The 67,881-nt window shown below is 42.2% G+C and overlaps 1 protein-coding gene across 2 annotated transcripts; it reads left to right on the forward strand.

Moving 5' to 3' along the window:
- The first annotated feature begins 51,962 nt into the window (after positions 1–51,962).
- Positions 51,963–60,092, forward strand: NRSN1 (neurensin 1). 2 transcript variants are annotated; one of them, XM_074848454.1, is made up of 3 exons: positions 51,963–52,250; positions 57,298–57,495; positions 58,519–60,092. In XM_074848454.1, exons 2-3 carry the CDS (start codon positions 57,307–57,309, stop codon positions 58,915–58,917), a joined length of 588 nt encoding a protein of 195 aa, XP_074704555.1. In that variant the 5' UTR covers positions 51,963–52,250; positions 57,298–57,306; the 3' UTR covers positions 58,918–60,092. The 2 variants fall into 2 exon arrangements, with proteins under 2 accessions (XP_074704555.1, XP_074704563.1); XM_074848462.1 differs by lacking the exon at positions 51,963–52,250 and adding an exon at positions 52,734–53,031.
- Positions 60,093–67,881: the final 7,789 nt, after the last annotated feature.

Below are 67,881 nucleotides of genomic sequence, written 5' to 3' on the forward strand. Positions count from 1 at the left end.
GGTATCAGTCTTATTAACAGATGACAGACTAAAATATTTGACAGAGATACAAGAAATAATGTAAAAACAGTCCTGTGACAGACACTAGACTATCTTTCTGAAGAGCTAACTGTAATGCCAAGATCTGACACAGACTGGGTATCATCATTTGGGCAGAATGCTCCCCATTTTCTCAGAGTAGGATTAAACTTCCACCTATTTTACATAAGAGATGCTCTGTTAAAAGTGAAAGTATATAGAAAAAGAGCTGCAGATAAAGAACACAGGGAAAGGTATTACACACACTTCCCTGCATATATGGATCCCACTTCAGGGGAGCTAGACTTGCATGAATTTTTTTGGCAAAAGAACGTTGTCTGCAGCTAGTAATATCAACTTCTTTGCTTTCATGGACCCTGTAGAAGGACTCATTGCACCCAGAAGACAGAGTACTGTTTATTCTAACTGTATCAGTTAGCTAAATAAAAGGGTAGTACTTCTACAAACCTCTCCTCAAACACATCATGGCTATAACTGTAAAATCACTACCAAAATAGAAGAAAAGAAACCCCCATCACCCCTTAAAAATTGCAAGTCATAATAGTACCTAGACCAGAGAACAGTAGAGAGAATGCACCCTTTGATCTCATTTCTAATTACAAAATGACACGTGAACAGAAAACCAGTGAGTCATAGCTGAGTAACATGATTTTGCGCAACAGCAGGGAAGAATTATTAAGGAAACCAAGTCACCATAATACCCAAAGCAAAAATTTACATGTGGATGAATTTAGGTCTTTTCAACTGCGACAGCAAGCATTGCTGTTTGGCTAGGTAAGTATTAGAGAGGAAGAATGAGCACAGAATACTAAAAGTAGGAATAGTTCCTTAAATGCTCAGATTGCAATTGCTCTAGAGGAAATGTCCTTGTTTACAACCTTTATTTGAATATTTTTAATGATGTTGCAAGAGAGGCAAAGCATACCTTTCCACAGCAATTTTTCATCCAGACTTAATGATCTCCACAGACCAGCAATGCACAAAACTTAAAATAAATAATTGATGATTCTACACAGTCTGAGCTGGCTGAGTCATCTCTGATAGACTATTAAAACAGCATCATGAGCTCAGCTGGTATAAAAAGCTTAGAAATCCCCAGTTCTTCCTGCAACCAGAGCCTTTGTTCCACTCAGGCTAAGATAGTGAGAAAACAATTTAAGGAAAATTTGAGGGGTGGGGTGAGGGTGTGTGCTCCCCCCCTCCCCCTTTTCCATGAAAAAGTTCCTTCTCTAGTTTGCACAGCTCAAGTCACAACTTTCTCTGCACACCTAGAGCTCTCATGCAGGTGAAGAAAACAAATGGAGCTGTTCCAACAAGAGAGGCAAGCTCCCAGTTCAGGACCACAAAGTCAGTAGCATTGCTTCTGGGACACTCCCAGGGATATGCTAAAATTGCAGATCATGGCATTGTAGCTAACAGAGTTCCCTTCTCCATTTGTGAGCACAAACACCATAGCTCTGCTACTTATAATGGTGGGGGAGGCCTCTACTCCCCATACTGTAAATAATGTTAAGAACTAACAAATCTCACTTGCATCCTTGGAGGGGGGAGAAAGAACTAGCAGACCCCCTGACACAGGACTTTAAGGATGCACCATACCTCTTATTAGAAGGAAATGGAGCTAGATGGCATTTCAGACCATGTTTAAGTACAAGGTTCTTCTGTTAAGAAGTACACAGAGGAAGGAAGGATTTATCAACAAAGTCTGCCAAATGGTCCAAATAGATGCTTTTGTTTGCAGAACAATAGGAGTTTTACATACAAAAACATTTTTACTGGCTGAACCCTAACAGAAGCTAACAGAAGTCTACCAACAAACCTTTTCTATTATAGAGCTGGTCTTAAGTGACATTAGATCTGACAATTTCAGACAATCTACTAGATCAGTCAAGGTTATGGGCCTGATTATTTGCAGAAAAATAGTATTATCCACATGTGTATTTTAACTTGGCCTGACCAGGGTGGCTACGAGGAAGACAGTCATCTAATTGTCCCATAGCCTGCAGTTTATCATACTATTCTGGATACACACATCCCTAGTCAGCCCTCATTGCAGGAATTCTATGAGGCTAAAACTGATGTTGTCAAAAATAAAAAGCTTGCCTTTCAGCTCCAATGCCAGTTCTTCAGTTTATGACCTTCTCAGAGCAATATGTGTAGGAGCTGCTAAGATTAGAGGATGGAGGAAACACCAAGTTAAGAAGTCAAGCTGTTAAATGCAACTTTCACATCTTGTTGAAGCACTCTGAGCTAAGCCTTTCAAGAGCAGTTTTACCTCTACCTAAGACACTCTAGTAGCAAAATCCCACTAAAATGGGCCATGCTCTCCCGTCCGCAATCCCTGGCCATGTGTCCTAATGATCTCCTTTCTACACTGGAAGCTAAATGGCACATACTCCTTACACATAGAAATCTAACTTTTCACTGGTTTAGCAAAGTCATTGCAGCCAGTTTGGTGTAAACAAACCAGAGAAACCACTCTTTATTACAGTTAGATGCTGGATTGGCTTTGTCACACCACAAAACCCCATCTTCAGGGGTATCCTGGGAGCAAGTTGGTATGTCTATATGACACAGCATAACAAGCAGCAAAATTTCTAGCTCAGGTGACAAAAGCAGACCACAAGCTGCCCAGCACCCAACTGTGCTAGCCTCTATCTGAGGTGCCCTAACAGCAGTACCAATTTTACTTTAATGACCGGTCAGACAGCCTGATGCTGACAACTAAACAGATTATTCTCAATGGAATCAAAATAAGGTACCAAAGATGATCTTGCACTATCATGGTTGGTTCTCAAACTCTGGTTTCCCATTTTTCTTTATTTCCTACTTAAACATCTAAACGTTAGAGTTAGAGAATTGTACTGGGTCTGGCTGAGCCAGAACTTGTTTTCCCCTAGAGCAGCCCTCATGGTGTTGTGTTTTATGTCGGGAGCTGGCAGGGTGTTGATAGCACACTGGTGGTGTGGCTACTGCTGAGTAGTGCTTACACAGCACCAAGGCTCTTTCCGACATTTTCGCCCCAAAGTGGGACGGGGTGGGCAAGATCTTGGGAGGGGACACAACCAGGACAGCTGACGCGAACTGACCAAAGGGATATTCCATAACATATGACGTCTGCTCAGTATAAAGCTGGGAAAAAGGAGGAAGGGGGTGGGGTCACCCTTGGTCCTCTGAGGCAACCACTACGTGTATCAGAGCCCTGCTTCCTGAGAAGGCCCGACATCGCCTGTTAATGGGAAGTAGAGAATAAATCTGGTTTTTGCTTCCGCGTGCGGACCTTTGCTTTGCTTACATTAAAACTGCTTTTGTTTTACCCACAAGGGTTGCTTTTTTTCCTATCTTATTTTCTTTCCCCTTTTTGCCCTGTTGAGAAAAAGGGGGAAGGGGGGAAAGTGATAGAGCGACTTGGTGGGTACCTGGCATTTAGCCAAGGTCAAACCACCACAAAAATATTAAAGTCAGGAAACAAAATGCTGTATTTGAATTTATTCCATGAAATTTTTCATTTGAAGAATTAATGGTTCCATGACAGGAACTGAAAAATAATTATAAAAAGAGTAGCACCCCAGCCCATGAGACTTTCACCCTCCTAGCTAGGAAAGGTAAAAACTTTGGAAAACTCCAACACAAGGAAAAGAAATTGTCTTTTAAAAAAATCCACACAGACATTTTATGTTTGAATAGAAAGGATTTACCAGTTCCACCTAAAGAACTGTAGTAAGACATCCAAAATCCAGACAACTAAACACAAGAGTCATAACATCCCAAACTAAACATTTAGAGAACTGGTTTAAGCCAAGATACACCTTTTCCAGTGGTATCATCTACCTATTCAAGGTCTTTCCAATGGTTATATAAACCACTATCTTTATGCTGCCATTTACAGAATGGGCATGGAAATATCTTATTAGTTATCCTATAGAACTAGTGATCAAAATTGATTACACTTTCATTAATGTAATGATGCTTGCTTATAGATTAGGCTGGGACCAAACAATTGAGACAATTGGGTACATCTAATAGAAGCCAGTGTTGGCTAACATGCTTAAAAAGATACCACCCAAAAAGATAAATTAGAAAATCTTGGAGTCTGTTTATGGCAACTAGTCCTCAAATTACCTACAATTAATGATTCAAAAGGAGATAGAACAACCAGATCCCATTTTATTGAACAACATCGTTCAGATGAGTCAGGGAAAGAGAGAATCTTAGAGTGCTTAATGAAATTCCTCCCCCCCTCCAAAAAAACCAACAACAACCAACCAACAAAAAAATCCAACATGCAAGCCCTCTGACACAGAGAAAAGATTTGGGGTCTTGACAAAAAATGAATCACTTTTGGAAACCTGAATAGTATAAATAATTTTAAAAACAGCAACTTGTTTATGACTGCGAACTCTGTCTAAAGAAGCATATTCAGAAAACAAAGTAGAGAAGGGAAAGGGGAACTGAAATAGTTAAGAAAAAAAAAAATCTTGATAATGAAGATACTGCTACCGGTGCCTAGGGGAAACATATTACATTTTTTAAAATTAGGTACCATCTTCCAAACAATCTTTTCCTATAGCCTGACAGTTTCTCAGTGCAAAATGTGCACTGCCAGAACTATATTGTTTTCTAGTGCTTCTGACAGGAAAAGATATTATGCTATAATGAATCTAACAATCTTATATCTTCTATTTATAATGGACCCAGAATGCTCCCAAAAATAATTGGACTAGTTTCTTAGCTTAAAGTCTTGTATTATTACCAGTGCTTAGCAGGAAAGTGAATCAAACACTAAGTAATAACATGAAAACTCAAAGAAAAACTTTCCAACATACTATGAAGTTTTATCAGGCACTGGGTGATAGTTCAGTTCACACTGTGGTCAGCTGAGGCAATATTCTGGACCTGATTTATCAGAGGTAGGGGTTTTAACTGCTATATATTAAAATACTGTATTGAAATAGAGCCTGGTGGCATGCAGCAAGACTGAACAAAGCTAAAGAGATGTCATTAAGGTGATCAGAATTTACATATCTTCCAAATCTAACTTGTAGATCAAATCCTTTCTAGCAAATGGATTAAGACTTATTCTTAGCATAATTGTTATCTAGACAAGGGAAAATGGATCAGCAACACTACCCAAAACCCAAATGTTGCAATAAGGCCAAAGTCAGCATTTGTGCAGCTTTAATATACAAAAGTAAACCAAGTCATCCATCCACATTAACATGAATTAAACTTTAATTAGCCCTGAAACATACACCCACAGTAGATTTCCATTTTGATGCCTTTCCCACAGGCAGTGTCACTCCCCCCAAGTTCTTATCTTCCTTTGAATATCTGAATGTTTCATACCATACATCCTATCGGAGCAATTAGAAAATCTACTTGAATGTCTTTATTTGCAACACAATTAAATTAAGTCTAATGGGTCTAAATGTTACACAGAAGCAACACTTTCAGGTGAATTTGTTAGTTTCTTAAGCAGACATTTCAGGTTTGCATTTGTTCAGAGCTCCTACTAAACAATCTGAATTGGGTGTGATTGTGTGTCACGCTTGCTATGGCTTTATAAAAGCCGTGATGAAAGGCTTACAAAAATGTTCCATCTGATTTTCCCCCCCCTCAACAGCTCTAGTAGACAAGATTCTTTACTCCCAACTACTCTAACTACATTCCTTTGCAGTTATACTTGCTAAAACACCATGCAACTGCACATGATTTCACAGATACGATTCACACAATGAACATTAAATGCAGACTTCATTTCTACCATCTCTAAAGAAATAAGGGTTTAGGTCAGCCAGGACTTCCGATGGCAACAGAATGACGTCCCTTTCATATCACTCGTCTGTGACGTATTACTTAAAATTCAAATTCCTGTGTATTAGAACATAATTAGTCTACTTTAATCCTACTATGCTTAAAAAAAAAACCCACGACACAAAAAACCCCAAATATACTGACAGGTCTAGATCATGTTTATTCTGAAACAGAGTCAAGATGCTATTTAAGATTTAAGGGCACTTTTGTAGATCATGGGGAAAAAAAAACCCAAACAATTAAAGGTTTCTTTTCTCTTTTTAGTCTGGGGTGATGCAATTTGCTATTCCTTTCTGAAATAAAGTACAGGTCTCTTGGATGCAACATGAAAATTTCCAAGAACTCATTTGTTTAAGAATACATTTTGTGTGTTTCCTAGGTGCTTGAACTAATGGAAAAATAAGTTTCGAACAGCGAAATTTAATTTTGTAATTAATGATCTAGCATATCTATTCCTTTAAAGATGCTTATGCCTCAGCAGAACTTACATACTCAGAAAAGTAAGGAAAATGAAACATACTTTGATGCATAATTTCACTCTAAAGTTTTATAACAGCTTTTGTGTTATCCTGTTTCTTTCATCAGTAGATATTAAAGTACTTTGCAGAAGAGATCAGTCCTATTAAACTCAACTTCTATGTGGAGAAAGAGATTCTCATTAAAATAAACTGTTTTGTCCAACATGATATGGTTTGGCCTCTCCCTGCATCAAGGGACTGCCAGTCCCTATACCAACTATCACATTGTGTTCTTCCTTGTTTTTCTTTCCTGGCTATAAAATTGATATAAAATGCACAAACAGAGATACTACATACAGGAACTCTGTGGAAGTCAACTGTAACTCAGACTTGTGGCACACTGGAATCAGAGCTTTTGGGACCAAGTTTACTAGCTTTTACAGAAACGGTATAAAGTCATCTATCAAGACAATAGTAGAAGTTAGAAGAGTCCATATGATCTCCCACATCTGTTACAAAAAAAAAAAAAAAAATCTGATTTTGTCCTGGCAGAAGTGTCTTTATTCTTCATACTCCGGCATTGGGCCTAATGTCAAGAGGAAATGCACAGCCAGTGCATCGTGTTTGTACATGCCCGTTTACAGTGCGTTGTCATATGGCCCTCAGGGGACACCTTTGCCTCTCAGTTGCTAGAAATGTACAGGCATGTATAAACAAATGGCAACAGATGTCATCATTCGAAGGGTGCATTTATGCAATTGTTTGCAACTTTACAAGGTTTAATGCTCTTGAGAAATGCTTTTATATTGGCTTGAGGTTAGAGAATTAATTAAACACTATAAAAGGCAATTGCTGAGAGGTATCTAAGAATTCTTGCTTCTGTAAATGTATATTACCCTCACAAAATGTTTCCAAGTCAAAACACCTCAGCTTCTGTGGGGAAAAAGTTACTGAAGAATGGTCAATAAGCAAGTTTCTCCTGCCAACCAAAAAAATATTTATGTGCATCAGCCAATTCAATTGCCAGTCTTTACAGACAAACAAACACAAGCTTCTTTGGGAGGGCAGGGAGATTAAACAGTGTTCATGATACTTGTCAAGTATTTCTTGAAAAAATACTTCAATGCTGATAATAGTTTGTAGTAGAAAACAAAGGTAAAAACCATCATTACATTATCTAAACCACACTGTCTCACCAATTGCAGCTCTGAGAGCCAAAAGCCATTCTATTTATTTCAGAAAGGACTGTTAGGAACCTCTGTTAGAAAATGCCTCATTCAAGTTACTCTGCAAACCATGTCCCTGACGTTCACCAGCATGACTCAACCCTAACATAGTTGGAGCAAGAGCACTGCATTCTCAGGCTGGCTGTAAGGTAGCAACAACAGACTTGCAGCAGTTCTCCTCGGTCTAGGACCCAGAGTGAGACAGACAGCCTCCTCTGCCCACCCTCCCAAAAAAAAAAAAAAGTCCCATTAATCACTGCCAAGCTTGTTTCTAAAAATGAATACCTGTTTTCTTTGAAATCCTATTCTAAAAAGGAGCAGGAAATTCCTGTGGAAATTACAGGTTAGCACTCTGGTAAACTCATAAAACACTGAGAGTTTCTGTGGCTTGCTGAGACCACAGGTACTTTCACATCACTAGGACATGAATGCACTACAGTTATTAGCAATCCAAAATTAAAATACTTACTCTGAAAATGGATTATTTTGCTGTTTCATACTGTCAAATGAACCTGTAGGAGGGCAATAATATTTCAGTGGGGGCTGAAGGTGAATGAAAATGAACTAAGCTGAATGTTAAATTTAGCATTATGCATAGGAAACCACGGTCTCAGAAACCAAAACTGATGAATCTTGCAATGACTAAGTATTGTATTAGCAGCCTGAATGCTCCATCAATTTCATTTTTTTTTAACCAATGTTATACATGGAAAGCCTCCCTGCTCAGTTCCTGCCTGTCAAATAGGTGCTGAATAATCAACTGCATACCAAGCAGGTTGTGGATGGATAGCAATGAAAACACCTTATGAATATGACACAGATTTTAAGGGTCAAAATATTAATTTCAAGTATCATGGTTTTGCTTTAGCAGAAGACTACCTAGCTTGCAGTATATAAGCTATCAACCAATTTTACCTTTTCTCTTGCAGCGATAGCAAGGCAGTTTGCCACTGCCATTTCTACTAACCTGTCTCCAAATCAGAAATGAACTAACAGACCTGCAAGAACAGTTAGTTGAACCTTCACCAGTAGTTTCAATGAGATTAATTGACAGGATATTTTGAAACCCTCTTTGACAGGCTGATAGCAATACAAGTTGAAACAAGGGACTATCCTGGTTCTGTTTTCTCTGTGCTCATCAAAGTGCCAGATACCACACTGCACAGTGAGGAGGGATGCAGCGGAGATGACAGGATGCTCCTTCCCCAAGCACATCAGGGTGGTATATGACAATCTTCACCCAGGCACAGGACAAATAGAAAGCAAGCCATGAAAGCCAAAGCAGAAACACCCCAGCAAATGACTCTCAGACTGCAAGACTGCCACTCCCAGAGAGCACAGTTAACAACAAGGTGTGTTTGCTGCTAGCTGGGTACAGCTCATTCACCTAGCAGCAGAATAGGTTTAAGGCTCTTCACAGTAGGAATGCAGTAACTCCCATTTTTGCCAGGTAATGACTTCCTAAAATGAAAAAAGCTTTTCTTTCTTGTTATTTTTAAAATCATCCCACTTTTTTTTAAATGAAAACGTTTTAGAGATCAACATGAGAGAACCTTACAAGAAGAGAGCTGTTTGCAGGATCATTGCTCTGCTAATGACACATCTTCCCCAGCAGAGCTGTTTGCTAAAAACAGTGGCTGTGAACACTTTTAGACAAGCAAGCTATATATGTCTACCACACTTTGCCAGACTAGAACTGAATCTGAGTACACTGTCAAAGGAGGGCTGATGGCAGGCAACTAACTCATTCCCTACTCCAGGCTGTTTGCTTCCAACAAGCTCATTTCACAGGGTAGTTAACAGAGCCTCTCATGATAAGGATGACCACTCAAAGCACTTATGGTGATGTTGTTTTAACAGCAAATCTATACTGAGGTTGTTGGCACAAGTAGTGCCATATCATGCCTAAGATTTAACATAGTTCCTAAGAAAAAAAAAATGGCTTACAAAGGTTAGTGGAGTGGAACAAGACATGAAACCTTATATCAACATTCCTCTGCTTCTAAGAGTCCAATTACATCTCTTGATGCTGCAGGTATTTCACAAATACGATGCTTTCACTCAACATTTTATTTATAGAAAATATAACTACACTTGCAGATTAATTTGCTGGGTAAAGATTTCACATGCAAGATTAGCGAGTATTCTTCTGGTCCTTGCTGGGTAAAGATTTCACATGCAAGATTAGCTAGTGTTCTTCTAGTCCTTGCACACTTAATATTTTCTCAGTGATATTTGTGTGGTATAAGATTATTCCACTCTATTTCCTTGCAGGGAAACCACCTGAAAGGGGGAAAATAAGTCACTTCATATCACCAGTTCAATGCATATGTCCCAATTTTATGTGATATGTAAATGTTTATATAATAAATATTTAATTAAAATTAATTAAAGATTATACAAAGCTACTACAGTGAAGGTATTTTTAAGCATTAATGATGAAAATGGAAGAGAGCTCAAACAATTCTCAAACAGAACTTTTCCCTCCGGTTTTCCAAAAGTGCTTTTGACTTGGGGTCATCACATTTGAACCTGTCCTGACTGTTTCCACAACTATTTCTGAAAATCTCCTCTCTGTCCTGTCATAAAGGACCTTTAACTTCATTATTGCTTGAATCCTTTGAATTCTTTTTTCCAGGTCACTAGGTATCTAAACATAACAGAAGACCCATAATGTGTGGTTTGTCCTAATTATCAGAAGTCATGAGTATGGTGATGGCTGATTCATGAACCACATCTTTAACAGCATGAAAAACATTAGCTCAATTAATTTGGTTGTAAGTTTTTTCTGCAGCCTTTATTTTAACAAAGATATACACACACAATCCCATGTCACTTGATTAATAGTGAATGAGTCACTTGCTGTTATGCTGCTCACACTTTCACCCTCTACTTGTATTAACAATTGAAAAGTATTAATTGAGCGTATGAATTGCATTGAAGGTCAAGACCCATTTTAACTCATACCTAGATATTTGTTAGGAGCAACCACTGAATTGTACCATCACTACAGTATCTGTATATCAAGTGAAAATGCACATTACAATTGGTTTCGTCAATACCACCTTGTTGCATTGTGCTGCGTGCCTATAAATTGCATTTCGCTGTCTCCATGGAAGAGGGACAGTGCAGAAACCTGAAATGTCAAGGGTGGCTTCTATGCTTCATTTCAAGTACATGGAGATAAGAACATCTCATCTCAAAAGAATTATTGGGTTTTGACAGTTTCCCTGTGAGAACTTTCACAAATTTTCTCAGCCAAACATTGTTTGGGCCCCTTCAAGTATAAGGAATTTTGTCCTTGAACAAATTCCCAGATAATCCCACATATCTAAAATGGCTGTGTTCATAGCCCAATTAGTTTAGTGTCAAAATTGCATGGTTTTTTTCCTCTCCCCTCTTGTGAACAGTACAGGTGTTGAGTAAAACAAAACATTTTTAAGTGCCAAATTTGCAAATGCCTCCTGAGATTTTGCACATGCAAAGATCTGATTCCGGGCATGGTAATTAGTAGAGGAACACCTGTATTTGCCAGTCAAGCACTCATGCTCTCTATGTCTGCAATTGCATTTAGCAACATGCTCATTGAGCATACAAACATTGAATCCATAACATGCAATTCCCTGTAACTGCTGTGCATCTCAGTGATGACCAGTAGAAAGGAGTGAGAAAACCAAAGAGGCTATATTTGGATTCATTGTGCTGATTTCTGCCAAAACCATCAAGGTGCGTAAAAAAAAGTCGGGGGGAAGGGGGGAAAGTGTGTGGGAAGAAAACGCTTACACAGTCATAAGAGGGAGACTTGATCATGACAGATGTTCTATATATATCCAAATAGATGCAAGTCAGTTGGTCTGTTATGCTGAGAGAGTGAAAAGAAAAAACCTGCATACCCACTGAATACTTTTACCTTATGCCAGGGTGAAACCAAAAGCACTGAAAAATGTCACCACTCACATGAGGTATTGAGAAACAACTCTAAAAGGCCTAGAAGACCATACCTTTTTCCTTCTCCACCACCTCAGATCAAATGAGATTACGTGCTTACACAAATCCTGACAGGCAAGTGCCATGCTGGAGTTCCTCTAGAACTAAGGTAATGGTGCTGGCAGACTGTCGAACAGCTTCCAACACTTAGATTAGCAAAACAATGAACACAGTTTTACATTTTTTAAAAAGTTTATGGCCTCAGTTATATTGGAATACTAAAGTTCTCCATGGCCATCAGTCTGAGCTTCTGTCACAGCTACTTCATGGCAACTATAGGAACTGAATCATGAAGCATCCGGAGGAAAGCATAGTCCCAAAAAAGCCTGTGATTCATCCTACAGCATCCTGATACTTCAGAGGAATGAGAGTACTATTACCAACACTCATGACAGTGAGCAAGCCTGACTCGTCAACCTGATTTTTTTCAACTCTGAACCCAGAAACCTGCAAGAAATCTTACTCATGGTTGCAATGCTCGTGGGCTTAGAGATTGGTAGAACTAATACAGAAAGTGTTGGAGTTTTGCAGCAGCGGTCATCAGAACTAAGGGAAGTGTGCAATGCATTTATTGTTTAATGAATTTTCATGTTCTCTGGTTAGCTTGGTTCAGTCCCAACAGGAACCTGAGCAACCTTCTGCGCTCACTTCAAAAGGCTTGATATAAGGCCCTTAATTTATTGTTTTATTTATTTTTTAAGGATCTAAATGAACATAAGCATCAAAAAGAAAGGTTCTGTCTATGCTTCAGGAGTAGCAGCTGACAGTCATGTTTTCATCTTATATTCTGTATTTCTTCAGAGTACATCGAGTTGTCAGTCTTTAAAGAAATGAAGAAAAACTATATGAAGCAAAAAAGCCCTTTCCTATAAATAGTATAGATCTTTTCTGATAACTCACCACCATATATCACTACTGCCTTCAATGGTATTTTGGTATGGACAATGCAGTACAAATTAAGAGAAGTAAGCCTTTTTGCAGACAGAAGCATACTTACAAGAGTTGGACTGAAGCTTCAGCAGTAGTCTAACAAAACCCCTCTAGAAAATATATATATATATATATATATATATATAAAATAGACATCTGAAAAGAATATATCTCCCAGCCAGATCATCTTCCTTCACAAGCAGAGACTGCAGGACAACTTATGGACATTAGCCACTACTATTGGCTTTCTGAATTTCTTCTTCTTCATGCAAGCTGTGAGTGACAGAAAACCCAAACTGCACCTTGTCCCTTTGTATTGGAAAGGAACATCAGAAGCAACAGCAACCAGGCCCCTTCTGCCCACTGGAACAAATCAAGGCATCACCTTGATGTTGCAAGTTTTTAATTAATACTCAAAAAAATATTTATATACACATCCAAACCAAAATATGAAAATGAAGAAGGTTTCCAGGCTGTAAAGTTCAAATATCAAGCTCCTCAAAGCTGGGCTGAGTGGATCTGAGGATCCTTTAGAGTCAGCATCAAGCATCACTGATATACAAGCACAGAGCAGTTTGAAGAGATTTGTACCTTGGAACTCATAAAATAGAAAGGACCACAGAAAGAAATAAAGCTGGTCTGCAGACAAATAGATTCCAGCTTACCTGCTTTTTGTACTTCTGTCCATAACTGGAAGCTGGTGCTTTTCTGTGCTGTTGAAACTGTCATTGAATTGATTGCCTCAGTTGCCAAGGAAACCAAAGGTATGATGCTAATGGATACTATTTAAGACACTGAAAAGCTTAGAAAATAATATTGTGTGACATGAAAAGCATGGTGTCACAAGTTAGTTAAAAGCTGCATTGAGTCTTACCAAAGAAAAAAAAGAGAACTAGATAGGATTTTTTTCTTTTTCTTCCCTCCGACTTTTTTTTTTCGTCAGATACTTATAGCTTTATGGTTTGACTGTCAGCATCACTTTGCAGTAATTTTTCTAGCTTTATTTCCAAACACAGACGTTAACTCAAACACAGAGTCATTCTAATTCTAAGCAGTGGAGTCTAGGCTTTTTTAAAAGCATCACACATGATGCAAAATAGGATTGACTTTGGGAATGCTCTCCAGAGTAAGAATTTTTGAGTCAAAGACATTTGATTTAAGATGCTTCTACCTTTGCTCTCATGAACTGTAAGTTATGGAAGATTTTCATAACAGATGTGGCAGACCTCATAATCCAAACCTACATGTTATAAATTGTATTTTCCAGAACCTATGTTTGTACTAAAAAACCCCTCTAAACATTTCATTTAAAGAGAGTGAGATTTCCTAAAAACATAAGAAAGTACTGGGGAACTATAAATTATTTTTTTCATTTTCCATAAGCTGTATGTTCACAGCATGAGTCATTTATCAAAAGCAACCACATAAGTCTGAACTTACACCAGTGAAGGATCAAGCTCCAGGCACATATTTATTTACAGAAGGCTCAAGTAGTTATTTCTGCACTGGAGTCATAGATGACCCATAGTCAGACACCTTGTTGCCATGGAAATCTCACACCACCACCCTCTGCGTTACTCTCATCCAAGATTTTCCCTTGCATCCCTTGTGATCCTTGCCTGCCACAACTCCCGTGGACCCCTCCTCCTGGGCAGGCAGCAGCTGCTGGCAGGACTGGAGCACATTTAACTCTGCCTGGCACCTGCAGTTACAGGAAGGTCCAGAAAGTGAACCTTTAGGCTTACGACATGGCTGAGAGTCTTCTGCCACCTGATCTTCTTATGCACACAGAGCTATCTGAAGTTGTGTGACACTAATTAAGCAGTAAGACACAAGTAATTACAGAAACTAGTGCCCTTCTGTGCCAGATATGGGGCTGGTGAGATAGTAGGAAGTCCTAGCCAATTAACAAGAATTTGCTCCAAGGGGATGGAAAGAGAAACAATATCCTATGGCTCCCTGTTCTCATGGGAAATGAGAATAGAGGCAAGCCAGGGAGAGAGCTCATAAGGTACATCCAAAAAAACCCCAACACAACAACAAAAAAACCAAACCAAAAACCCAAAAAGTTGAAAGAGACAGGGAAGCACACACTTCACCTGAGCATACAGAATCATAGAATCTCTTCAGTTGAAAGGGACCCATAAGGATCAGCGTCCAAACCTTGCTCCTTTCAGGACTACCTAAAACTAAACCATGTGACTCAGGGCATCCTCCAGATGCTCCTTGAACTCTGACAGGCTTGATGCCTTGACCACTTCTCTGGGGAGCCTGTTCCAGTGACTGGCCACCCTCTCAGTGAAGAACCTTTTCCTAATAGCATCACAGAAGAATCATCATCATCATCATCACGGAATGGTTTGGGTTGGAACAGACCTTTAAAAGGTTATCTAGTCCAAGCCCCCTGCAATGAACAGGGACATTTTCTACTAGATCAGGTTGCTCAGAGCCTCATCCAACCTGACCTTGAATGTTTCCACAGATGGGACATTCACCACCTCTCTGGGCAACCTGTTCCAGTGTTTCACCACCCTCAGCGTAAAAAAGATTTCTTCTTTATATCTAGTCTGAATCTACCCTCTTTCAGTTTAAAACCATTATCCCTTGTAAGTTACAGGCCCTACTAAAATGTCTGTCCCCATCTTTCTTCCCCTTCTCTTCTCCAGGCTGACAAACTCCAACTCTCTCACAGTCTTTCCTCACAGGAGAGGTGTCCCACCCCTCTGATCATCTTCATGGTCCTCCTCTGGACACATTCCAACAGGTCCATGCCTTTCCTGTGCTGACGACTCCACAGCTGGACACTGTACTCCAGGTGGGGTCTCAGGAGAGTGGAGTAGAGGGGGAGAATCACCTCCCTTGACCTGCTGGTCACACTTCTTTTGGTGCAGCCTAGGATACAGTTGGTTTTCTGGGCTGCAAGTGCACATTACCAGGTCATGTTGAGCTTCTTGTCAACCAACAGCCCCAAGTCCTTCTCCACAGGGCTGCTCTCAAGCCATGCATCCCTCAGCCTGTATTGATACCGACAAGTGCCCCAACCCATATGCAGGACCTGGCACTTGACCTTGTTGAACCTCATGAGGTTCACACTGGCCCACTCAAGAAGTGGGTCAATGTGAACCCAATAGGAGGGATGGTTTCCAGATTCTCATTTTCCTGATATTGGGAACCTTAGACAGCTGTTTCAACCTCCACTGGTAGCTGTAGACTACAGAGCCTAAACATGCTCACCAGGAAGCTCTGCACTAGAACAGTTCCCACCACTCAAGATCAAGTAGCACAGAGCAGCCTAATATTGCTTTCTATCAGGAGGGCAATTCTATACACCATCATTGCTGGCTAAGTATTTCCTACACATTATCCCAGTACAAAGCATCAGAAAGACTTTTAGATGGTTTTTGCATCATCTCTGCAGTTGCAGATCTCCGCATAATAGAGAATAATTATTCCTTTTTTTTTTTTTCCCTGTTGCACCCATGCATCTACTTCAGACTCTACTCCAGAATCATATGTCTATTTAGGCATGACAAATGCTGCTCTTTCCTAATATAGCAGATAGGAACAAGGGCCTAAAATAACAGTTAGAAATCAGAGAATGCAACAAGCTTATTGGAAGAAATATGGGACAAGAGTCCATTATAACATCCAAACAGATACAGGACATTAAAATCACATATAGAGCATTTCCATTGGCATGACCTGGTTGCAGACATTGACCTTTGGTGATATTTCAAAACATTAAAAATAAAGTTGAATAATCCTAGTTCCTATTCTCTGTACAAGCACAAGATTCCGTTTCCAGGAAGATATCTCAATTTTACCCAGCCTGTGACTGTCAGAACAGCAACCTATCAAGATACACATATTTGAAGAAATTTCAGTACAAGACCATTAGCATTACAGTTTAAATGAAAGGGGTGGTGGTGGTGGGGAAGTTATGACATTTCCAAGTCGGCTCTAGGCAAAACGCTTGAGGAAAAAGCCTTCCTATTACTGCCCAGTGCTGCTGTTCACCTTTCAGTCTCCTCTGTGGCCTCAGGAGAGGAAGCTAAAAAAAGTGTTCCTGACACTTTTACAGCTTGTGAAATTTAAATAGCTCTCTTCCTGGTTGAGACTGAAGGATTTTTTTTTTATTATTATTATTAGCCCCAGCACTGAAAATTAGCCCACTCCAATTAAGGCTTCAACAAGAAGTAATGTCTCCCTTCAGGGAATGCACTGACATTTTAAATTAAGAAACATTCCTGCTAACAAGCCTATAAATCTTCCCAATTAACTGTATTCTCCACTAGTTTATGAGTCTTCTGTTCAATTTGACAATCCTAATCTCCCAAGGGGTGCAGGGAAGGACAAGACCTCTGTGGAAGCTGCTTTCCATTTCTTGCAGCGGAAGGGGATATAGACACCCTCACTGACCATATTTTTATTTGATATATCTGAGCCAAATGGCACCTCAAAGCCCAGGTACTTTTCACTGCTGTCAGGTGACAAGGTCTTTAGTCAGCCAATAGCCCCCATGGCACATTTCTCACTCTCTGTAAAGAAGGTCTGTGTCAGCACCTCTAGAAACACAGCACCAAGTGACTATCCCACAGGAGCACTTTGCATACTTCTCCTCCACAGATTATTTTTTTCTAACCAAAACATTCAGGGAACACGGTCAGGGTCTGTCCTAGGAAGCAGTGTCACACAATGGTGCTTGGTGGTACCAGGTGAGGTAGGCTGGAGGAGAAAGCTAGCACAAGCACATCTGTCAGCAATATTAAATTTAACATTTCTTTCTGTAACATAGATGGGTTTATTCTCTTTTTACATGTTAAAAGGGTAGCTGAAAAGAACAGCTAAAGAGGAGATGGAAGAGAGACATCTGAAATAGTGATAAACAGTGAAGAACACAAGCCAAGAGGAGGGAAAAGAAGACAATACATGAAGAGACCTCTGCCTTTTCTGAAAGACAGATGTCAAAAGCTATCATCCCAACTGGGATGAGGCAAGCAGGGGTACTGCCTGACACACCATAAAAACAGACAGCTGAAACAACATGTTGGTTAAGGGAGTGTGATAAATCAGAGAGCGTAAAATGCAGTCATTACTCTAGGATACAACATGTCCTGATGAAGGATGTCAGGTACAAAATGAGAAGCATCTCACAGCATCCTGGGAAGTTGGTTAGCACAGAAATGGCAGAATGGTCGTCTGCCACAGCAGGGCTTGTTACGCTTCTTCTTTGCAAGGAATGGGCAATGATGTTCCCCACCAACACCTTTTCTTTGTTGGGTTTTGTGGTGGGGGTTTTTTTTAAGTTTTTGAGGGTTTTTTTTCTTTAAGAATTCTGAAAGAAAACAATCAATCCAATAAGCTACTGTTAGGGAAGATTGGTATGAGGTTCAAATCTTTGCCTCCAATGGCAGTCAAGAGGAAGTCATGCTGACACCCTTTGTCCTATACCTAGGGATGCTGCAGATGCTCTCCTGTATATTCATTCATTCAGCTGAAAGTAACAGCATCTCCTTACAAGCCACAAGCCTTATGCCCTAATATTTTGTCCAACTCCGTGAGCTTCATTTTCTGTTTTGTGACTGGATTTCTTCTACTTGTGCAGAGACAAAGAGCTAATGTTGTTCTTCCACTATCAAAGCTCAAGCAATCAACTAACATTTAGACAACTCATGAATAAGACTTGCTCCTCAGGTATAAGATGACCTCATCGTATACAGACATGTGTATCTGTACAGTCCCACTCTCTGTGGCTGTAACCTACTTTCTCACCTATTTAATCTGAGCTATGCACCAAGGCAGACAACTGCTCTGTGCCACCCACCACACACACACACCAGCAACAGTCATCCAGGGTGAGGGATTAACCACTGAGGCAAAAAAAAAACCCAGAACAGGACAGAAAAGAAACATGAAGTATTTAGAGCAATAACACACAAACATGCAGCAAGAGAGACACCGAAGGTAAAGGGAACACAAGCAACAGTGCCTGCCAACACTGTCATGATGAAATCAAGACAACAGCATATATACACACCTACATATTCCAACATAGTATAGACATCCACTTCCCAGCACCGATACCCAATGTCACGCACACGAGTTCCCCAGGGTCAGAGCAGCACAGCTGCAACAGCACACCAAGCACAACGGTGCCACAAGAGTACACATCTTGCACAAGTGACTGTACCTCACAGTACTGTGCAGACACAGCCTCAGAGACCCCCCAGTCACCATACCTGTTCATGAAGGGGTTTGCCTTCGCTGTGGCCATTTTCAGTCCAGAGGCATAGTACCACAAACCAGGCTTACAGACAGAGTGCCCCTTTTTGCCAATGTCTGTTAACACAGCAGTCACTTCCGAATTCTTTTTCCTCCCATCTCTGCCTTTCTGTGAGCACTCCAGACCCTTTGCTACAAGGGGAAAACTCTGCTAGGCTTTTCATCAGTACAGACTCTTCCAGAAGCAGGATGTGAGAGATGAAAAACCAGACCTGCGAGGAACATGGACTGAGAAAAACAGCCTGAGAAAGAGGTAAAAGTTGAGGCCCTCTGAGCTAAAGAATGCCTCAAACACTTGCAAGATGAAACTATAGTCATGGAGTGGATGGTGTGGAGGTCGAAGCTGATAAGACTGCCCGAATAACACAGGATGCAGCTGGAGGAAGGAGCCCTGTGGAGACAGGATAGTTCTACTCTGGTGCACCTGGCCAAATTCCAAGGGCCCTACGCTTCATTATCCACAAAATGCATATTAAAGTTAACAGCCTGAATATGCTAACGAAGACTAACATGATCATGCCAATTACATTATCCCATGAAACACCTTACCCCTCCCCATACATGGGATACGTAGGTATGTGGGTTGACCTAGAGGATGGACCCAAGGAAAGTGTGTATAAATCAAGGGGGAGGGAGGGAAAGGGGAGGGGGGGGGCCCTGAGAGAGTGAAGTGAAGTGAAGAAGACAGATGCCTCTGGGAACCCTTGCTGGCAGGATTGATGCAGAAACCCAGACCAGTGATTTTTATTCCCCTATTCCCTCTATCTCCCTCCTTTCCTTTTTCCCCTTTTTCCTTCACTACCATTAAGAAATGCAAGGCATACTGTATTGCTTGTCACAACTCGCTATATACTTAGCCAATTATTGTGTGTTCAATTAGTACATTGTGGGTAGTTAATAAACGTTTGGAATTCAAGACTTGTCTCACCATTGTCCGCTCCATTGGGGATTTGCAAATCTGAGTCACTTGTCTCCCTCACCTGCGCGGGATGTAACACAGGACAAATGCATGCAACCAGGAGTATATAGCAATGTAAATTAGTTAGAATAAATAATGATATCTCAAAAACCTGTCCCAGGAAATAAATCCTTTAGTAAATATATTGTGTTCTTCAAGTTGCATGTCTTCACAGCTCTAGTCAGACTTTGAGCCAGAAGGGCCAGGAAGTTGAGAAAATAATCCTTACCTATCAGGATGTGTTAACACAGGTACAGACTGATGCTCATGCAACAGTATGCTTTGGGACTGGAAGCCGTTAGCAGATCTCCTGGCCCAAAGCACAGAAGCACTAGTGCATTGCCCCTCAAGTACAAGCATACAGGCACAAAAAAATTTTGCTGATTTAAAAGCAAAAGACGACAAAATGATTTTGGACTATTGTCCTGGGCAGAAGGGGGGGGGGGGGGGGGGGGGGGTGCGAAGGCACATGGGGAAAACAAACAAAACCAAAACACAACAACAAAACAAAACAAAAAGAAAAACAGAACAAAAATACACCACTGGTCCTCCCAGTGAAAATACATCACGTCACTGCCTCCCTTAAACATAACATGAAGCAGAGTTTCTGCAGTGTGGCCTTTGCAAACCAAATACAACTAGTCTATCACAATTAATAACAGCCCTGTGCTGACAGCTCTAGGGCTGCTGCAGCTGACCTCAGACTATAAAGTGAGAAGACAGCATCCCTTTCCAAGAAGCTCACAGCTGATGGAAAGTCAAGTAGTAAAGAAAGTGAATACTTCTGCAAACTCTTTAACTCACATTCTGAATCCAGCAGGTCTTAAGTCTGTACATCAGAGTTGCTCTGAAGAGCATCTGTATTTAGAAGATCCTGGACACAAAGTAGTAGACACACACACGTTAAGATCTCTCATTAAAAACAAACAAAAAAACCCCACACAAACAAAACAACTCATTCCACTAACAACAGAAATGCACCACCAGCTAAGTGGGTCTGTGTTTACAAAACCTCTAATGCTCAATTAGGTCTGTGTATCACCCTGCATAATTGTTGATCTTAATGCCAGCTTCTTCTATTGATCACACTGCAGTAACTGCTATTGCTACTGTGTAAATATCTGTACGGTGATAGAAACCTTTCCACATATGAACCTAAATGACAGTGTTTGCCTCATTAGTCAGGAAACACCATTATGCTCTAATTAATTCAGAAGAGGCAGAAAATGGGTAACATATGGCTCTACTCTTACAGAATCAGTTAACAAAAATAAAAGCCACCAAAAGAAAACATGTTTCCTTGTATGTCCACTACTAAGAGAACACCTCTACACACTTGCTAAGCATTTACCACCTCTCCTAGAGGCACAGACAGCATCTTTTATAGGTACAGTTCACTCTGATGTTGAATGTGACAAAATCTCAGACCCAGAGGCAGACCACATGTGTGATCCGTTGCTAGTCAAAACAACTATGGCCATTATAAAGCCAAATAGACAAAAAAAATTCAGAATATATGTTTCTAGTTAATCACTACAGTGATTACAATACCAAACACAACATAAAGATTCAGTAATATTCCAGCACATTTGTCCTTCATAACAACAAATCAAGAAAAAACACACAAGAAATTTAACATCTCTAGCAAGACAGGTCTGGAAACTACTTCTTGGGTCAGTGAATCCTACCTCTTGTTGTTAAAGTTTAAGCCTCATTTAAAAAAGTAAATAAAGAAAATAAAGCACTTTCAAAGCAGCTGTGGTCTGGGTTAAGTTTTGGAAATGTAGTTTTCAAAACTCTACAATGTTGCCTGCATAGGGAAATCAAGAATCAGAAAGTCTGTACAGACTCTGGGCAATCACTTTCTGGGACATTGCCCAACATCCAGAGGCCAGGGTGAACCACAGGTGACAAAGAGGGAGCCACCATACATTGCAGAAGTGCTTTGGACCTGCCTAACAGGGAAGGCACACATGAGGGGCTTGGCACAATTCCTTCTCAATGGTCAAACCAAGTGAAAGCTAAATTAGCTTAAAACCATATCCTTTGAGAAGGTTCTTCTATTTTCCTCTTGTTAGAGGCCCTTACTATTAAAAGGTGATTCCAAAAACTTCACAGGAAGCAATATGCTTATACAATGAAACTTTTCCCACCCCCCAAAGTCATCCTAGCAAGTCCTTCCATTCATTGTGAGTTGCAGAGCCTCACCCAAGCAGAGAGAAAAGTGGACTTGTGGGAGCTGGAAGAAGGACAGAGCAGCCCCCTCCCCAGGCAGCCTACTTTGTTTGAAAACATACATAATTTAGAGAATATGTTTAGTTTTATTGCTTCCCATAAATTGCAAATCCCCAGAACTAATCTCCAACCTTAATGCAGAAATATGGTGAACTGCTAAAAGTGATGGGGCAGAGCAGAAGTATCACAGAGGATTCCCAGATGTCCATGGCCTAGGGCCCAAGAGGTTGGGATGGCTCCACCCATCACAGATCAGCTGATAACCATCTAGCCCATGGAAGCACTCGAAATAAAGAGTAAAAGAGCTGGCACAGCTAGTTCAAATAGCATAAAACATACAGAAAACAGAAGAGTTGTGTGGGTGCCAGCACCAAAGGACTCATTTGCAGTGAACGTACTCCCTACCATACCCACCTCTTCAGGACAAGGGGCATCACTGGCACCTGCTGTTATCTTCCTTCTTTCCTGACCTGGCAGCCACAGCAGGAACCACCCCAGGTTCCCCACAGGTAGGTGGCTTGTATCTGACCATCAGTTACCACCAGCTTCCCTCCAGCTGTGGGAAGTGTCCCTTCATCCTGTGCATTGAAGGGAGTCTCCCTCTCTGGGAGTATCTTTTGGAGGTGCTGCTGAATTCCTTAGAAGCTGAAGAGGTATTCAGAAAGACCCAGACAGCAAAGAAACCGTATCAGCTAGTCTACCTTTTCTCCTGCTGCTGCCCCTGAAGAAGGTTTTCCTCTCTTTGCTGTGGTCATAAGTGACCCGCCCGATGCAAACTCCAGTTCTTCCCACTCCACATTCATTTGCTCTCAGCTACAGTGTTTTATGTCCCTTAAGTTTCTCTTTTATTTTCTTGCCCTGTCACACACCCCTTCCATAGTATTGCTTCTACTGTAGCAAAGGCTAATTTGAACAAGTGTCACAGGGAATGAGGGGTCATGACTCCCAGTGCATTTGCCCACATGGAGCACTGGGCCTCCATCCTCCACCTGATGATTTCCCGGTGTGAAGGGAAAGTTTTAGTGCCTGAGCTCTTCCTGAGCTGTAGATATAAAAGTGTCTTGGTCTGAAAAGGAATCATAAAAATGTCACTTTCTCACTCCTTGCACATGCACTCAGATATGCCTGGGCTCTCTTCTTTTTCCACACATTTTTATGACCATTAAGGACTGCAACTTGATCCCAAGATTCATTTTTATACAATGGATGATGAGTACATATAGCAGGAAAATCAAGAAGCAATATAGCAAGAAAAGATGAAGTAAAAGCAGCAAACCAAAGAGAAACTTCACATGAGAAGTTTAGCTCGCCTGAAAATAATCTTGAGAGTAACTACACTGTCTTACACTAGCAAGTATGAAGCTTGCTACAGTGGCACTTCGTACCTCTCAAGGCAAAATTATTCACTTTCCCCAATTGCCCTTAGATGGAAGTGTAGCAAAAAATGCTTTCTTTGCCCCAACATACAGACACAACTATACTTACATGTTTAACAGGAGTACTAAAGCTTATTATTTCTTGCAAAAAGCCAGATAAGAAAAGTAAACATGAATGATATTTTGATCTCATTTGGCCTATTAAGATGCCACTATAAAGTTTCCAACTAGAAGAGAATCTTCTCTCACCCTCCCTTTCCTCTTTCCTTAAAATAAATTAGAGAAAAGCTGTGAAAGGAAGTATTGACTTGATTTTATCAGGAAAGCATTGCACTTGTCCACACTGACTAGCTCCTGCTATTGGAAATTTTAATAAGAAGGGCAGTATGTCACAAATATTTCTTGTCGAGAAAAAAAATAAACAAAAAGATACTACACTGAAGGGTGCTAAAGTTGTTCTGAGATTTCACATTAAAATCTTAAATTTTCAGATTAAAACAATATTTCTTAAAGCAGAAGTTTTATATCATTACTAAAGCTTCTGAAATCAATTCACCATTGTCCCTGGGCTTGTTTATTAAATTACAGAAGTGCAAGATGGATGCAAAACCTCATTATAAAGGCTTACATGGATTTGCATAGAAACCAAAGTACCACAAGGAATCAGGTAGGGCACAAGCGACATAATAAACAGATTTGGGATTCCCTACAATGGACAAACGAAAGCTCAATTTAGGAAGGAGAGCAGCAGGGGGAAAGGAAGCTCATGTATGTGGTATGCTTAAGACTTACTTTAAGGATGGGAATAGTAAATATAAAGTAAAAAAGATAGTCTTTTCTCTGTATACACACACTTTTTCTTGATATTCAGAGAGACATATGATTTGTTTTCTTACTTTCATGTTTCCTTGCTTTCCTTTCTAGGGAAGGAGAAGTACTGATAACCTAGGGAAATATTTATGACATATCCAGAAAGAGCTTGAAAAACTACAACTCGAGTCTTACAAGATTACTTTTTAGACCACTGTGAATCATTTAATCATTTTTCCCACAAACTTTCATCAGGCCTTTGGCAGTAGGTCAACTCCCACTTATGAAAAGCCAGAAGACAGTCAAGTGCTCAAGTAGTCACAACAAAAAAGGCCCATTTTTCTGACACAGGGAGGTTTATAAGCTGCTCAAAAGGAAAACAGCACTGAGGACACCACTCAGGATTCTTCATTATGAACAAAAGGAAGGTGGTTGAAGAATGAAAGTGCCCAAGGAGGATTGTCATCTGTCACCTCTCCCCCACACAAACATACTTTTCAAAATCCTCCCAATATATAGCCTCTGAATCTCATGCCAGCTTTTCCTTATGTACACCTCCCACGCTGGCAGATGCTTCCAGCATTCTCTGCTGGATGGCTCATGTTCTTCACAGCAACTCAACTCAAAGGTGCTCAAGAAGGAAATGTTAACAGTAGCTCTCATTCCTGGCATGTTGCAAAAGAGTGGTCTGCTTTTCAGTCAGGAAACAAAGATGACAGCAGGGTAAAAGCTGAAGGCAGAGGAGATGCTGGCTATGAAAGACAGGGGCAGTTTGGAAATTAAACTTGGTAATATGAACTTCTACCCTTGAAAATGAGCACATCAGAAGTCCTAGTCAGTGGCCTCTATTCACTCAATACACTCAGTCACATGAGGATCAGTTGTGCCTAAGGGAATCACCAAGGTTCATGGCTATAAGGTTTCTACATCTTATATCCCAAATACTAGGAGAACTATGCGAGATTTACATTATATTGGAAAAATCAGCACTGCACAGCAGCACCAGAATCAAAGGAACATGCAAGAAGCTTGGGTTTTTTTTTTTGTTTTGGGAGGGGTTTTTTGGGGGGAAGGGTGGGGTGGATTTTTTAAATCATCTTCATCAAATACACTGTTCTCATCTCAGCCAAGACAGCTGCTCACATCAGTGAAGCTGCCTGGGTGGTGTTGTACTTCCAAGATGACATGCTCCATGCTGCACACAAATGTGATGATATATATATAGGCAGCATGCTCCTAAAGGAGGGAATTAGAGAAACACACTCACTCTGTATCGTCTACAGAGAACGATGCGGGGAGCAGGGGGGGTGTATTCTGGCTCCATGAGCTTAAGAGTCATGACTCCTAGGTTATTGGGATGACAGCCATAGATTTGTTCTTGGGCTGGGAGCATTATTTCCTCCCACCGTCCATAGTTGCAGCATATATACACTGAATATTTCTGTACCATATGACACCATTACAGCTTCACAGCTCTCCCACAGTTACAAGACCATCCCAACCCCTAATACAGTTATTGCTGTCCCTCATTTTCTGCCTCCTGCCTTTTTTCCATGATTGTTTTCTGTTCGATATGAATTTCCTTCCATCAGTGCCCATGGTAACATACATCAAAATAGCAGAAGACTAGACAGTGGCCATGAACAGTTCCCTAACCATGGAAACCTACCAACATTTATCACAAATATAATAAGATGTGCCACAGAAGCAAAAAGCATAACAGCACTTCTGATACTCTTGCACATTCTTGACACACTGTGGTAGTCAGAGCAATTTGTGAACATAGTGAACCACTTGTCTGGCCTTTTTACATTTATAACCATATGGATGCACCTTAATGGCATGTTCAAAGATTCTAGGACTATAAATTCAATTAAATAGATACCTTCACATGAGCCATCAAATAATATTTGAATCACCATGTTGTCAAAGATGCTATTGTGATAAAGATGTTCAACACACAGTCTGCCTCATGCTGAAAGCAACACTGAAACTGTTTTACATTGAAACATTTTGAAGACACACACTGAATATTTAAAATTCTCAGCAATTAGGGATGTGAGTTTTGGGTATGGGAGGGTTGGTTGGATTTGTTTTTAAGTAACTTTTGTTATGAGATTTTGATGGGGGGGTGACATGACCATATCCCAGAGAATTAATGATGATAGCCTGGAATCCTGCAGTGACTTCTTTTAAAATAAGCACCAATTGCCTTCCAGAATGTCTGTTTACTGAGAACATCAAATGATTAAGTTTAGAATGGTGAATCAGAATGAGTAGCAGACCCAGGCTTATTTGGAAAGCAATCAAACTATATTTAGGCCGGAAGATGTTGAATGCAATAAAACAGATATGCATGCTGTTAGGAGGTTCCACACAGGGCTGGAGAAACTTCCAACATGCAGCAGAGAAGTGGTCCATCTAAACCTGTGTGGAAATCAAGACCAGATCTATATGCACTTTAGAAAAAGGCACAAGAACGTCCATGCCTGAATGCCATGTGATGCTCAGCTACTTAGTTTTTCTTTTCTTTCAATCAATTTAAGACAGTTTATGCCTCAAAGCACAGAGGTTCACATCTCTTATTTAACAATCAAGTTCAGATCCTCAGCTGCTGCTTGACAGCCCTTACCTTTAGGTTACATATATTCATCTGAATGCTTTCTGCTATTACTTGGAATGCTTGGTCACCTATAAAAATGCCTCTCCTTTCCAAAACCCTGTCAATTTACAGGCTATAAGCCTGTGGATGCATGAAGCCTTACACAAAAGTCTCTAAGATGGAGACTTGCTAATGGCTGTATTTTAACATTTCTGTGTACAGGATTGCTTACCAGAACAAGGGGATGATTACCGTAATTGATAATACCATTGATAATTACAAGGCTTTATTTTCAACTCCCCAACATGTGCAACATCTAATGTGTTCTGTATAATCCAAGGTATGAATTTAAACTAGTGTACTATAGCAGTTTAACAGCTGCACATGTGCACGCACACCTAAGACAGCACTATCCCATCAGAGCATCCTCACATAGGGCTGTATGGATCTACCTACATCAATATAACTATATCCATATGACAAACAGCAGTACTTCTTTTAGAGGGGGATTTGGTCCTTCACATCCAATATTCCAAATGAATATTAACTTCTTTCCAAGCCCCTCTCTGAACTCCTAAAGCTGCCTATTCCTTCCCTCACATATCCAGTTAAGAGGCTTATAGACTCAGCCTGTCTAAGCTAGGGTAGCACTGCCAGCTTCCAAACTGCACTTTGTCACATCAGCCTCCTGACCCCTCCCTCAGGTTCATGGGGCCAAGAAAAATGTCCACAGGCAGAACTGAATGAACATGCAACAGTGGGGATCACAGTATCTAAAGAGGTGTTGAGAGAAGCAGCAAGTCCCCGCTCAGGCTGCTGTGGGAATCGGGGGACTTTCCGTCCCAAAACTGAGGTGCCACCATTTAACCAATCCACAGCATCTTGTCTCACTTCAAAAGAGAAACTCACTCTCTCCCTGTGCTTTTTGCAACACATAGAGCTGCTAGTTTGGGTGTGAAAAACTCTAACACACCACTTCAGAAAGGTGGTCTGCTCCCTTCCAGACCAACATACAAGCACAAAAGTGATCTGACAGAGAGGACTGCAATAGCAGAACAGTAGTTTCACTTGTATTATTAGTCCTGTGACAGAGTCAGTCAGCCTTTATACTCCTGTAAGATCACAGGACTATTGTTCTTGGTCGGCAAATCAGTATCCTCAGGTACTTTTCCTCCAAGTCATTCCTGATGGCCTCCATCTCATTAAGGGGGACTAATTACAACTTCTACTTCATTCACCATAGTTACAACTGTGGGAGGACAGCAAGCAGAGCCTGAAAACAGGGGTCCAAACCATACCACCCCCTCAACTCGCAAGCTTAAGATAAGCTGCACTGGTTTCCTCTAAATGCTCAATGAGTTAGGCACCACCATCCTAGAAATAATTGTAGAATCAGTAATATCAAGTGAGCTGCAAGAAGTGGTATGTCTGTACTTTCTAGCACTTCACTAACTACTATCTGGGTAATGGAGCTGAACCTTTTCACACAGCTTGATGTTACTGCAGCAATTTGCCCAATATAGCCTAAAGACTCAAAGAACATGATATTTCTTTAGGAGTTAAAGGGGGGTTAATATATGAGTACAATTTAAATGATATAATTAAAATCTCACTTTCATGCTTTTCTAAGAAACTAGTCTCCTAGGATTTTGAGGAACAAAACATAGCCAGACAGATGAGAGAGATTTTCACTAAGGAAGTAACAAAGCCAGAACATGAAGACAGAAATTAATTCTGTACTCTACGATCCCCAAGAACAGAAAGCAGCAATAAAGGGACACTGAGAATGTCATTGCAGGGTTTGAGGAAGAAGACCTTATGATTATATTTTTCAAAACTAGCAATGGAATTGAAAGTTATCCTAATGATTTAATATCCAAAAAAGATACAGAAAAAGCACTTTTCTCTCCAGGTTTCTGTAGAAACAGCATCCTTGGACTGAGACTCAGTGGTTATGGAAGATTCCTCCTTGACATTCCTTCTCAAAAGCAGTTGGGAATTCAATACAACTCCTAAAATGATTTTTATATATATATGATTTATATATAGATTTTTATATATATATAGGCAAACGCAAACTAGGTAGTACTTGTTGACTATCTGGACTTAGATTTTATGTATTACTTGGCTTAAACTAAATTACAAGTTCTTGACATATACATGTAGCCTACAACTTGACCTTTCATCAGGTTTAGGCTGCATGGATTTGTTTTAATTTTAGAAAGTTGTCCACCCAAGGAGCAGCTATCACACGAATAATTTCAGCTATTTCCTTAATTTTCTTTTTAGTGAATACAGCAGGAGCACATGTCCCTTTGACTTTCAAAATTCCAAGTTAACACCTTTCCTGTTAACACCTTTTCCATTAAAAGCATCCTTGATAGAAACAGTCAGGGGTTGAGGCTGACTCAGGTACACATAAGACTGATTAATCACCAAGAACACAGAGGCTACCAGCACAAATTACTTTGATGGAGGATGTGCACGCTTCTTACAGTGCAGTTGAACAGTGCTGCAAACTGCCATGGACCAAGACAGCATGGTTTATCCTACAGAAAGCGAGAATATTGCTGTATGAGAAAGAAAGCTTAAATCCCATCCCAGAACAGTTCAGACAAAGCTGTGGCTATTATTTCCATGGCCTTTGGAACAGCATTCTAACCTGAAGTACCCGTATAATCTACCATCACTGCAACATCCATCACTTGATTTTTGATATCTTTAATCCCAAAGGCATCCTAGCTGTAGAACACCTGCATACCCACAAAAGCAGCACCTTACATTTCCTTTGCTGAGGAAAACTACATTCTCACTTCACTTCTAAAACTTGTCTCAAAGTCATCTTCACAGTGATCAAGGCTTCTGATGTCAACCTTAGATTTTGAAAAGGGCATAGTTCTGTATCCACTTGCACTTAATAAAATTCCTGTCCTTCCTTTATCATCTGTTTGAGAAGTGGGAAGCCAGTTGCTTACTGCTTATAAAGCAGGCCAACAAGCATGGATTTTGAGGGGACTAGTGAAATACAGCCTTCTGTCAGTGGATTTGTTCAAGGCTGTTTCCAAATTTAATTTTATGTTGTTCTAGACATCTCACAGGTAAGGACCAAAGTGAGGTACAACTCCCTGTTTCACAGGAGTCCAGTGTGCAAGAGGTCATGGAGTGGTCTCAAAGCATCATCCATCCTCTCCAGGTCCGGTGAGCACCAAAAGCCTCATACATTACACAGCAAAGCTGTGTTGCATTCCTGCACCACAAAGCCTACCCAATCTCACTGGAAGGAGATGCACAAAGAAAGACATTGCAGGGTGATGGGAAGAGCAGACATTTGGAAGATATCCTTTCCCCAAACAGAATATGCACTTGTAAGAAATCAGCAAAAGGAAGGAATCAAGTTCAACCTATCTCACATGTGAAGATCTGAGAAAAGGGACAGAAGCCTTACTAGCTTCAGATTCCTCCCAGACCTTCTCCCCACAGCAAGCAGTTTGCAGAACTGCAAACCATTGGAAATCTTGGAAATAAGTAATCTTCTGATGCAGAAGGGCTAGGAGGGTTAGATAGCTTTGCATAGAAGTGCTGAGCAAGTTGTATGCATGTACTGAAACACAGAGGGTATGTGGTATTAGGAGGGCATTAGTGATGTTGATTATAGCTGTTAATGAGGCAAATGGAAAAACAAGAGAAGCAAAGGTCACAAGCTTTAAATATTAACATGCTTGAATATCAATCAACTCAAGAAAATCTTTGCAGTGAGCAGAGACATGATCTCACTGCAGGAGAGATGTTTCTAAAAGCTGACTAACCAGCAGAGCAGGATGATCATCTTATAACAAACTAGGTATTTTCAAAACCAGTCCAGTTTGAACAGGAGCTGTAGTACGTTTGACAGATCTGCTAACTTCCGCTGTGAGAACCACCTGAGAAACTATTTTGAGAAGGCACCTATGAGGTGTAAGAACCAATGGATGTTAACTTTTATACCTGCCATGGTTCATGCATCAGTTTTAGCTAGTGCATGGGACTGAAAAACTCAGATCAAACATATTTAGGCACATGTACCACAGAAAGGACAGTGTCCAAGGAGGCAGAGGTGGATCTCAATGGACTAGAGCAGCCTGTTGAGATATTCAGCACTTCATTAATTCCATTTTCAGAAAACATAGCAACAATTTATGCTCAAATTCAGGGCTCTTTAGTCATTGCTTTAAAATCTTGAAAGGCCTCATACTCAGATTTCTCAGGGGTATTTTAAGTATTTAAATCCTATTATCACATAGGGACTGTCACTGATCAGCACCTCAGCATGTAATTCAGGGGATTTTCAAGTACGCCTTTCTCCCATTGGCTCCTACGGGAATTGGTCATAAAAAAAGTAGGACAGAACTAATTATAGAATAAAACCTAAACAGAGGTGGTCTATCTTAAGGAATTTATTTGGAATAACAGTTTTAAGAACAACTATATTTAACTGTATAGCTAAATTCAGTTAAAAAAAATAGTCCCTATTAGTCAAGACAAACTCTTGCTATGTGGTATGTCTTGTTATCCGCAGTGTTAGCAAACAGCTGATTATTCCCATTTTTGTAGCAGTCTTGAAATCTTATACCCCAACTTCAGTTACTTTTTTAAGGAGAGCACAATTCCTGCATACTTTCTTTGAAGCACAGATTTCTGAAAGCTTTAGTTTTACTACCTCTGAGTCTCCAACACACTCTTTCTGGACATTTCAAGACTAAACACAGGAATTCAGCAATGCCTCAACATTGCCAAAAGGAATATGACCTTGCACACAATTGTCCTGTTTAGAAGCACTTTTTTTTTTTCCTGTTTTAGAAGTACCTCCCCCATGCAAGAGCATCATATTGATGATTATGTTTGTAGCCTCTGTTAGCTCTTTTCCAGGTGTTCTATTTCCCCTTCAGCTTTCTTCAACCATTTTAAAAATTAGGCCTTAGACTTACCCTTTCCCTGTTCTCCAAGATGACACCCATCCTCTAATAGTCCTTGTGAGGTAGCTACTAATGGTACCAGACTTGCTTTGGCTCACTCTGACCACCCTGGAATGAACATGTGTCTGTTTGAAGGAACTTGATTTAGCCTTTTGAAAAACACTCTTAAAAACACTGCTTAGAATAGAGTTATTCAATGGTGGATGCCCCATTGCAATCCAAAGATGTGATTGCAACTCATACAGATGTGCTCAAGCCAGACTCAACCCTGGTTATCTGGCTGTTTCCATGTTCTTACCAAGGCTCATTAGCACCTGCTTCATGGCTCTGAAACTAGGTTCTAACTGACCATGGCTACACATTCCTCCTGATGTACAAACACTACAGTATTTAGCTCCCAGATTCTCCAGCAGGTATCTCCTGAACCATTGGAAATGGGATCTTTCATGTTAGCCCAGGTGAGATCTGTAGTAGTGTCTGAACACCACAAAACATGTATAGGAGGGGCACTAGTCCACAGTGTTTATATATTCTCCCCTCATGTGTCTAGGGAAAGAAAAGTTAGCACAACATAGTATACGTGTTTTCAAGACAACCCCCCATTTATTGCATGTCATAAGATTTATAAATGGGTATGCCTGTAAACGTATTTGGCCACATCACTGAAAATTCGGGCATGCAGAATCTAAGAACAAAGACCAAACACGGAGGAAAGCAGTGAAAGATGCCACATTGTGACTTTACTACCTGAGGAAGGTGATAATGCCTAACGGAAAACATCTCTGTGGTAATCCAGTTAGCTCTTAAAATACAATTATAACTTCACAGCACCCTGGACCAGATAATTTACAACTTCAATACTTCCAGGATTCAGGCAGAATCTTGGTGCAATTAAGCCATTTATTTCTTGATTAGCAGTGAATTTAACAAGCACAGGTGACATGGAAGAAAATATTAAAGCATAGACTTTTGAAAAGTGAGTCAATTGAGGAGTTAATTATTTTATTAATTTATGTAGTGAGTTGTGCTCAGCTCTACTAAGTCAGACCAGGAACCCTTTGCAAGTATCCTAAGGAAGGAAAGGTGACCCACTCTGTATAACTGGTAAAGAAGTCAAACATTCAAAGGCCTCAAGTGACAAATCATCCTCTGGCTACATATAGCCAGTACTTCAAACACAAATTGGGGTTAGAGCTCTTCAAGCTTCTTCCAAAACACTCTGACCATGCGGGCTATTTTCTCCAGACACAGCTGATTGATAAGCTCTTCTAGGCTCAGAGCTGAGAGAAAGTCAAGTTCCTTCAGATTTAGACAGAAGATCTGGATGTGAACACAGGAGCAGCAGAAGGGGGATGTCACTGAACAAATGACTCTGGAGCATGAACTTGAAATTTTGTTACTGTCCCCCATGGCCACATCTATACTAGTGAAACAGCCAGGGCATAGGTATGAGCACTGTCTGTGACACTGCTTGTTGTCATGCTGCCTGACCCCATTTTGGCTTGTGTCACCCAGACAATGCAAGGACATGGTCACAGAGCATGCTTCTCATATGCAGCATGCATGGTGGGGAAAAGTGGGGTCAGACATGCATGTAGCCCTACAGACAGAAACCATGCCAGGCCAAGTTGCCCTCAAGACCACAGTAATGGACCTGGCCTGTTTTATTTACCGATAGACATGTACCTTATATAAGTATGGGGAATTGCAGAGACAATTGCTTCTGTTTCTAAGAGATGCCAAGTACTATAAATTTATAACAGTTTCCTTGGTCTAAATAAAGCCTAACATTCTTTTTACTTTTGACATGGATGAGTCAGCAGATAGGAAAGGCAGTTCCCAAATATAGCACCTTACGCCAGAGGACACAGCAAGAAGATTTGATCAGGCCTCCTCCTTCATACAGATCACAGCAATACGTTGCTTGTGATGAGCCCCATCAGCCAAACAGCAATACCCATTGCCAATCCTTCCTTAAAGGATCCCTGAAGTATTCCAACAGTGAGCAAAAGAAAACACTATTTTGCTTGATATGAGATGAGGAGATGACTTTCACAACAGGTAGCTGAGAAACTTCCTGACACAGTTAAGACTGCTTGGAGTACCCAGTTGGAACAAGAACAAACAGTGACCAAAAAGGCAGCTATCTGTATTGTCACACTCTACCTGATTTTAGGTAGGTTTCTTACTAACAGCATCTTCTCCGGATCATTTTGATCTTACCCTGGCAAAGGCTTCTTGGACAGGCACTCCAGACAAGATACTTATTATTTATATACTGCTCAGCTTCAACACCATGTGCTGAAAATTTTGTTAAACTACAGGTCTGTTCTAACTGTTGGCTGTGTTTCAGTGTTGTGAGACGTAACAATCCCATAGCAGTCCAGCAGCCAGTCTCTGGCTTGCCACCTTTTTCTGAAACAATACTCAAAAAATCCAATCACCTCGAAACACGAGCCTCTCTGCAAGATGAAGAATACTGCAATGTGATTCAAATTTCAGAGAATTTCTGGCTTTATGCCCACAGCTCCAAGAACATGAAATTCATCACAGTTTTACCAACATCAAGCAGAGCTACATCAATTTACTTCAGAGGGATATGATGCAAATTAGTACTGTTGGAGTGCTCCCTGGTGACATGTCCATGAAAAGATTATGATGTTTGTAAGAGTTAGCAACAAAGATTCTGGGATCATATTTTCTTTTTGTTTCATTTGTCCAGAAATCATATCTTACAGAGTTTGAGACATCATTACCTTCCTAACTTGTCTTGTATTCTTGCATATTTCTCATTAAAAACACAAAGATGAAATTACCTTCACTAATATCCAAGAGCAATTTTTGTGTAAGGAGTTATATAATGTAGGCAGTTTTCTCTTGCAAGGTATCTGCATACCAGGAAAGGGAATATTCTTATGAATACCAAAATGCAACCACCAGACCCCAAAACATGTATTGTAAAACTGCTTTTTGAACATAAGTATCAGGTAAATTGTGTAAATCATAGTGTAAAGTGAATGTCATTTCTAAGTTGAAGTGCTAAGGCTTGGACAATAAGCCCAAGCCAGAGTTGACCTATAGATGAATCCTGTACATTTTATAACTGATAACCATTGTGCTATTAGGTATTATACTAAGTTATAGCAAACCAACTGTTCTGATGTAAAAGGTGGGAATACTGAAGCCTGAGCAACAGGCCCTGAACTGAAACTGCTAACTCTGTATGTAGTCATTAGTGAAATATGCATAGAAGATGTAGTTTAAACAGCATAAAACATGTCTATCCTGAATGTATCCTTATATTTCTTTATGTGTGAGCAAGATAACAAGGCCACGGAAACAGTTGTCTGGCCTTGTGACCTTGCTCATAAATTAACTAGATAAGCAGGGAAACTCCCTTAGCTTCTCCCTTAAGCCCTGGCCAGGCTCTGGGGGGAACCTAACTGAGATGAAAACCAGATATTTCCGCTTAAAACAAAGGTGTCAGCTATTCTGGCTTACTGATTTTTAGGTATATAAGGCTGGGCCCGCTCACAGCGACTTTGGAAGCCTCACCTACGGGTGGACGCACCGCGTAGGATTTCCCACTTGCAGGGAAAGGTTCTCCAAATCCTCGCTGTAACCGGGGCTCCCCAGCGACTGCGGATCTGGATGATGGTAACGTATGCAAGTGGTGATGTATCTTTCTTAATCACTATTCTCTCTCTCTCTCAAGTAGTAATGATTTGATGCATTACCCTGTATTTTCCTATTTGTTTAAGTGCACTATTCTGTCTTTTCTTACTGTATGTTTTCTGTATTATTCTGTTACATTATTTAGTTATTTCTAGTAAAATATGCCTGCTCTTTTCACTCTGGTGTCTGAGTTTAATTGATATCCCTGATCAGCAAAACATAAATTGGTGTCAGAAGTGGGATCCAACAAAAATGCCATTATTTAAAGTGACCATTGGATGTTTTAAATTGTATGAAAACGTACCTATTGAAAAAGGAAAAGAAACTACAAATTCAAGTAAACGAGGGTGGATTTTGTTAACTGCATGTAGAAAACAACACCAGAGTAAAGAGAGGCTGTTGTTAGAGCGCTCCCAGATAGAGCGACAGATATGTGATTTGAAGAGTCAAATAGTGATGTTGCAATGCCAGAATAAGTTGTTTGCTGATAAGCTGGATACTTATCAGACAGTGGCAGAGAAAGCTGCGGTGCGAGTAGCACAATATAAGTATAGGAAAAGGAGAAAGTGTAAGAAAGTTCATGCAGTGACTGCAGAAGCGAGTGTGCAGTGGGATCCTGGTAGAGATCCTAATAGTGGGCAAGCTGTGAGGAAGGATATGATAGAGGATTATACACAGTATGAAGTAAATGATATAATTGAAAGATTTAAGCAGAGACCGGGGGAATCCTTGCTCTCTTGGATGGTGCGTTTGCAGGATCAGGGAGTGGCAGGGGTAACCCTAGACGCAGGAGATTCTAAAAAGTTTTTGATTTTAAGTTCAAATGCTTTTGTGCAGGATGCATTTCAAAACAACACTCAGGATATTAATTTGTTAGCACTGGCTGCTCTGGGATGTAATACCAAATATCCTACAGAGAATGACTGGCTGGCATCTGACCGTCAGTGGTATACTTTGCGAGATTGTATACAGCGAATGAAAGAGGAAGGGATGAAAGCAGCTATTTTTGTAGGAGACGCTGACTTTATGATGTGGCATCCTTTGCCGGTCACTATGAGAAACAGAGTGATTAAAACCATTCCACTGGCATATAAAAATGTAATTATGGCCCTTTGCATTAATGAAATGGGGGATCCCCTCGATGAAGTAATAGAAAAAGTGCAACAGTTACGTGACCTTAAAGAGTGGAGCCCCCGAGGGAGTGCAGGGAATCGAGATACTCGAGACAGCCCTAAAGGCAGTGAAAACAGGATTTCTCGTAAGGAAATGTTTACGGCTTTGTTAAAAGACAGCATGTCTCATGAAAAAATTTATGGTATTCCAACTAACGAGCCATGGCGAATATATACACAGAGAGGGCTGAATAAACCTAGCAAGAGAGTGCAGAGTGCTAAAACTAAGGATCCAGGGACAACTCAGCCTATGGCACCCCTTCTCGAACCTCAACGGGACCCTCCATCTGCCCACGGAGGGCCCCCCGTGAGTGGATCACCGGTTCCGGGGGTGAAAGAGGATGGGGCAGCATTTTCTGACTTGTACCCTTTGCAGGAGGCAAGGGAGGGGAATCAATATTATAATCAGCACATATGAATTAATGGCCAAGTTCCAGGGCAGTGAGTGCAGAAGGACCGATGGCCCCATGTAGAACTTAAAGTTTTGGTTTGTTTTTTTTTTTATTTTTTTTTTATTTTGTTGTTGTTTGTTTGTTTTTTATCTAGAACAACCAGTTCCCACAAACTGTAAATACCCTGATTGAGGATGGAGCAGAGGCCTCCTTAATATATGGGAATCCCAGGAAATCTAAAAGACAACCTGTAATTATTACAGGTTTGGGAGAAAAATAAATTAAAACTGTACAAACACAAATGGAAATGAAAACAGGAAACCTCCCAAAATTATTATATTCAGTCATGATTGTCCCCATTCCTGAATATAAAATCAATATAGACATTCTAAGAAGACTAACTTTAAATCTTTCTGATAGTCAGTATCAATTTGGAGTTAAACCCTGTATTAGTACCAGACCTGTTACGGTCAGCAAAGTAAAAAAAAAAAAAAAGCCTCCTGAGCAGATCCTGGCTGCAACTAAGTTAGTTACAATGAGGCAATATAGAATTCTGGGAGGACATGAAGAGATATCACAGACAATTAGAAATTTATTAGATGTAGAAGTTTTGAGGTGGCAGTCTGGTGTGGCCTGTCAAGAAAAGTGATGGATCCTAGAGAATGACAGTGGATTTTAGAGAAGTAAACAAACATACTGCACTGCTTGCAGCAGCTGTGCCAGACACTGTCACTTTAATAAAAGAAGTTCAGAAACATCCAGGAACTTGGTACGCTGTAATAAATTTAACTAGTGCATTTTTATTTTTTATTTTTACTATCCCAATTGCAGAAAAGCATTTGCTTTCTCAAGGGTGGCTGCAGAGCCCCACTATCTGTTATAGAATTGTAGCTGAACACTTAGATAAAATACAGCTGCCTTCTCACACACAATTAAGCCACTATATAGATGGTATTTTGATTCAAGGAAATGATGAGGAGGAAATACAACAAGTTCTTGAATTAGCAGTAGATCATATGAAACAGAAGGGTTGGGAAATTAACTCTGCAAAAATCCAAGGACCGTCTGAGACAGTGAAGTTTCTGGGAATTCAGTGGCATTGTGGGCATCAAGCCAGCCCCACATGGCCCTGACCACACCAGAAATCCATCCTATTTTACAGGACAACCTGTCTTAGTCAAACTCCCCATGGTGGGAGCAGTACTATTGGTATTGGATACCCAAATAAACAAGTATACCTGGAAAGCAAAGATGCTCATGGAAAGGAGCACGAAATTAATACAATGTGGATTATCCCATCTTTCTAATTATAACCCACTTCCGGTTCTCAAAATGAACCGAGAAGCTTTTCTTTCCTTTTTCTTGCAGGTAAACCCCCCGGAGAAAGATATCCTGAGTCACGACAGGGGATCCTTATGTGAATTTAAATTTTTGTATAGTGTTGATGTTCATTGTCTTATTAATATTTCTAAGATGTATTGTCTATCATTGCAAAAATTGCTTTGGGTGACTGTTCCCCTCTCCCTTGGTTCTGGGGGAAGCACCGGCTTCCTAAGTGTTAACCAAGAATGGGAGGAAAACGAATTTGTGGATTTAAGTCAGTTACCAGTATTATGAGCAAACAACAGACACCAAATCAGGGGAAGGTCCCTTTGCTAATGGGGCCTGGGCTTTAAAAGGTCATTACTGGGCCCATGAAGGCAAGATGAAAATACCAAGACCTAAACCACACATGCACTCTGGGCTGGGGGCATGGAAATTCATTTTCCTGCTGCAAAGGCAGACCCCAGCTCCAGCGAGCCAGACCATCTTCAGCTCCACAATTGACAACAACAACCAGAATATTTTCCCTTGTGATATGTATGTGTTAGTCTTATAAGTGTCCATGTAAAACATCCTGTAATTGTACTTGTTCATGCAGACAACCACCTTCTTCCCCCAATCCCCAAGGACCGGGAGTACATCCATTAGGCCCAGCGTGGGACACATTTTAGTTAAATATGTTTGGTTAAAATATTGTTAATTGACATTGTTATTGTCACTGTTACCTTTATTATATGTTTGGTTAGGATGTTGTTAACCATTGTCAGTGTTAATATTGTTTTATTTGTTATTTGTAGTGTTATTGCTCATTTACCTTTGTTTAAATCTGGGATAGAAGTTTCTAGGCCCAGATGACACATACGCTTTAGGATAAAGGGGCGTGGAAAGAGATTTTCCTGCTGTGTATGCTGACCCCAACTTTGTCAGAGCAGGGCAACAGACTGCGTGGACTACCAGAGCCACAAACACTCAGTGATATATTACCAGAATCACGGAGAAATAATGGATAATATGTTAGTAATAATTTCAATTCACTTTATAGCCTGACCCTTGATAATAATTTTCTTATTTGTTCTTATAATACAACTTTTTTGTCCCTGTGAATGTCAATCATGTAAACTGCCGTTGTGTTCTTCTACTGATTCCTTGCAACCTTAAAATCGGTTTGTAGAATGTTTTGGTTTTGTAGAGTTAGTTAATTTTGAGCATGACATGTTTGTTAGAGATGTTGTTAGCTATATGCTTGTTAACTGAAGATATTCGTATTTGTTAAAGATATTGTTAGTTACATGTTTATTAATGGAAAATATATATATCTGTTAAAGATGTTATTAGTTATATGTTAGTCAGAAATATCGTTAGTTGAAATGTTGCACGCTATTTCTGTCCTTTCTTTCTCTTTATATCTCTATCCTTCGCACCACCACGAGGACAGCAATGTCAAGCCATGGGGCAGTGTGAGAGACTGTATTGCCTCGACATTGCTGCCACACCACTACCACTACCTGGCCTCAACATCCTGTCGCCATGAAGGAGTACGCTCTGAAGGAGACGAATTGTCCCCGAAGAAACCACCATATCTGCCTGAAGCCAGAACAACATCATCCTTGGCAGTGCCTGCCAAGCTGCGCTTGTGCACGAGCCAGGTGGAGAAGAAATCAGGGTGAGGAAGGCGTGCGGAAGCTGAAGACGCCACAGGCCGACACCCCTCCTCCAGCACGACCACTGTGAACACCTGGACATGCGCACCTGGAGGAACACGGGGCGGCACGTATGACAATGAGTTCCGTGGAAATGGGCGGACTCTTTGGAGAAATTGTGGGGACTTGGACAATAAAAAGACTGCGTACTCCTCTCTCAGGGCTCAGAGCTGAGATTTCAGGAGAGACTGAACCAACAGGACATCACTGGATTCGTGGTGGTAACTGATTTTGTTGCATCTCTTCTGTTTGCTTGCTTAGGTATTCTGACTTTTTCTTTCTTCTTTCCTCTGTCCTATTGCTATTATTGCTTGTTACAGGAAATAGAGTTTACAAGGTTGCATGGTATCTAACCTCGTTTGTGTCTTAAGATCACTACTAAGATCATTTAAGAACCCTCCCTGATATTGGATCGGGACACGCCTGACAAAACATCATCAACTGATGAACGAAAACTAATGTCACTAACCATAGAGATGGTTTGAGAGCCATGATTCACCTATAGGTCAAAGGACCGAATGAAGTGCTAAGGCTTGGACAATAAGCCCAAGCCAGAGTTGACCTATAGATGAATCCTGTACATTTTATAACTGATAACCATTGTGCTATTAGGTATTATACTAAGTTATAGCAAACCAACTGTTCTGATGTAAAAGGTGGGAATACTGAAGCCTGAGCAACAGGCCCTGAACTGAAACTGCTAACTCTGTATGTAGTCATTAGTGAAATATGCATAGAAGATGTAGTTTAAACAGCATAAAACATGTCTATCCTGAATGTATCCTTATATTTCTTTATGTGTGAGCAAGATAACAAGGCCACGGAAACAGTTGTCTGGCCTTGTGACCTTGCTCATAAATTAACTAGATAAGCAGGGAAACTCCCTTAGCTTCTCCCTTAAGCCCTGGCCAGGCTCTGGGGGGAACCTAACTGAGATGAAAACCAGATATTTCCGCTTAAAACAAAGGTGTCAGCTATTCTGGCTTACTGATTTTTAGGTATATAAGGCTGGGCCCGCTCACAGCGACTTTGGAAGCCTCACCTACGGGTGGACGCACCGCGTAGGATTTCCCACTTGCAGGGAAAGGTTCTCCAAATCCTCGCTGTAACCGGGGCTCCCCAGCGACTGCGGATCTGGATGATGGTAACGTATGCAAGTGGTGATGTATCTTTCTTAATCACTATTCTCTCTCTCTCTCAAGTAGTAATGATTTGATGCATTACCCTGTATTTTCCTATTTGTTTAAGTGCACTATTCTGTCTTTTCTTACTGTATGTTTTCTGTATTATTCTGTTACATTATTTAGTTATTTCTAGTAAAATATGCCTGCTCTTTTCACTCTGGTGTCTGAGTTTAATTGATATCCCTGATCAGCAAAACATAAGTGCACCGCAAATACTTTGCAAACTGCTGCATGTCACTGGAATACAGCAACAAATTTGAATAGAAGTGTGGTTTACCAAAGTTTCCCATAACATTCAGTGTCAGTACTAAGCAGAAGAGAACTAGATTTTAGGAATAGAATTTAATAAGCCTACATAATGCTGAACATAAATCATACCATCTACAATAACCACCACCTCAGCTAACATAGAAGCTGTCAGACATATTCCACTCCCTAACTCATTGCCTGGTCTAAGAACACAAATATCTTGAGATATTTCCACAAATTTCAAAAGGATTTGAGCCTTCAATTTTGGCCATTGTTTCTCATGCCTTCAGGATAAAGTTTACACTTTCCCATAAAGCTCTACAGTTGCTAATGTACAAACAAGAAATCACTATAATATACAAGGGCAAACAGATAATTTAGCAAATCATAAGTTGATTCAGGCCTCCAAATCCACGTATATCAAACCACTTAGCCCTGTTTTTATCACTACCTCTCTATTCATTTCCAGTCTTATCTCATTCAAAATATACCAGACACTGAGCATATTTATATGTCAAATGATTGTGCTGCAGAAGGATGCAATGGATTTTTGAAGGATGTGAAGAACTGAATTTGAAGGATTGAAGAAATAAGACTGCATAGATACATCTTTTTCCCATTTGAACTCCCAAGTCACTGAGCTACATTATTTGTAGCTATTTGTTGAGCTAATTGTCTACTGTGAGGTATGAAGGCATTGTTGGCAACACATCTTCCTTCTTGGGAAGTACATTAATTACCTCAGTGCCACCCAGGGTTCAGGATGTTCTCAGATGAAAGAGCAGTGGGTATGAGAACCCACTACCTCAAAATGTGCCCTTAATAAATGAAGCAATCAAAACAGTCATCAGACCAAAAGCCAAGAACAACAGGTTCTCTTTTCCCCACAGTTACAGAGCACACCCTTCCAGTATCTCTTGCCAAATGCATTTAAGGCCTGCTAAGTAAAAGATACAAACCAACATGTAACATGTTCCAGAGACAGAAGACACCAGAAGCCTAAAAAATATCTGGTCTAATTACACAGTAACTGATAGCAAAATCCAATTTGGTTTAGCACTAATGGATTTCAATAGAGTTTTTTTCCTAATTTACCTCATAGTTTCCAAGATCAGGGTCACAGAGAAACATGCAAAAAGTATAATAGAAGAATGCCCACACATTACTAAAGCAAACAGATACACATAACAAAGAGCAACTTCCTTGCTGGCCTTTCTATATCAACTTTTTCCTCATCAATAAGAGCACAGCATGAATGTAATTAACATGCAAGGGGAATAAGAGTCAAAACAAACTGGATCTCAAGAGAGGAAAACATAGCAGCAGCAGATGGAGGCAGCAGTAAACATTAAAGATGCTGACAAGACTCAGTTCCCTGCTCTGGCATTTCTGAAGAAATATTTATTCAGAGTTAAGCATATGTACATAATGGTCAACTTACAATGCAAGCATCATCTCTCAAGGGGTGCTATTGTCAAGTGGACAAACTCAGTGTAGAAGCTTGAGCAGGGACAAAGCTTGTTCTCAAAAGTAACTTAACTTTTATTTTGCAACATGGGATTTAAGCCAAAGCTTGAGAAACTAATTAGTAGCCATTACACCACTAAAGAATGGAAAGAGCTGGTACCAACAGTCTCACACTCACCACTTTGCAGGTCTACAGCCTTTCTATTAACTTTACCAGGAAAAAAGCTGAGCTTCTCCTCCCCTAGTAGCCCAGGCAACACATGTGAGTGAAATTCATTATAATGCACTCCTGAAACTGGGCTTAAATAGGGTAATAGATTAAATACCTATTAACTGGAAGTCAAAGGGTACAAGAGTGTTAATCATGCATTCCAGAGGCCCTTGAGCCATCGTGGCAGCAGGTTTTAATTGGGTTTTCTGTGGAGGCAATTCCTCCTTTCTGATTTATCATGAAGAAACAAAATAGTCTTATTTTGAAATCCTAATTCATTATCTAGCATAAACTCAGTTCAAAAAAACAAAAAGTAACAAAAAAACCACAACCACTAAAATGCTCTTCTGGATAACACAAAAGGTCTGAAGAAACTACCTAACCTCTCTGCCAAAGAAAGTCTGGAAGGTCTCCTCACACCATTTTCTCTCTGTTTAGTAATTCTAAATGCTTTATGGTATGCTGCCTCAGTAGAGTAGGTACTAGAGGCATTTGAAAATGTCCCTGGCCTAAGGCTTGAAGGATTCCGAGACTGAGTGCTACAAGATTATTCTTCCACATAACTGCATTGAAATTGCATTTGGATGCCATTGCTATAACAGTCAGGCAGGAGGTCAAACATCTTGGCAAAACACTTTTATCATCCCCACCCATACAATTAAAGTTCAGACAAAGAAAGCCTCCTGTTCTATTCCACACAGCTACCTAAATTAAGGAAGCACTTACTGCTGTGTCAATGGTGAAATGTGAACTCTATTGACATTATGGACAATTTTGCCACTGACTTCAATGGAGCTACACTATTGCCCAGTAGGTAATAAGAGGTGTTACTCTCTTTTAAGGTAATACTGAAAAGCACAAAAGTGCCTTCTCATCTTCTGCATAGTTCAGGCTATATGAATTCTGACATCTTCTGAATTAAGCCTGTTATTTCTTGTGGACTGAGGCATCTTCCAAAATGACTGCCAACCTTGATTAAGATATAGAACAAAGAAGAAACTAGCAAACTCCTAGACAAAATGTTAAAACAATTAGTTAGCCTTACAGTTAGAATAATGTTCCTCATTTCTAGCCTGCATTAGCACTGCATTACTTTTGAACCCCTTTATCACAATACCTTATTTTCTCTTAGATTACAGTCATTAACTACCAGAAATTGCCTCTACTACAATAGCCACAGTGCTGATTACAGCAATGAAAATGCTATAAATCAACTAAAAAGCCTCCCCTATAAAAGCCATAGTCTAGCTCAATGTCATTAAACAGATTATGACCAAGGTGCACCTTTACAACAGCAAGACCATTTAACCACTGGAATAAGTAACCAAGAAAGTCATTACCCCTACTATAGCTGGAGAAACAAAAGGCTGGTTGGTTTCATTGCAAAACACAAACATTTATTTTGGACTGACACAGAATGAGATGCTTTGTTTCATTTTGGGACTACTCCATTTCTTTGCCTCATGTTTTCTCTCTCTGTCTTGGTCCATTTTTTGAACAAAACCAAAACACTATTTTAAATGGAAGACTCAAAGGATTAAGTTTCAAAATAGAAATATTTTGACATTTCGGATGTCACTTGAACTATTTAATTTTGAATAGTGCTTTATCAAAATGTTTTTTCAAAATCTTTCCTTTCTCCTTCCATTTTTTGTTTTCTCCACTGAACCAAATGAAAAAATATTTCCTTTTCCAGAAACTCTTTTTTTCCAGTGAATTTACAATCTGTCAAAATAAAATTATGTGTTCATTTATGTAATAGATAAAAATAATTCCAAAAGTTGAAGAACAGTAATATTGCCCTTGGTTATGAGAGATGTTGAATAGAAAAGTATAATGGTATCTTTCAGCCTTGAAATTGATAACATAAGCAAAGAGAATTAGAGAATTTTCTTTGAATGCCAGGTATATCAAACATGAATGGAAGATACTAGTTTTTCCACCTTCTAGCTGTAGAGCATTCGGATTACATTCAAAACCCCTAAAGCTAGCTAACTAAAAAGGCGTAGCTGGTGATCCAGTGAAAGTTCCAAGCTATGTCAATACCCACCAAACCACATCAGTGACATCATGATCATCTTATCATCAAGCAAATAATGACTGGGACATTTATGCACTGTAGAGTGTGAAGTGGTAAAAAAAATTACATGTGTTAATTTCTCAGGAGAAAAAAAAAAAAAAAAAAGCACTCAAATATATTATTTAGGCAACTACATCTCATTGGTTTCAAAGGGCTTAGCTCTCCTCAGTGAGATACTGTTGCCGGAATAAGTAGATCCCAAAGGAGATTTGAAGATATGGGCCTTAGTCTTCAATTTTTTTCTGCACAAAACACCTGGAGCAAGCAGCTGTCCTGAGCATGCTAATAAACAAGGGCATAGAATGAAAAAGTGACTTAATTTCCATTTAAAAATTCATTCTGCAGAGATACCTGGAATGTGATTCCCCTTCACAGTGAATTAAGACCACAACACACTGCAGCAGTGGCCAAAAGCAAAAGTGGATTCAAAAAGCAGTGGGACTCCTAAGTTCACAAGGGAAGGCTCATTAATGGCCGTTAAACACCAAGAGGTGGCTATGACTTCCTCTAGTCCATAAGTCCCTAGGCTGCATGCTGTCAGAGGCTAAAAGCTTAGAGAACCTGATGTGATTGCCCTGTTCCACATGCACCTGCAACTGGCAACCATCAGACACAGGTGGCTAGAGGGACACAGGACTGCCCAGTACTCTTCACTGATCCCTGATTTCAAAGGAATTACTCTTCTTTCAACCCTTAGGCAGCTAGCATATAATAGCCTATAACACCAAGCAAGCAAACAGCAGGAAGGAGACAGTGAAACAGATTTTGTTATGGAACACGTGTGCTGTTTCCTCGTGAAGTCTGCACACAACTGTTATTCTACTCTGTTCAAATAAATGAGTGATTATTATGCTCTCTTTGTAAGCAAAACAACATTAGTGAAGATAAAAGCAGGTAATTCATCCTTGGGGAGCAACAAAAACAACGCATTTTTTGGTGGCAATGCAAAAAACAACTTTAGAAAAGCTCCTCTGCTGAATTAGCTCTACCAAGCACAGAGCACCACACTCCCAGTGAAATATGGTTATAGAAATCAAAAGGGTTTTAAAACTCTATAGGCACAAGCAGAAGATTTACATCAACAAATTTGTCCTTGTGATGTCTTCACAAAGGCAGCAATGTTTTACATGTCCCACATGCAAGTCCAAGAATAATGTGAAAAGGATGATATTCACACTGGAACCTTGCTGGTTCATACATCAAAGAGCGCGTGGTTACCCTTCTCACTCTCAGGTGTCCATGAGAATGAAACTGAGCTGCCTATGATTGCTGCCTATTTACTTTTGAACATCATCAATTAATCAAGGTGGACAATGTCGCCACAGAACTTCAATCATTTTTTAGTTCAGAAATAATAGACTGTGTTCTGCTCTCTCAAGAGTACCTGCCTGTAATCCCACTGGTCCCATGCCCTTCAAAAGTGCATCAGGGTCAAAGGTAGAACCGAATTCTTACTAGACTGGCTAAAAAGAAGATAATGTTTCCCTTGTGTCTCTATTCAAACACCCTGGACAGATTTGACACATTTATTTTGTCATAACATCTATAAATTATCTGAACAATCAGTGCGTGCTCACCTCAGTTTGGGGTTTTGCCTTCTAAATAGAGGTTAAAATTTCTGGAGAGCCTCGTAGCAACACAGGCACTGTCTTTGGGTTGCAATTGGATACAGGTTCTCTTGAAAGTAAATATCTAGTTGGTTGCAAAAGCTGAGACAGCATTCATCTAATCCTTCCTACCACTCTCAGGGAAGTAATTGTTTGGAGAGAGACTTTCATTGTCAAAATCCAGAAGTGTTTTCTGAACAAGAAATACAGATTAACAGACAATCAGTGACAGCCTAGCAATTGGCACTTGATATAGTGGCTAATTATATTACAAATACAGTGTATTACACTGTTTCAGACAACAAAAACAAGTGACTCCTTGAACCAGAAGATGCCTTTGCAGAGGTTTGTATAGCATCCTCCAGACAATGTGATTCCTGCCTGATAACAGCCACTCACAGACACTGCCAGTATACATGGGTAATAACATCATGGTGTGATCCTTCCCATCCTTGGCCTTATAATCAAAATATGCCTTTTAAAACTCCGTTAACATTGATTACACCGTATTTCTGTACTACCTTCACTCTGCCATGTTGTTAACATTCAGATTATACATAAAGGTATATGAGAGACCAAGCAGAGTAATTGCATTCTAAACTTACAATGGCTGCTTTATAAAAGCCATCTAGTCTATCAAAAGCTGATAGGAAGCACTATAATAACTTCTGGGATATGATCGGCCAGATAAAATGTTAAGACTCCAGGGCATTTGAAAGCAGTTATTAATGTTACCCTCATGACCCTCAGCATTCACAGTAGCGGTCAAGTTTTCAGATGCTTCCATTTCCACTTGGGCCCCAAAACACAGAAGAACTTGGCACGTGGCATGTGGAGCATATTTAGCAACCTCATCTATGGGAACAGAAAGCACAGGCAGGCAAGAATTACCGAAAGGCGCTTTGGTTCAACATTTTCCCTCACAGGCACAGGAGGCAGGAATACAGCAGGGAGAGAAATTCATCTGACATGGCCTAACCCACTCAAGCACAGTAACTCACGCACGTGGCAGCCACAGCTCAGCACACCCAGAAACTCGGCTCCCTGCTGGCTGTCCCACTGGGAGCTGAGCGCTCTTGGAAGTCTGCTCTTGACAGGGGCGCTCAGCACTTACACCACGTCTCCTCTCAAGAAAACTGAGTTTCTTAGATTGATTCTTAATAGTTTCCCCCCACCTGCCCTTGACTTTGAATTACACTTCCCTTGAGAAACCAAATTTTATAAATTTACCCAAACTCCTAGGCACTGATCTTCATAGGCAGTGTATTTTAAAACAACACAGCCGTCTAGCGGTAGTAGTAGCTGCTGCAAATAAAATACTCACTGCTGTACACATTTGCTGTCCAATGCTTGATACTTCTAGAAAATGGTCGTTTTGACATTTTGCCATGTCATTTGGATCTAAATGAAGGCTTTTTGTCTCTAAACCCTGCAGACACACTGCATCTGCAAAGCTTATTTGGAAACAACTGGGCCTAAGAGCAAGAAAGTGTCTTACTGAACTCTGGAAACACAAACATGATGAATGGAGGTAGCCTCTGAGTGAAGATGGGTCACTGGAATACTTCTAATTCCTCCTGCCTATCCCTCTTTGTCCAGTATCCCCTCACAGGCAAATGTTCACTGCCTCATACAAACTCCCTGTTGTTGCCACATCTTCAAGCACGTGTCTATATGTGGTTTGGATTAGGAGTTCCCAGATATTCCCTGGTATTGTAATATTCAAATTCACCAGCACCAACAAGAATGAAAAAGAGAACTAACAATTTCTAGCCCACACACTTTCAGGTTAAGATAGAAAAAAAGCACCTAGATTCATGATTTTGATTGTCAAGAAAGCATCCACTGTATTTCTGGCTCAGGGGACAAGGACAAATCTATATACAAAGATGGTGGTGGCAGAATATGACAAATTATCACAATTAATCAGTTTTGCTAGCTAAAACATTCTGAAGAAAGCACTGGGAAATACAGCAATATTTGACAAACAAGTAGCCAAGTACAGATTTCTAGACAATATCAACAGGCAAATCACCTTGGATAAAACAGGAATGGAGCAGCTGGCAGCATCTCTCTAGAGTCTGAAAAAAACACTCCTTCCATTCATAAACCACCCTCTGCATCAGAAGTTTTGAAAAATAAAATACTCTTTATAATATACCCTCTCTGACTACTTGATTCAAGCCAGTATGCAAAGTGAATGGCAATGGCTGCCTCCCCCAGAGCCAGCCTGTCTCACCAGATATCTCTTCAAAACTAGCTGGAAGAGGACTGATCTCATTTCAGGCTGGAGAAAGGTAGGCAAGACCTCAACATGTTTGCAAAAGTATTCATGTCTTTTAAGCTAGCATGTTGACTCTGCACTCGTGACAGCTATGGATTTGTCCTCCAGGTTCTGCTGTCAGAAAACAGAGTGGATACTGGGCATCCTAAGAGGAACATCAGCTCTGAACATCACATGGGAGGGGATAAGAAACAGCCACCTTTCCCCTCACAGCCTCCTCTAGTCATTCTGAACTGCCAAAGTGGCAGCAGAAAGGGCACCAGGAAAGCACGACAGACCTGAACTGAACTCTGCCTTTTTGCCCCATTTCTTCCCAGTATTTCTGCCCACTTAGAGGCACTACCTGAACGGCAGCAACAGTTCCTGGAGGAGACTTGAAACCAGAAGCAGGGTATTAACTCCTGCTCCTCATGGCCCCCTTCAGCCACTTCTGCAGTGGAAGGAGCTCTCCCATCTCTCTTCTGCTGCCCTTTAAAGTGTGGATCACCTTTACATGCTTGAGCTGTTCCTTGTGGTTCCATGTCAACTGAAGGTTTTCCAGGAAGTGGGAGTGTTATGGGCCTTGATCTCCAGGTGAAGGTGAGCCAGGCGCTAGGAAGGGAAGGACAGGCAACGGTGTCAATAACATCACTACAGCAGAACTATTCAGGCCATGGCTTTCTGCAACACGTGAAACACGAAGAGCCTCTGGAAGCTGGCCATCACCATTAAGCAAATAGGGACAGACATCTGCAAGTCAGTGAACATGAGTCTCATACCAATTGCTGCATTTTGCTTCAAGAGAAACATGTTTTTCCAGAGGCTGTAATTTCTCCTATTCAGCACAGACTCCCAGAAGCTAACTAAGCTGCGTTCACCAAACTGGCTGATATAATCACTTCTCACTAAGAGAGAAGCCTGTAAACTCTATGGCAACCAACACCACCACCTACAGAAGTTCTTGACAATACAGGATTTTTTCCTCAGCATGCTCACTATTGTCCAACACAGACCTTTAGCACAGCAGGTGGAAGATAAGGAAAGCACTAGGCTTGGGTTTCCTCTCCACAGGGGAAAAAAAATCAAGTTAACAACATCTACGGCTTGAGGTTGCTCTCCATGCCACTCCCAGCTGAAGCCTTTAGGATAAATACAGTCTAAATTTTGTGAAAGCTGAGAACTGAGAACTGTTCCTTCATATAACAGCAGCTCACATCCTGAGTCACACCATGACCTATAGGTTCCTGTATTCTAAACCATCTTTGCATTGATGTTGCTGATTTCAAGGCTAAACAGGGCATTTACACTCTTCTGTTTCACATCTCTCATAACCAAGCTCAGCTATACTTCAAGAACAGATCTCTGAGTTTACAGTTTTCCTCATGCACTAAAAGTGCACTAAAAGCGACTTGTGAGACTATCAATGGTTAAACTTTCAGAGTTGTTAATTTGGAGTTCACAGATCATTTTTAGCTTTACTGTAAATGTCCCCATTGCCACAATACTCATTTGTCTTGGTTCACTGAGCACATCACTTCTGTGTCAGGAAACAAAATAGTACTGGGCCAACACAGGTATTTCGTATTCCTTTTATTTATTCATTTTGTCAGTAGGTAAGTAATCAAAAGAAACTAGCTTTGTGAATAGAGGACAGCTCATGAAGATTAATTGCTTTTTCTATAGAAGACATCTTCCTGGTGTGGGACAAAGCAGCGTTCAGTCCTAACTGTGATACCACATGTAAATCTGGTGTTAGTCTTACAGGACAATCAATCAGGAAATCACTTTTAAGACTGGTAGTCCATCCTGCTTTTCACTCATTTATCACTTCACTGTATTTTCCCTGTTTTTTTCACAAATAATTGTCAGTTTATTGCTTTGTTAGTTGCCTTGAGCTGGGGTATGCCAACACTACTCACAGAATAGCATGCTGCTGTGAAAGTAGCTCTGCTCAGGTCAGGGGAACCACTTTTGGCATTACTTGTTACTTGAAACAAGAAAGGTGTAACAGCTTTGGAAGGAAAGGATGAAATCCACTGAAACCAGTATTTCTTCCTCCAAATGTAACCCCTTACTTGCTCTTTTTTAATAGCTATTTTTATGATCCATAGCCTGCAATTACCCAAACTTACTGTTGTTGTCAAATGCAGGGTTTTTTCAAAGCAGCTTGGGCGTGGCTATTAATGAAACCACCATTAATCTCACCTTCTTCTTCAGGTACTATAGTAATTTAAGCATTTTAAAAAGACCTTGTTTTTCCTTTGGCTAATACTACCCCATTTTGCTTTAATGCACTTCCATTTTTTCTGCATGCAACGATACTCTGGTTTTGTGTGCATTTCAGTACAGAACATTGAAATGACTCTTTAGTGTTCTTGCCCTTTACGTTCTCATTATTTCTTTGGCAGAATTACATATTGCCTCTTTGTGGGACACATTTTAGCATCTCCAGCTCTCAGTGCCTTGTCTGCTAACTCTTCCCTCGCTAGCTTCCTTAATTCCCCAAACTTGCTTACTTGGAATGTTTTCCCACTGAACAACCAACCTGTTGTTACCAGGGCAGACCCAAACACTAATGCTTGACTCTCACCCTCACTCTGTTCCTCTTAATAGTCCAGCTGGGTCTCCTGCTGACAGATTTATTTCCCCAGCCCCCCGATCTCAGCGCCTTATTCTTCGTAGCTCCTGCATCAGGTTTTGTGATGTCTGTCCACTCGACTGGACACGTAACAGGGCATTGACTCTGCATTTTTCAATGCGGATTAAAAGGGGAGAGGGTGGGGGTGGCGGTTAGGGACCCGTCCCAAGGCCCCTCCTGTCCCCGCCGCCCCGGGAGGATACCCCGCTGGCCTTGGTGGGCACGTGGGCAGCCGCTCCGTGCCCCCGCGGGCCTGCCCGGCCCGGGAGCCGGCCCCCCGCCGGGGCCGCGGCCGGAGGGACCCTCCTCACGGCAGAGCGGCTGCCGGGGGGAGCCCAGACCGGCGTGTGTGTCCCGTCCCCCCCCCGCCGGCGCCCGATCCGCCGCTCCGGGGACCCACGCGCGGGCGGGGGCGAGCGCGGCCCGGCGCCCCTCCGCGCCCGGCGGCGGCGGCTCAGTGCGCAGGCACGGAGCGGGAGCGAGCGGCGCTCCGGGCCGTACATAATACGTGGTGTCTGGGGCCGGCGCGGCGCAGAGCGGAGATGGGACCGGGGCGGGAGAGCCGCAGCTAGCGCCGCTGCGGTTGTTCAGCTGGCCGAGGGGAGCGGCGGGAGGGACAGGTAACCCCGCCGCCCCGGGCCTCTCGGCAAACTTGGGCTCGACAGTTCGGCGGGGGAGGCTCCGGTGACCGTCGGCGCCCTCACGGGGGGCGTTCGGCGCGGAGCTCCCCGCGGGGGAGGCGGCGGTGGGGCACCGGCGGGGGGTGCGGCGGGGCCCCCGCGCTTCGCCCGCCGGGGCAGGGCGGGGCGGGGTGGGGCGGCCCTCCCGGGGCAGGAGCTGCCCCGCCGGTGGCGGGAGGGGGCTGCGCCGCCGCGCTGCGCTAGGGGGCGCCGCGGGGCGGGGGGCGGCCGGGCCGGGCTCGCTCTGCCCGCGGAGCCCCGGTACGTGGGGCGGCCGGACCGGGCCGGGCCGGGCCGGGAGGGACGGGCGGGCCGCCGGGCGGTGGCAGGGGCCGAGCCCTCTGCCGGGGTGCGGGCGCCGCGGAGTTCTTCCGCTTCGCCCGGGAAACGGGCGGTCGAGAGCGTCCTGCCCGGCCGGCGGGGGCATCCCGCTCCGGCCTGCGCCGCCGATGGCCCGAGGGGCCGCGACCTGGCGGCTGGCAAGCGGGCGGGGCCGCCGCCCCCGGGAGGGGAGGCCCCGGCCTGGGCCCCCCCCGCCCCGCGCCGGAGGGGGCCCTGCTCGCTCCCCCGTGCAGGGCGGGGGCGCAGGAGCCGCCCCGGCAAGGAGCCGGGACCCGAGCAGGGTTTGACCCGGGCTCCGGCCTGCGAAGGTGCGGGACAGCGGCGTGACAGGTCGCTGAGGCATCGAAAAGGCCATCGCGGAGGCTGCTGTCAAGGACAGGTTGTTTCGTCCAGTATTCACTGCTCACAGGGGTCTCGCTTCCAGTAGGTGAAGGCTGGAAACGCGGCCCTCTGGACAGAAGGGCCAAAGGTGTAAATCCGGAGAGGGGAGAGGGGGGCTTCAGCTGTGCCAACCCATCGGCATTCGTGGCTTACGTTGGGTGGCCGTGTGGTGTCACGGAGCAATGGCACGTCGTACTTACTTCGTCCTGCCTTTCAGACGCCGGTTACATTTTTTTAAATGTATCTAACCCTTCCAATAAGAAAGCAAAGTAGTTGGAAAATGTATTGGGTAATTTTTCTTGGAGCTTCCTCGTCTTTTAATCTGCCTGTTCACCAATCCAGTCACATCTCCCCAGCTCAGTGGAGAATAGTAAAGCTCAAAGTAAACAGGACGGCTTTTGCCATGGAAACAAAAGTTGCTAGGGGATGGATTGCTACTACGCAGTGGTGTGCTCTGAAGCTGTGATCATACATCCCACGTGTTCCCTGGCACCTCGGGTTTAGGCACTGAAAAACTTTTAATGATTAAACCACTTCCTGCGGCCTGGATGCGTGTTCTAAGCTCATGCGTAACACAGATCTGGGTAACAGTGACTCTTTTTAGCAAAAGTTTCCCAACATCTCAGCATTTAATTTCTCAGCCACGAAGGTGAGACATGCAAATACACATCAACACTCAAGCGATCATAACTACTGCAGTATTTATTCATCTAGTGTAAATTGATGCTGTGACACGCGTTTCCTTCTTATTTATGGAGAACACTTTTCTCCCACCATACTCTGACTGTTTCAGTTCCTCTGCCCCATCTGTAAGTAGCAAGAACAACAACATTATGTTTACATTGCAGCTGAGGAAAGAGACCATCTTAGGCCAAGTTAGCAGGCTGCTTCCATGAGTCATATAGGGCTGAGAAGCCTTCTTCTCTCTAAGGCACAAGATATTCTGCAAAAGACAGGAGATCACTTATAAGTGGAAGAGGCCGAGTATAAAGAAAATGTTCAGTAAGACTAATATTATGCAGTGCTCAAAAAGAATTAATGATGCTGGCTTTTTTTCCTTCCATTTTAAAAGGTCATGCTACTTGATGGTATCACAACTCATTCTTTTGCTTTCTGTTCCACCTCTGAGCTCTTATTTATCATTTTGTTCATATGCCTGACCAAAACCATCTATTAGCATTTTAGATTGCTGAAGAAAAGAATCTATGTGTAATATTAAGTGATTCCAGACTGTGTGGTTCTTACAGGCAATTCTTCATCAAGCTGTTAGAAACACTACACCCTCCTTTCTCTTGACTAAACCTATAGACAGTGCAGTGAATTGCAAGGTAGCGTTTATATGGCTTTCTGTCACATTACATTGAATTTTCTTAAATTAATTGCAGTAACTACAGTTGCTGGTTCAGATTCAGCAATGTACTTCACCCGCTTTCTGAATTCTGGAGAAACCAAGCAGCTCTAAAATTGTCTCCTGGTGGCAGCTGGAGTAATGCAAGCAAGCTTTGACAGGCCACATTCTCTGGTCCTGTTGGGTCTGGTCCTTCCCTGTGTTGACCTTACAGGGTCACTTACACCTGGGAAAAATACTTCCCTTTCTGCTCATTATATGATGCTAAATATGCTTACCTGAGTGGCTTAAGTTGGCAAGGAGTTAAGCATAATTTATTTAAGGGAGTAGGGTTGATGTGAGAATAAAGATCTAAGTAAGGAGCCGAGAGGATGAGTCTCCACAGAGCTTTGGTTGGCCTCTTTACTGTCTTCTCTTTCTGATGTGGGAGGTGGAGTGCTTGCTTACTCATAACCAAAAGACATAGTGAGGGATATGGACATAAACTGTTCTTGTGTGTGAGGTAGAGGCCGTGTGACCCTGTGTGTGAGAGCTGGGGCAGCTATGGTAAACCATGTCATTGCTTCATCCTCTCCTTTCACCCTGAGGTATTTTTATGAGGTGGGCAGAACTCTGGTTTTATGAGAGCTCTTCAGTTCTTGTCCTGTGGAAGATGGCAGCTAGCTGTTGAGGAAATGGTGGCAGTGAGAAAAGAGGACTTCTTTTCCTCTCTTTTCAAGTAGGGAATAAACAGCAGGAGGAGAGACTCCCAAGGGAAACAAAAAGAGCTCATTTGCAAAAGAACAAACAAGCTCCAAAAGCAGAATAACTTTCAGCGTTTCCCCACAAGAGTTCAGATTATGTACTTATATCCATGCCACTGTCTTTTTTTGGTACGTCAAAAAGTAATGGTGTTCAAAAGCTCATAGCATTGTAAAAGAGCACCACAAACATTTTTTTCAATATATTAACTGTAGTGGGAAACGTCAGTATTGGTGACATACAACTTGACAGGGGGTGGCTGAGTTACCAGGCTCTTTCTGCTCACCTTGAGACAGCAGCCGCTGCTGCCCAGGAGTTTCCTGCTGTCTCAAGGTCCCTGTCCACCCTGCCTGTTTCTCTACCTTGCCTGGGAAGGCCAACACCTTGAGCACACTCCAGAGGGCACTGATGTTGTACCATCAGCAGAGAGCAAGCCCATCACAGAGTCAGAGAGCACTTCTTTGATTTCCTAACACTTTATGGTGGCTGAGCAGGAAAAGGGAAACCTACAGGGAATGCACAGGCAGTTCTGGGTTCAAAGAAGGGGCCCCTGCCAGAAGCTATTCCTGGTGCTCGCCCTGCTGCTCTGTAAAGCTCAGCCACCAGCACTGTCCCCCCCCGCCTCCTGGAGGAAGCTCTGGCCCTTGTGAGGGCCCCCAGCATCATACAGGCTGCCTCCTCCACTCGGTCATGACTTCTGTGAGAGCCTTGAAACCTCATCATGGGTCGCAAAAGAGATATTTGCAATTATAAGATGTTGAGATCATGCAATCCCAAACTAAATACATTAGATGTACAAAATAAAGAACAAGATTACTGGGTTTTATAAAGAGGAAAAAGCAAACTCCTCTTTATCCCTGAGCCAGGAATGCAACCAGATTTCAAAAAGCTGGAAGATCACTGTATACCAGTGGTGATTTCAGACCCAGTCAAAAGCTTCATTCAGGTTGTTGCCATTCCCCATCGATACTTTCTGGCTTCTGCTTAATGTAAGTTAAGCAGTATTTGTTCTTGCATACTTACATATTTCATACCCACCAAGATCACCCATTCCTGAAGGGCAAAGGGCTGTAGGGCTGCAAAATTGGGAAGTCCTAGCTGCCATGAGCATATCAAACCCTCCTTCCCTCCTTCCCAATTGCTGTGACAATCAGATGAACTCCTTGAAGCTGATATAAATTGATCTGTGACATTCAGATGCAAGTACTCATTAACAGTTCCCTTTGGACTAAGACTTTTTAAACTTCTTTAAAAGAGAAGTCAGTCAGCTTAAGTAACATTGACCTGTTGCTCAAGTTTTTTAGGGGCTAGTATTACTTTAATGAATTCAGTAGCATTGCACCTGTGCAAGCAGGTTCACGCCTGGGACCTGCATAGTTAAGTACAAATTTTGTGTGTTAGAACTTCCATGAAGTGGAAAGAACAGAGAACATTGTTGGTAGTTTTCATAGCAGACAAAAATTCTGATTTTATTAAAGTCAGCAGGAACTTGGGCATTGACTTTTCCAGGGGAGCAGTGGTTTGCCACAAGTTTAGTATTTCCATTTCACTCTCTTCAGTGAGCAGATTGGTGCTGTTATGGTATTCCATCTTTTTCATTTTTGATTATCCATATTGAAATATAGGATATCTACAGTTTCAACCTGTCTGGGACTTATTTTGCCTCTGTTTCTCATCGCTATGAATGTTACATCAATACTTAGTCCTGCCCTTCAAAAGCTCAGGCAAAAACATTAAAAAACCCTTACCCGGCAGTTTGGAAAGTTCCTAAGGTTGCAAATTCTAGTTAACTGATAGAAGCAGTCTGGATGACAGGCAACATGAGCCCCTGAGGGATGCTAGCTTGTTACCTGATATATTCTGCTTTTTTCAATCTCCACGGAAACGCAGTGGCATAGTAGTGCGAAAGATGGGGAGTGGGCACCCTGCACAGGGGAGGAAGTGTTCCCTGCAGCACCTTTAGGCTGCGCTGCGCCAAGACGCTGAGTGCCTTGGGTTCGCTTGAGCTGAGTCACCGCATGCAGCTCTACCAGGCTCATATCTCGGTGGGGAAAAAAGTGAAGGAAAGATCTCTCCTGGGTTGCTTTTCTTCATGTCATCCAGCGAGTTTGTAGGCAGCTTTGCTCTCCTGCCACATCAATAACTATCTGCTTTGCATGAAACCTCTCACTGCAGGTAGGAAGGATGAGCTCCTATGCTGACATCTGCGGGTCCAAGCATGCGCAGGGCAGCACCGAGGGAGGGTACCAACGCTACGGAGTTCGGTCCTACCTGCATCAGTTTTATGAGGACTGCACAGCTTCAATTTGGGAGTATGAGGATGATTTTCAGATCCAGAGATCGCCTAGCAGGTGGAGCTCTGCATTCTGGAAGGTATTACCCATTGCTGTTTGCTGGAAAGAGAAACCCATTTCAAAACTTGCCCATGTAACTAAGGGTTTTTGGGTATGCATCCAGAAAGGCCTTCTGTTGCTCAGTTTTCCCTGAGATGAATGAATAACCATCTGTCAAAAAGCAGAGAGCTCTTACCAAGATACATTAGCTTCCAAGGGAGTTCTGGGGCCTTTGGATCCTCTAGTTTCTCTGTCACAAGGAGCCATGTCACTGAAACATCAAAGTCTTGTCTGGGAAACCCCACCCATAGCTTGAAAGTGTAGTTTACCTCTGCTTTGCACCCACAATAGTCCTGACAGATTATTGGAATAGAACTGGTAGGTTAACAGCAGTAACTCTGGGACTGTGTAACCTAGGGATCAAGAAAATGGCAAGATCTCCATTAAGGTCAGGGAACTCGACAGAACTGGAGAACACGGAGGTTGGAAGGGGCCCGTGAGGCCATCTGATCCAACCCCTCTGCTCTGATGGTAGGGCCGTTCTGTGTGAACCAAAGTTTGCACTTATACTTGAAATTTGCTAGAAATATTCTGTGATCTGTTCACAGCAATAGCAATTTCCTTCTAATCCCTGCAAAGGAATGACATTTCAGTAAAAGCAAGAGGCAGATGTGACACAGACTATCAGCAGGGACTGAACTCTTGGTGCTAACCACCACCTGAAGTTAAAGAAATAGTCAGTCACACAACACTGAGGTTAAACTGTGATCCTCTCTGTGATAGGACCTTTGGAAGTGAAATGCTATTTAGATATATAGATGCATATTCCATTGTTTCCAGAAATGTCAATACTGAATTAGACGAGTTGTAAAAACGCAATTTCTCCATATATTCTAGTTCTAGTAGGGCCACATAAGACCTAAAAGAAAAATACCAGCCTTCTAGAAGAGAGACCTGTACCTGCAAGACACTGTGAAAGCTAAATACCTCCTAGGACTACCTACCAACTGGAAACTAGAAAGGCATATTAATTGGGTTTTTTGTTTCTTTCTTTGTTTTCCAGGTCGGACTCATCTCCGGGATGGCTTTTATGCTGATAGGTGTAACAGTTCTTGTAGTGGGTTTTCTTGTGCCACCGAAAATCGAAGCTCTTGGGAAAGATGATTTTGTTGTGGTGGATACCCGTGCCATTCAGTTTAATGGGTCCCTTGATATATGCAAGCTGGTAGGAGCAATCTTGTTTTGTGTTGGAGGGTCCACCGTGGCAGCATGTCTGCTGATGTCTGCTTTTGCTAAAAGTTACTCCAAAGAAGAAAAGTACCTCCAGCAAAGATTTAAAGAGAGGATAGCTGATATAAAAGCCCACGCAAACCCAGTCACAAAAGCGCCAGCACCAGGAGAATCAAAGATACCTGTCACTTTGTCCAAAGTTCAAAATGTCCAACCTTTATCTGAAACCTGACCCCTTCCTTAGGTTTTGTTTCTCACTTGTAGATCACTTTAACTGGAAAATATCAGCTGTTGTTGGCATACGTGCTAGTCAATTACAACATCGAGTGCTCTGCTATACAAACACACAGCTGATGGGGAAGCTGCTCCAATACAAATTTAGGATTGGGAAAAGGGAAATTATGTGATTAGACCTGTGACCAATATATTCAGTGTATTCAAACATTTTAATCTGTGTTGAACCAATAAGTCCTTGCAACAATGATTAGGTGTTTAGCTTATCAGATTGCATCCCTGGAAAACATAGGGTGCATTTATGACAGCTGTACCAGGAACACTCTACATCCCACTATTTAAAGTTTAGAGGAGTTGGCTTTTTGTTTAATTTTGTTCTTGTCTTTAAAATACTATTTAGTCTTATCACCTGGTTCTGCTGTCTGGGAAGCCAAGATTCTGCCCTTGTAATTTGCACTTGTCCTCCTGTCACATGCTACAGTCTGTATCAAAGTAATACTGCACAGGTAAAACATACCTGACAGTGAGTGCCCTTAATTTGATCCTGGCACACGTCACTTCCTAGCAATGTTACTTTCTGGGAAAGGCAAGTTATACTTGATCCTGAGTTACAGTTAACCTGTGCAAAACTGCCACTTTTGTCTTAGTCATTGTCATATTAACAAACAATAAAAATAAAGATCAGGAATTCACATGGGAGGAGGGACATCATACTTGTGTATCTTTGGTTTGATATTGTTTCTTTCATTATGTTGTATTATGTTTGAAGCTTACACAAAATGTTTTAGTTTTGGCTGGGTATGGATAACTAAAGGCAGTTTGACATGCCCAGGCCCCATATTCTGTCAGTACATTAATGCCATGTTAGATGACCTTAACATACTTATCTAAAGACATTTTGAAATGCTGTTTATATTTTTATAGAGGATAGAAAAAGTTATGCTTAAGCAGATACATTTGTGTAAATGCTTACCTGAAGACTTGTCCTTTCATGGAAGACCCTTAATTATTTTCCCACCCAGGGCAATTATTTCACTGTCTTAATCTATGGATTTAAATTAAGCTGTATGAAGAAAGATGTGACATTTGTACTCTCTGACAATATGTGCCACCTAATAGTTCTGTCTATTTTTTGAATGGATTGAATAAAATTCTAGGCGTGAGCCAACCACAGATTTTGTGAGAAGTCTCCTTCTAGTCAAACAGGTTTCTCTATAATATTTCTGTTTGAAAGGAGGAATCAGCAGTTGAAATTCAGCGGTCTCTTAATGCCGTCTGTGTTTTCAGCTTTCATAGGTGAGGAAGTCAAAAAGATTCCAGCACACTAACGACAGGTACATGGTAACAGCTGTGCTCTTTCCCTTGCTGATAAAACATTTTGTGGTCTGTGGCTCAGTTCATACTTCCACAGTTTAAATAAACCAGAACATACGTGTTTGGAAGTTTCAGCTGAATCTGCAATAATTATCGTGGCTGACAACAGCATCAGAAGTAAAATTTTCTTCTGGAAAAAAGTGCCTGTCTTAGCAATGTGATTGCAGTGTCCAAACATTAGCACTGGAAAGATGGACAATCAAAAGCTTATCATGTGCATGTGATTGCAGAGAATGAAACAAAGTAGGTTTTGGTGCATCTGACAATTCATTGGCACATGTATATTAGAAATGCAAAAGCACATTGCACCCGATGCTTAAAAATAAGATTGTAATCTTGGCGGAGAAGCAGATGAAGGAGTGCTAAAGAGGAAAAGATGAGAAGGCTGGTAAGGTGATGAGCTCTGTATTATTTATAAAGCAAGCCAGGAAGAACTGGGGTGATGGGTAGCAGTTACTCACAAGGCACATAGCAGGACTGGGACATGCAGACAGGCTGTCACCACCGCTGTTTGTTCATTAGTCCAGGTAGAGAGGGTCCTCAGTGCTTTCTTTTCAGGTTGGGAGGAATTTTGTTTCCTGCCATTGGCTTTCGCTGCTGTCAGGCTATCAGTGTGTGGGCAGCAGAAAGTCAAGCTGTCCTGACCTTTTCAATTGAGAGTTTTTAATTAAAAATTGTGCATGGAGGAAATGTGACATTTCAAGTTTTACAGCGAAGTTCACTGAAGGAGATAAGAGTGAGGGCTTCTGTAGCTATTACCGAGTCCCTTCTCTCCACCTACATTTTGTTAACACTGTACTGGAAGTTTGACTAAAAATCCAGCTGGAAAAGCACAGGTTGGGCTTGTTTACCCAAAGTAGCTCCATGGGTATAAAGTTCTCCTTAAAACACACCCCACGTGTGGATACACACATGCAAGTGTTACTAAATTTTTGTCCAGAGGACAACTGACCCAACAGGCAATGAATAGTGGTGATACAAGCACCAGGCGCTTGGTCACATCACACATTGCTCCCACAGAACTGAACATGCTTTGACAGTAGGAGAGAGAATGCGTCATGCCTGGCATTACCTGGGTGTCAGGGAAAAAGAAAAACCCTCGAGGATAGTACTGAAGCTTGCTGGGATAGGAAATGCGTTTGGGATTTAGCAGCAGCAGCAAAGCTGGTAACGCTGTCACGGCTAAGGTTGCCACACACATTTCATTTCATTAAACCCTTGTTTCACTTGCTTAGAGCTTTTCCAGAATTGAGACCTCCAGAGACTGCAATCCTTCACAGCAGAGAATCAATGCCACACAAGGCTTTTGTAGATCTACTGAGCAGAAAATCACTCTGTTACTATTAAGAAGCCACATACTGGAAAGGTTAAGACATGTTAGAAACATTTTCAAGATCCATTTCCTTGTAATGTTTAAAACCTTCATCCTTTGGTGCAGGAACTGAAGCAACAGCAAAAGAGCAGTGGAGATGTGCTTTTTGCTGTTCTCGTGGAAAATGCCTGTGATATGGCCTCCAGCTGGGGACCAGTGAGGGGCAGCCAAGCTCACTGGGAACTTTCCAGTGAGGCTGAGGGCAATCTGTCCCCGCACATATCATTTTCCTACCATATATCCTTTCCCCATCCCCTCAAACTGCAGCACATGCTCTGCTCCAGGACTGCCTGGGACTTCTCCTCCTGGCACTGGCTCCCATCATGTCTCCAAAGGGCACATTAATGGACACCCTAGTGCAAATAAAATATGGCTTAAGCAGCCAAGCTCTTCTTTTTCCAACCCTCTGACCTCCCCACTGAAGCGGCTTCTTTCAGTTTCTTCATGCTCACATTATTTCTTTGCCCTCTTCTAGCCTCATTTGGCTTAAAATTACAATGCAACCCTTCTTAGCCCAACACCATTTTCTCTGCAATTGTGGTGAAAGAAATCACATTTTTCAGTCTGACTGGTAGTCACTGACTTCATTTTGGTTAATACATGTTCTCCTGAAGGTTAGGTCTGCTTCCCCTACCACACTGAGCAGAAAATGCTTCTCTTTAGCATCTGTTCTATCCTCCCCCCTCCAGGCTGTCTTGACCCCTTTATTTTCCATTTGTTCCCAGTGCACAGTAAATCACAGGCAAAGGCAGAGACGCAGAAACGTCCTCTCCTCCCGAGCTGCCTGTAAGCAGATTTAATTCTCAGTTTCTGCTACAGCCTCAGCCTGCCATTTCCAAGTATGAGATTTTTTAATCATGCGCAAGTGCAAGCAAACAGCTCTTCGCAAAAGCAGCAGCGGCAGCAGCAGGAGAGTGGGGAGGCTGCAGCGTCCTGACCAGCAGCCAGCAGAGAGAGAGGTTTGGCAGGGGGAGAGCAGCAAACAGAACCTGCACACTGGGGAGGCTGTTCAGCCCCCAAGGACGTGAAATCCAAGGGAGACAGCAAAAGACTGCAAGAACCTTAGTTAGATGCACTTTGCCAGCAGCTTTCTATCAAAGGGCTAATAACAGAACAACAATTTTGGTAAAATAAAGGAATTAGCACTTCAGCTCATTCAGTACTGACGGGTCCTCCTGCCATTACACAGCAGGCTGCCCTCTCAGCTCACTGCATGTCAGAGGTGGTGAGACAATAAGATGCTCTCTGAGCAGGCGTTGGAGGCACAGCCTGCCTCCCTCCCTCCTCATCCTACCACTTCCACAGCTGAGAGAAACAGCATCTCTACAGAGCATTATCCTGCACCAGTCATTTGGGGTAAATGCCCACACACCACTTACAGAAATGATATTTGAGTTTTGCCAGGTCAGCCCCATGGCACAGTTTGTCCCCGAGGAACAACACTGCAAATGGGGAGACCCATGTAGTCTCCTCCTGTTTCCGATATTTAGGGACCATGCATGCTCCTTCTGGAGCCTTCTGATCTCTGGGCAAAAAATCCATCCATACCCTGATTTTTCTTCAGCTCTTTTCTGGACGCATGGCAGACCACACAGTGTGCGTTTCCTGCATCACTTCGCTTTATATACATTAAGCAGGGCAAAGCTCAGGTTTGCTGTCAGATAATTTACGGAGCGATTGGTATGAAAATAATCTCTGCATATTAACAATAGGTCAGGCACATACTTTTAACAGCTCTGCAGACAGAAGAGACAGCATTGAGTAACTTCTTTTATTGTTTTACCTAATCATGTCCAGCTGTTTTTTGAAGGCCACTTTTTCCATAATTTACCATTCATGGGCTTTTGCAAATAAAGATGGGAGATCATTTTTAAACACTGCTGATAAGCTAGTCAATTTAACAATGTACTAGATACGCTGCTCCAGCAATTTCAGCCTCAAGACTCACAGCTTCAGGCTGTTGCCCAGCTAAAGGCACCGACCAGTCTGAGGGTAGGAGGACGCATTTTTCAGCACGCAAGAGGCCTTTCTGGAATGTCATTATTTCCCTGCGTCTGCTCACCTAACGACTTCAGCATCTGGTGCCCTTTCTCTCCCTGCCTCCTCCAGAAACCTCAAGCCCTGACATTTCCTTCCACATCTATTTTTGAGACAGCAGCAGGGGTGAGGCGAGAGGGACCCTGGCCCCAGGCATATCTTGGAGGGGGTGCAAAGCATGTCTGCCTGAAACGGTGGCATGGGGGAAGCAAGTCTGCAGCATATGCAGGAGGAGGATGAAGGGGGAGAGAGGCAGCGGAAAGAATCCCCAGGGAATGCTGGTGAAACACGTCATTTCAAGCATCAATATTGGTCATCTGTCAATGAATATCAGAAGAGACAGTGAATATGAAAAGCACAGAAAAAATCGCTACATGTCTAAAACCTGTGACCAGAACAACATAAATACAATGGCTAAAATCTTCACAGAAGTAGACATTCTAAAAAGTCAAACCAACTTTTAACACCAATATTCTGTCCACCACAGATGGCTAGACAGCACAAGGACCTTATTGTTGGATAAGTGCATTGTCCCCAGTGTGAGGACACATTTTTGTCTTTAATATACTATGATAAAGAAATCTCTTCTGATAGCTCTTGCTCAGACTGGGTTCAGCTCTCACGTGACCCCTTGCAAAGGCATTTCTCCTGAAACTGGAGTAAGTTTGTGCCAAGACAAAAAACCATCACTTCAAAGACTGCCAATATCTCCAACGAGTGTGTATCAGAGAGTCCCCCAGTATCCATCACATACAGGCTGGCTGGGGCTCTGGCTCACTGCTTTGTAAAGCCACAACCAAGTGGGCTCATCTGCATCTCCCCTTGCAAAGCAGAGGTGTCTAAGATGGCCCAGAGCAAGGCACGCCATCAGTGTAAAGCAGAGGAGAGGCTGTCACGGAGACCCAGGATAGTCACAGGAGACAGTGCCAGCTCCTTTTAGCTCTGTCCTGTAGCTCAGCTCTGAGGGCTGGGGCAGCTCCAGCATTTTTCCAAAACCACCATAGGAACCACATGAACTTTCACTTGCCCTGAGAGACAAGGTCTCACATTTCCCTGGGGTAAGATTTCACCACCGCTTAGAGTACTATGACATGGGCTGTGGTAGGAGCTTGGTCGCTCGGGCTGAACACCCATTAAAGGGAGATGATTGCAGCACATATAACTAGCCCCTATGTAGCTCAAAATCACAAAACAATGGACTGCAACTAGCTCATGCTGACCTCCAGGCCATCATGTAACTGTGGAAAGTGATAGCTTGAGTTAGTTGGTTTAAACGTGTCTTGTGGTTAACCATATGTCTACATAAGTTGCCATCAAATCTTTGCCCTGACACAGAGCATTCTCTGGGTCCCTTGCCCTACCACCATCCCTCCAGCAGTGGGGACTGCCCTCTGAGGAGTGCCCCAGCATTGTCCTCTGAGCCAAACTGCTCTTTCTCCAGACACGATGCACACTTCACCTAAGGTATGACAGGAAAGCATCCTCCAGATCACGCAGAAATTCACCTGTCCGAACCAATAGCATAAACTGAAGGCCCCAGCTCAAAAGTAGCTTCAGAGATGATAGCCAGATCATTGTCTCTCTGAAGATGCATTCATGGCATCCATGCTGAGAAGGCTCTGGCCCCTAGCTGCCTGGTATGCTGTCAAGTCTATTCATCCAGGTTGTCTGCAAACAACCCAGCAGGCAGTTCCCAAACTACTCTCCAAGAGCAGTGTAGACCAGGCCACTGAGTCTTCACCTTCAAAACACCCAGCTGTGGATCACACAGATCTTGGTGTAGAAGAAACCTAAAGCATACACCAAAGTATCTCTAGATCTGCTTTGCAAGGAGGCCGCTGGCTGTGTCCCCTGCACGTGTCACACCTGCGTTCAGGCACACACACACACAGAGCAAAGAGAAGAAACCAGAGGAGTTAAAGACTACAATCTGCATACCACATGTAAGGGAATTAATACAGCACAGGCTCGATGCTTGTAAGCAGGGGTGAACAGTAATGGGGGCAGAGGTGCTGGGAGCTCCACATGCCAAGGAAATGAGCCATGGATGGATGGAGCAGAATACCCATGGCTGCACGTGCTGCTGAGCGCCTGACACATGCATCACTCCTTTCGGTACGGGAGCCCGGATGAGGAAGCGTTATGTGTAGTCTCCTTTTCATTTGCTGGTGGAAACAACAGGCTTCCAGAGAAGCAGGCATTTGTCTGAAAGCAGCGGCAAACACTGCGAGGTCAGTGAGCACCCACGATCCCCTTCCCTCACACACCAGCCAGGTACCTGCCCACCCCCCAGCAGCCAAGCTCGGGGGCCCTTTGCAGCGCTGTGGCTCTCCCTGCCATGGGGCTGCAGCAGTACATCTGAGCATGGATGGGTGTTAGTAAGTGAAAAAAGCCTGACACCAGTATTAAGGCCTTGAGATGAACTACACACCACTCCCAAAAAAACCCCCACACCTTTTATGCAAAAAAACCTCTGCTTCAGTTTGCCCACAGAAACTCACACTTGAGAAGGCTCTGCCAGGGAAAGGTATAAGGGTACTGAGCTGGGTATCTGAAGCGCAGTGGCAGCATGACTGCTCATCTCTGATACCACCATTTTATCACTGAGGCAGAGGAGTTTAAATCAGTCAAATCTCTAGTCAAATCAGAAGTCCTTCCTAACTAAGACAAGCAGAAAAATCTACATACTACTGAGGTCTGAAGAAATTTTCTTCCCTCAAGAGCAGGAGAATCCACTCACCCATGTAAGCACAAAGGCAAAGGGATGGTACCCACCCCCTAAGTACTTGCTAATAAAATAGCCCTTCCCTCCTACCTCAAGCATTGGTTTTGTGATCTCCTAATTCCCAGCTCCTTGCTTCTACAACATTCAACTGGTTCTTCCACAAAACTGCTTCAGCTGAAGGCTGGGATACTTATGCCCCCAAGGGCTGGTTGTTCCCAGCCTCTCAAGCAGAAGTCCCAGAGACTCCCACCAGTTTATCTCCTCCCAAGCAGCTGCAGTTCTTGGGTTGTAGCTGTGACTCACAGTGGGTCTGAGCCTCACTCACACAATTCACCTGCACTGGGAAGGTAAGTGAAAGTGGGGGTAAGGGACACAGCCAGCACAGCTCCACAAGAGGTACGGCTATGGCAGGGTTGAAGCCTGCAGAGAGAATGAAGGAGGCTGCTTCTCCCCCAGAAGGGAAGGCAGAAAAGCAGGGCAGACTGCAGCCAGCGCTACTGTCCACACTGCCAGAGCCAAATCTGACCCCACACCCCTGAGAGCCAGAGTCTCCACATCACAGGTTTGACTGGGGAAGCAGCTGGATCGGTCACCAGCATGCAGCAGGCGTACTCACAGTATGGGCAAGTCTTGCTTGGCTACAGGGGAAAAGGGGGTGGGGAGTGGTTTTCTTAATGACTGATTTCTTTAAGAATGATGTCTTTTTAAAGACAAAAAAAAAACTTGCTTAAAAATAAGTGATGTAATCTTAGTTTTTTCCAGCATTTTGACAGGATCTATCCTACCAGATGATGCGTTGGGTCTGGAATATGCACTTCCAGCAATGCTTTTTCATTCTGCAGAGCTGTACAGTTTTTGAAGGAGGAGGAAACTCAAATGTTTTCACATCTGAAAGCTGAAAATCCAAACTGGTTTTTTTTGTTTGTTTGTTTCTGATACGGATAGGATGAGAAAGAAAAGAGAAGGAATGGCACTAAACTGGTAAGACTTGAAAGCAATGCAGTCAGCCTTCACAAATGTAGTTTCCCTTAGACTCTTCTTATAAAACCTTTTGTTCAACATGTCGACGCAGTCTCCCACTATGGGGAAAATGTGATTTTGCTCTGAATGGTGAGACTTGAGGTGTTATAGACTTAGGGGCAAAAGTCACTCTCATTGTCAGTTTACAATGCAAGCATCAATTTGATCTGTAACAGCCATGTTGACTCTGCCTCTCTTCCTGCCGGCAGCCTGCCAGAGGATGATCCTCATACCACCACAGCCTCCGCAGCCCTGACACCCAAAGGCCAATCCACTGACTGAAGAAAATTTTGGGCTTGTGGTGCTAGGGCTCTCCTCTGTGTTTTGGCACCTTCCCCTTTATTTGAGCTGCTACCATCCCATTATCTCCCATTCCACGCCTAACTTTTCCCCACAGGGGGCCTCACACTCCCAGTGTTCCTCTGGGAACAGGA

This window comes from Strix aluco, chromosome 1 (assembly GCF_031877795.1).
Source record: "Strix aluco isolate bStrAlu1 chromosome 1, bStrAlu1.hap1, whole genome shotgun sequence".
Lineage (NCBI taxonomy): Eukaryota > Metazoa > Chordata > Aves > Strigiformes > Strigidae > Strix > Strix aluco.

Coding starts and splice junctions, on each gene's coding strand:
- NRSN1 (XM_074848454.1), top strand. CDS start 57,307: ATGAGCTCCTATGCTGACATCTGCGGGTCCAAGCATGCGCAGGGCAGC. Junction 57,496..58,518: donor GGAGCTCTGCATTCTGGAAG/GTATTACCCATT, acceptor TTTGTTTTCCAG/GTCGGACTCATCTCCGGGAT.